This window comes from Phaseolus vulgaris, chromosome 6 (genome assembly GCF_000499845.2).
Source record: "Phaseolus vulgaris cultivar G19833 chromosome 6, P. vulgaris v2.0, whole genome shotgun sequence".
NCBI lineage: Eukaryota > Viridiplantae > Streptophyta > Magnoliopsida > Fabales > Fabaceae > Phaseolus > Phaseolus vulgaris.
In genome coordinates, this window is record NC_023754.2 from 2,926,420 (window position 1) to 2,998,508 (window position 72,089).

General features: G+C 35.0%; 3 protein-coding genes and 1 pseudogene across 4 annotated transcripts; 3 read left to right on the forward strand and 1 right to left on the reverse strand.

Moving 5' to 3' along the window:
• The first annotated feature begins 2,621 nt into the window (after positions 1-2,621).
• LOC137830943 (AP-1 complex subunit sigma-2) lies at positions 2,622-7,444 on the forward strand. Of its 2 annotated transcripts, none has more exons than XM_068638373.1 (7): positions 2,622-2,781; positions 5,184-5,270; positions 5,523-5,614; positions 5,726-5,834; positions 5,940-5,975; positions 6,673-6,759; positions 7,163-7,444. In XM_068638373.1, the coding sequence occupies exons 1-7, from the start codon at positions 2,779-2,781 to the stop codon at positions 7,232-7,234; spliced, it is 486 nt and encodes a 161-aa protein (XP_068494474.1). In that variant the 5' UTR covers positions 2,622-2,778; the 3' UTR covers positions 7,235-7,444. The 2 variants fall into 2 exon arrangements, with proteins under 2 accessions (XP_068494474.1, XP_068494475.1); XM_068638374.1 differs by lacking the exon at positions 2,622-2,781 and adding an exon at positions 2,948-4,733.
• An 18,443-nt stretch (positions 7,445-25,887) lies between these two features.
• On the reverse strand, positions 25,888-26,355 carry LOC137833225 (uncharacterized). Its single transcript, XM_068641586.1, has one exon. It carries the CDS (start codon positions 26,353-26,355, stop codon positions 25,888-25,890), a length of 468 nt encoding a protein of 155 aa, XP_068497687.1.
• A 116-nt stretch (positions 26,356-26,471) lies between these two features.
• On the forward strand, positions 26,472-48,871 carry LOC137833226 (zinc transporter 4-like; annotated as a pseudogene).
• A 6,451-nt stretch (positions 48,872-55,322) lies between these two features.
• On the forward strand, positions 55,323-57,930 carry LOC137830944 (zinc transporter 8-like). The gene is made up of 3 exons (XM_068638375.1): positions 55,323-56,242; positions 56,575-56,724; positions 57,448-57,930. The coding sequence occupies exons 1-3, from the start codon at positions 55,640-55,642 to the stop codon at positions 57,751-57,753; spliced, it is 1,059 nt and encodes a 352-aa protein (XP_068494476.1). The 5' UTR covers positions 55,323-55,639; the 3' UTR covers positions 57,754-57,930.
• The last annotated feature ends 14,159 nt before the right edge of the window (positions 57,931-72,089 follow it).

The following is a 72,089-nucleotide window of genomic DNA, read 5'->3' on the forward strand; positions in this document are numbered from 1 at the left end:
AATTACAAAGGAATCAATAAAAAAAGGTTTAACCTTCTATGCGGAGGCAAAACAAAAGAATTACAAAAAAGAAAAGAAACTAAGAAAATCCTATGATCCTCCTTTCTCCTTGATGCTTGTGTCCTTTTATAGACTTTTCTGCTCCAAGAATCTTAGAAAAATATTGTAGTTTAGATTTTGTTAACAGACTTCACTTTTCCATAATTCTTGTATTTTGCAGAAGATTTGCTTACGATTTTTTTTTTTCTGAGATATTATAGCTTTTATTTCCTCTTCTTCTCCTTAGATTTTGTTTTTTGTTTTGATTAAAAGAAGCAACTTGGACTTTTGCATATTTGACCCATTTACATAGGTAGACACTTCCTTCATACCATTTACTCTTAACGAAGATAATAGTTAAAGCCAAAATAAACCCAATTATATGAATATTAATTAAAATAATAGATTTATTTATTATTATAGTCAAATAATCTATGACTAAAGCTATTGAATGTGAATAAATATATGCTCATCAATTATATAGAACCTCATAATTCATTGTGAAATTACAAGAGAATCAGTCTAAAGGAGTTTAGCCTTTCATGTGGAGACAAAATGAACAGATTACAAAGAAGAGAATAAGAAAACCTTAATGCTTTGTTCTCCCAACGTCATTGTCAAGATACAAAACTTGATGATTTATCCTTGAAGCTTGTACCTGTTTATAGATTTTTTTGCTCCAAGGATCATAGGAAAATATTCCAGTCTAGATTTTGTTAACAATTTCTCAATTTCCAACTTTCCAGAATTCTTAGAATTTTTTTACAATTTTATCACGATTATGTTTTTTCTTATTTTGTAGAAGATATGCTTCCAACTCTGTTTTATGAGATATTGTATATCTTATTCTCTTATTCTTCTCCTCAGATTTCGTTTTTTTTGTTTTGATTCAAATAAGAAATTTGGGCTTTCATATATTCGGTCCACTCACAATGGTAAATGCTTCCTTTAGACGGTCTATCCTGAGAAATATTAGACATTCTATTCTAAAAACAAAAAAATAATAGAAATAACGGTTACGACCAAAATAAACCCAATTAAATTAATCTTAATTAAAATAATAGAGTTATTTATTATTATAATCCATGAATTTATGATTAAAGTTATTAAGTGTAAATAAAATTATGTCTATAGAAATCTAAAAACACCTAACTAATATGATTAGTTTTTTTTTTCTTTAGTGAGAGATTCTTGTTGTAACCTATATACATTTATATATTTGAGATAACCTGGAGAGATTAGTGTACTTGATGTAATCATTGTTCTGATTAGTGAAACCTCTTAAATAGTATGCTTCAGGGAGAACTAGCCCACGTATTAGGATGAACCAATATAAATCTTGTTGCGTTGAAGTGACTGTGTTCCAAACAATATCTTGTGTTTATCTAAGAGTGGTTGTGTCCAAATAATACTCAATGTTTAACCATTAGCAGTTGAGTTCAAATAATACTTGTCTTATATCTTGTAGCATTAGTATTATTAGAATTATAGGGCTAAAACAAGAGGGGAGTGAATTGTTTTAGAAAGATTTTTGCAAGTATTGAAGGTAAAGTGAAAAGCTATGAAGAATTAATCAATGGAAAATCTGTCCAGCCAAATATAAAATTGTTGTTAAGCTTGATGCAGAAAATCAACCGATTGTTTTAAAGAAAATATCAGTTGTTTTTATCAGTAGTTTATAAAAACAAAGTTAAAGCAATTTAAAGAGTGTAAGGATATAGAGATCCACACTGAATGTTTATACTGATTCACTCAACACCTGAGCTACATACAGTCCTCAAAAACCACTGAGAATACACTATGTAATCAACCCTAGATTACAAGCTATACTCACCAAGAGTAATGATTTTGAACATATAGTACAGTACCGTGAGGGCCAATTAAAGGCCATGTGTACGCAGACTTTATGGTAGAGCTTTCATCTAAGGACTCAAACTTTTATGAGAACTCTACATTGATACAGATTTTATAGTTTGAATGCTTTCACTAACTTGATCGTTAGAGTGTGATCAACAGGTGCCCCTTCGTCACAAAACGTCTTCATCTCGATTCAATACACCAAGCAAAATCGCTTGAACCCGGAACCCACTTCCAAGTCCGACCAAGTTCAGCAAGCGCGAGAACATTTTATATTGGAAGTGATTTTTTTATATTATTAATAAAATAGAAATAATTTACATATAAAGTTTTAAAAAATTACTCTAAAACTGTTTTTATAATTTATTATCAAATGGTTATAACATTTTTACACATAAGGTATACTCAACTTAAATTCTTGTTAAAATTTAAAATATAATAATTAAAAGTGTCTATAACGAGTGCAGAATAATTTTTAATAAGTTTGAATCTGCATTTAAAAAGTGAGATATATGTTTTTATTTATATGATCGTGTAAGTTTTTTTATTTGATAATATATATATATATATATATATATATCAAATTAATATTCTTTACTTTAAATTGATTGTTACCTGTAATTTGAATTTTTGTTAATTGGTATTCTGTTTTTAATTTAATACTAATTCATGGCTAAATAATTATAAATTATCAAACTAGAAAATTTGTCTTATCAATTAAATTCAAATTTTCCTATATATATATATATATAACATGCGAATAGTTGTTAAGATTACATCTTTTTCTTCTCTGTTTGAGTTGCTTTGAAGAATCGAGTGGTGTTGTTTGCTGAAAGACATTGTTGGTGAATATTGAAGTTGCAGGCTCTAATCAGATTCTAAATGGTGTGTGCAGTGAACTTCTCTTTCGAATTTCTTTTAAATCTATGGTTTGTTATTTATTCGCATAATAACACTTTGATTTGTGTCTTGAACATTTTTCATCCCAATTAGATCTAACTTGGCTCTATACAAATACAATCGCTTGGATTGCGTTCTAGATCTTTCTTTCCATCTGGGTAGGGTCGGATCGTGTTTTTTAATCTCATTTTGAGAAGTTTGACGTTGTTGGACTCTTTGGTCAATTTTGATACTGCCAGTTGAAATTGGTCATGTTAGTTTGTAATTCATTTCAAACATCTATGCTTTATTGCTAGGTTGTAGATTTTTGGCTAGATTTCAGTTGAGTGATGATCGCTCTTTTAATGTTTTCATGACATTATTTGATTAATCTCTGTGGAAATGGTGAGCACCAAGTTTAATTTTGAAAGGGGGAAAATGGTTAGAGAAGCATTTAAGTCTAAATCAATCGTAAATGAGAAATGTTAAGAACCTTCGTACTATAGTTACTATAAAATTTTACTATCAAACTTTTTTTATGCACCCAAACTTTGAACAATTCTCTATCAGATTTTTCATTTCATCGAGGCAATCAATTAAGAAAGAACAAGAACGTTATCTTGTACTAGATTTTGATACTAAATGTGAAATTTCACTGCTTTGTTAGAAGAAGGATAGCTATATTGATTTAGTATACTCAAAAGACAGTTGGTACAAAATGGACCGTCTTCTGTGGAATCAATCCCCCATTTTGACTGTTCAAGAATTTGTGGGGATCAAGTGCAAGCACGGGAGAACATTCTTTTGCTTTTAGTCATATTAATAGACAATGAAGGATCTTAGACACCTTTTTCACATTGAGGATTGAACATGAGACTATATATTTATGGGGGGTCTAAATAGTGATGATTCTTACAAGATGGGTCCAACAAATATTATTAGAACACACTCTTACATCTTTTAAGAAAGACGAGTTTAAGTTTTACTTAACTTTGCAAAACCAATGTGTAAGATGAGATGTACTTTATCTTATCCATATTCCTGGTCAGTGTCACAAGATTCACCTTCATATGTGATCCAAAATTTCTTTATTCCTCTTTGGTGTGCTTTGTGGGTGAACGCGGGAGAGATAGTTGATAAATATTAAGTGGGATCCACAAAAATTATAATTTCTAGTGACTTTCAGACAGTGATAGAAGAAGTATTCAAAAGAGTGTGTTAGGGACTATGTTGTTATCATTTCTGTTGTTTTAAATTGCAGCTGTGGTTATGTCATGATCATTGATACTTAATGTGGTCACAATTAATGTTACAGTGTAGTTGTGCCACTAATTTATCACAACAATATGGCAGCGGGGCAACCCCTTGCCCACTACAGGCTGTGTGGCCTTTGCAGATCAAATAGCATGTGGAGTAGGGGATGTAACACGCTACTTGTAAATTACAAAGAGAACTTCCAATTAGAGATATTAGGGCTCTCTTTAGGTTATTGGGATTTCAATTTTCAAAAATTGAAATCTGCAATGATATTAGTAGTGAAAATGATTAAGAAGACTTGGATTTAAAAAGGTGATGATTGATAATTGATGATTCCTATCTAGGAAACTTGTATTTGATTTTGCTGCTAGTATTTATTTGTATATGTTGTTTAAGAAATCTGTGACTTTCTTTCGTTAATCATCAGTCATTAATTTTGAGTAATTATTATAGTTTTTGAGAATTTATATTCATATAGTATACATTATATAAAAATTCCAAAACAAAGGTTATCCTTCTATAGCATTTTTTGGACTGGCCATGATGATACATGCAGTGGCAATTGTGGTCGTGGACTGCATTTAAAAACGCTGGGCCATTGGAAAGGTTTCTGCCTTAACATGAAGGTTACATGTCGTTGTAACAGCTTTGCTGGTAGCAAGGATAGGCTGTGTTCATCTACATTCCCTAGACCTTGTTAGGTAGGGTAAGGCTTTGTACAGGTTTCGCTTCGTTGGAACTAAAGTCATCAACATTATACCCTGTTTGATTTCTTTGAGGCTTTTGCATTTCGTGGTAAATTGGTAATTAACTGTGTATGTAAGATAATTTGTAGTCTTGGTCATATGTCTGTATATCTGCTGAAAAGTACTGAGTTCGTACTTGCTTGTGCATGTCCTCAAGCATGCTGAAAAATCTATATACCTGAACTTGATTTGGTGTCTTATGGAAGGGCTTGCTAATGTTCTTTCATATTTTAGCAAAAGGGTTGGCAAATTTAAGATGATAGGAATAGGATCTCTTTCCCCATTGTAATTAGTATACTCTAAATCTAATCCTTGAGTCCAGATTTTTGGTTTGCTAGTTATAACATGCATCTTCTTTATGTATTTCCAATGTGAGTGAACATGCTTTATTCCTCTGCTATGTAGATAAACTTTGTGCTTCTCATTAGTCGCCAAGGGAAGGTGAGACTGACAAAATGGTATTCACCTTACTCTCAGAAAGAACGAAGTAAGGTAACTAATGAATTCTTTTTTCATCATTTATATATCATAGTACTTGCAATTTCTTATAATCTCCATTTTCTAATGTATGAGTAATCTTGTTACAGTTGAGCAGAGTATATAAATGTTTACCTCAGATACTATTTTCATTTTCATATTACATATATGATGGTGTTAACATGGCTATTGCATGTTGATCATATTGCATTCTGCAAAGTAATTATCCCTGCAATGTGAATTTACATTTAATTTATTTTGTGAAAGGTAATCCGTGAGCTCAGTGGAATGATTCTTGCCCGTGCTCCCAAGCAAAGTAATTTTGTAGAATGGCGAGGATATAAAGTTGTTTATAAAAGGTACAGTAACAGAGAGAGTAGTTTTTTGTCATTATTTCAATTCGTTTTCTGGGCACCCTTCTGTGTGTTATGTTAATTAACTAAGTCTAAACTAATGCATATCTGGTGCAGGTATGCTAGTCTTTTTTTCTGCATGTGTATTGATCAAGATGACAATGAATTGGAAACCCTGGAAATAATCCATCATTTTGTCGAGATTCTTGACCGCTATTTTGGCAGTGTGAGTTCTCATAAGCTTTGACATTTGAAGGACACTACTTGATTTACTTCAGAGATTATCCGATTATTCTAATAAGCTTTGTAATTATTGTTTTATGTTTTGCAGGTGTGTGAACTGGACTTAATATTCAACTTTCACAAGGTTTGTACGTGGTCATAGCATCTTCATAAGTTGAAACAGTAGCTACTTGTTCACCTTTCATATATTACCTTTAGAAATTGTTCCAACTTTAAGTTTGCTTTACGGATGGAGTAATTTTCAAATATTAATAATTTTCAAAAAGAGATATCAGTTCATTTAGTTAGTCACTCTTATGTTACAATCTATTTTATTCAATTCCATTTCCAATAAAAAAAGTACACATAAATATCTGTCTACAGCGTATACATTGCAATAAGATTTATTAGGAGAATACTCTTTGATATGTAAAGGTAACAAACGAATAAAAACTAATAACAACACCTTTGTATTATATATCATATTTAAGTTAAAGAAACTTAAATTAAAAAAATATTTTAAACTTATTTATAAAATTATCATAAATAATATAAAAAATGAATTTTGGTCCCAATGTCACTGTGTACCTTGGAGGTTGTTTATAAATTATCTGGTTTTGATTCTTAAGTATTGTGAGACTTTATGCGTTTACTAGAATAAGCACCTTAGCTGAGGCTAAAGGGCAAAAGTGATCTAAGCTCTCCTTCTACAACACTAATGTTTAACTAGCCTTAACAATTGGTTTTTTTATTTTATTTTATTTTATGAAGTGCTTGTTTGTTTTGGTGAAGTGAGACCCTTCTGATATGTGGTGTGTGTTTTGTTTTTTGCATTGAGAAAGGCATACTATATACTAGATGAAATTCTAATAGCTGGTGAGCTTCAAGAGTCCAGCAAGAAAACAGTTGCCCGATTGATAGCAGCACAGGTATGGAACAAATTTTCTCTTTTCTTATCAGTTGGTTTGAATGAGATGAAAGAGGAGAAAGAGGAAAGAAAGAGAAAGAAAGGAAAGAGGTGGGGTGGGGTGGTTTGGTTTGATAGAAAAGAGAGTGAAGAAAGGCACAATCCATTAAGTTATATATATGATATTAAAACACTCAATAATTGATCATGAGGTTTATATTTTTCAATTTTTTATAATAAATATATGAAATAATATTATTAATAACAAATAAATAATAAAATAAAATAACAAATATTATTTCTTTCTGTTTTCTTCAATCATACCACCTCTATTTCTTACTTATTTCTTCAATCTACTAGACTAAGCATAAGTATTTTCTCGAAATGTTATGTTGAATGCATTTTACAACAATACTGTATTTCAGGATTCACTGGTGGAAACTGCAAAGGAGGAAGCCAGTTCATTAAGTAATATAATTGCACAAGCCACAAAGTGAGAAGAGCAAATGTTGTACTTTCCTACACTAATTTACTCTGTTGATGTCCCATTTTACTGATACCAAGTTTCCTTTCTTGAAGTTGGCCTTCGCATATCATGTTTTTGTATGCCTGAACTGTATTTATTGTATTACATGTGATTCTGTTTGGTTCCTTTTGAGATTCAAATTTAAAAGCATGTATGTTAATATCCATTCTTCTTTCTTCAATTTTGTAATACATTGTTTGCTATAGGGAGCTTGTTAGAATGATAGCCGATGAAAAACAAGTTATAACTGTATTGGAAAGGGGTGAATTGAATTTTTAGGAGGTATTATTTTCACCAATTGTGGATAAGAAAGTATGGAAAATGATGAAGCACCAATATCTGAATTTGTTTAACGCACACGTATATGGTATATATCTGATATTGATTTTCTTTGATACTTTATTGTATGGACAAAATGTCTAAATGTATGAAGCATCAATACTTTAATACTTTTATATTTATTTAACGTATTTAATGCCGATATTTCACTGATGTGCATTGGTGGAGTGCGCACATATTTCAATTGTTAAACTAGAGAACTCAAAATGTTAAAAGAAAGTCCCCTGTCGAAATACAGCTGCATAGAAAGAAAGGGTTATGTTTTGTGTGTGATGAAAAGTTTTCCCCAATGCATAGATGTCCCAATAAGAAGTATTTGTTTCTACAAATGGAAGAGGATAACATGGGTAATCATATACTTGACACTCATGATATTAGAGAAAATATAAAAACCTTAGCATTGAGGCCATAACTTTATATTTTGATACAATACTAGATCTTGTCATAACATTTTTGTTCTTTGTTCTTCTAAGAAATCACCAATAGAAACACAATATTTGGAAGTTGATTTTCTATCAAACGAAGATTCTGCCAATCGACATTTGAGTAACTCTCTAGTATGATTATTGTGATCATATAGTAAGTCATTTCCAAGATAACCTTTAATGTACTTCAATATATGAATGACTACATTTCAATGATTAACACATGGAGAATTAAGGAATTGACTCACCACATTAACTGGAAATAAAATATCAAGATGAGTAATATTAAGATAGTTCAATTTTCAACCTTATCTTATGTACTTCTCAAGATCTAAGAGAGTCCCCTAACTAGGTAGGAGTTTGACATTAGGATCCATAGGTGTGTCAACAAATTTTGAATTCATTAATTTAGTTTCCTCCAAAATATCCAATGCATACTTTCTTTAAGAGATAACAATATTATTGTTGGATTGTGCTATCTCAATCCCCAAGAAATATACGAGTTTACCAAGATCTTTGGTCTGAAAGTGGTGACCAACATGTTGTTTTACTTTAGAGATGTCATTACTTGTAAAAATAAGGTCATCACTTGAGTGACAATAAAAAACCTGAATGATTTTCCTCACTGCTATTCATATCAAATGGTTGAACTACACTATTTGAGCTTTCCAAACTAGGCCCTACAAGACTACTTAAGACTAATAAAGATTTGCAAAAATGACACACCATTCCAGAAGACTCCCGCTGAGCAAAAAAATTAGGAGGTTGCTCCATATAAATTTCTTCCTACAAATCCTCATTAAGAAAACATTTTTCATATTCAGTTGATAAAGAGACTGTTTTTTAAGAGTTGTCATGGCTACGAATAAGCGAACAAAAGCCATCTTTGCAACTGGATAAAATGTATCACTATAGTCCAAACCAAAAAATTGTGTAAAACCGTTAGTCACAAGATAAGTGTTAGGTTTATTTTTTGTGGAAAAGTGTTGGAGTGATTTGACACCAATGAGCCATGAACACGCATATAAGAAAGTCAAGACACCACTTCCAACCCAAAATCTTAAGGCAATGTGTATGTGAGTTTTCTTTATTATATATCTCTCTTGAGGCACATTCCTACTCAATGCGAGACAAAATCACACTTGGAATCTTAACAATCACCTTTTCAAGTGTGAGTTTCTTCCACAATGGTTACCCACTTGTACCACCGTTTTTATCACAACATGACACTCACTTGAAACCCCTTGTTAAGAAGACTTTTGATACAAGAAATCCTAACAATACAGGATTCAACCACTCACGTGTTCGATCCACGCTCATCGCACTAGTTTGTTAGTTTCTTTCACGGGAAAATGTCAGGGTGATTCGACACTAATGAGCCATGTGCATTTTCTATAAGAAAGTTAAGACTCCACTTCCAACCCAAAACCTTAAGTGATGGTGAACCATTTGGAAGGACACATATTGGAACTTTAATTAGGACCATGGCTACAAAAATGGTGAAGAAGAAGGAGTTCAAAAAACTCTATTTTTATGGAGAATTAATTTTTAACTTTTTCTTTCAAATTTCCTAGTCTTATAAATTTGTACAGAGTAGTATATGCTTTATTTTGTGCTTGTATTTCGGACATTATCATGGGCCATGTTTTAGGCCAATCTTGCTAATTAGAGTAGGGTGTAAATAGAAAAAGAAAGAGTCTAGCTAGAGTTACAATTGGATCTCTAGACCTAATGCAACTCTAGACCATCTGAAGAGTTTTTTTAGGGTTAAAGCTTGCATCTTGGCTGCCCATAGTACTATAAATGCAAGTGTTAACCCCCTTGTAAATGAGATTTGAATTGATAATGAAAAGTTGCCCAAGTTGCTAGCTCAGTTGTCTTCAAATTCTCACTCTCAAGTTTTCACTTCTATCAGTGTTTTGCTTGAATATTCTTAGGAGTTGGTCCACCTCTCTTAAGCTTCAATATCATTCTCCATACACCAATACTTCACAATTTCTTTCACTCATTTTGGCCACCCAATCCCACAAAATTCCGCACCCCAAAATACAAAACAAAAGACTCATAGCAATGCAAGCTAGGATTGCATTATTAAAGCTATGGGTATGTGAGTCTTCTTTCTTATATATTTCTCTTAAGGCACACTTAGAATCCTAACAACGAGCTTTGAGACGATCAATAATACTAATAGCTGACGTTTTGCTGCCAAATTAAAATGATTACAACACATCTGTCTAACGATAAAGAGATGATAGTATAATTGTGGCTAGATGATCCCAAGTTGTCTCCCAACGAACCCAATAGTGAAACCACTAAATCACTATTCAGAATTTATCCGTAAGTAGGAAAAGTTAGCAATAACAATAAAGATAAAAAGGGTTGAGATTGTTTAATCGAAAATATAAAAGAGATTTAAACAACAAATAAAAAGCGGTTGATCCCTAAGTTCTTCCACCATTGAATTCTTCACAGGTTCTTTAAAGATTAGTTCTTTCTCAATCCTCAAACAGAGCTAAATCAGATTGAACATGCGTCAATCTGATTTAACTGAAGCACACCAGTAAAACATGCGTCTATTGATTTAATTAGTACCCATTTTGTTTCATGGGAATGCTTATCTCCTATTTCTTGAATTATGCGCTCAAGAAATTAATTAGAACAATATGAACGAACTAAGAAACCAAAGTTTTGTTAGAATATATGGCCTTAAACGAGAGGGGGGGGGGGTGAATTGTTCAAGAGGGATTTTCGCAAACTTTGAAGGTATAATGAAAATCAATGCTGAATTACAGAGAAAGAAATCAAAGAAACAAAGAACCAAAACTGTTTCAAGATGATATCAGAAAAACAATCGGTTGTTTCTTCGAAACAATCGGTTGTTTTTATCAGCAGTTTATAAAAACAACTTAAAAACAGAATTTAAAGAGTAAAGGGTAAGAGATAAGCACGCAAGCAATTTATACTGGTTCACTCTTACACCAAGAGCTACATCCAGTCCCCAGAAACCACTGGGTATTCCACTATGCAATCAAAACCAGATTACAAACACCACACACCAAAGTAGTGACCTTGAACCCCTCAAGAAACACACTACCTTTGGCAAACCACACCAAGAATGTTGATCTTGAACACCTCAAGAACACACAACATTCCTTGGCAACACAACTACAGAAATACAGTAATCAAGGAAGAAGGGAATAGAATACACTTGGGTATTACAAAGCTTAAAGATAAGAAATACAACCCAATCCTATTCCACACACTTAAGAATGATCCAAAGCTCTTTTCAAATCTTGGAAAAACTGTTTTGATAAACTCTTTCTGTTACTCCAAGATTAGGAGCGTAAAACTACCTTTATATAGACCAACCAAGTGGTCAAAAGCATTTAATAAAGGAGTCAAGTTAGTTAGGATCATTTAAAACATATTAAAACCGCTTAACAAAATTCTGTTACGGTTTGCAGGAAAACAATCGGTTGTTTTGTCGACACAATCGATTGTTTTGGTTTGACAGCAAAGTCAACCAAGTTTTTCAAAAACAGCTAAGGCAAAACAACCTGTTGTTAGGTAAAACAACCTGTTGAATTTTTGACAGCTTTTTAGAAAACACATCTCTTCAAAAGGTTAAAGATTCAAATGAACTTGGATCATCTTAAGGAGTGAATTAACAAGTTTCAAACAACTAGACAACACACACACCCCCAACAACAAGGTCTTCAAGCTTTCCTCTTGGATTTGGAGACATCAAAGCATCTTGTTCAACAATCTCCCCCTATTTGATGAAGACAAATCCCTGATTTGTTTGTGTTGTTGTTTTTGAACTTGAAAGGTCCTGCAAAACAGAATTTGTGCATATACAAAGCAAGTATACCATCAGGATACCAAGGCACATAAAACCAGTTTTCTGCATAAGCCTTTAAGCAGAAAAACCAGTCAAATAACAATAAAAACTAGTGCCAAAATGAGACTTGTGTGCAGCAGAACTATGGTGAATAATAACATGGCAGCAACAGAATTTAAATCATGATAAAACCAGATACACCAGAGTGTATCAGTAGCACCACAACACATAAAAGCACATCATTCTCCCCCTATTTGTCTTCTCAAATAGAATGAAAGAAGGGATACAAACAGCAGAATTTCCAGCATTGAAAACCAGCATATAACAACAACATAATAAACCAGAAAACCTGTGTGTTGTAGCAGCACCGTTGCAACAACAAATCTTTGATACCATATCAGAATTGCAGCAAAATCTATGGTGTATCAGAGCTATGACAGCAGCAGAATCAAAGTACCATACACCCCAGAAATGTCAACAAGGAGACCACAATTTCTCCCCCTATCTTTTCTTCATCCAACAATTCAAGTTGGTCAAATGATTGTTCTAGAGGCGGATTTGGTAGAAATATTCTTTCTTCACACTTCCTTGGAGCTTGCTTAATCCCATACAAGGCCTTTTTCAGCTTGTATACATGGTTAGGATGTTGATGATCTTCAAAGCCCGGTGTTTGTTCAACATAGACTTCCTCATTGATGATTCCATTGAGGAAAACACTCTTAACATCCATTTGAAACAATTTGAATCCCCTCAAACAAGCAAAAGCCAGCAGCAACCTTACAGCTTCTAATCTTGCAACTGGAGCAAAGATTTCACCATAATCTATGCCTTGTTCTTGATTATAACCTTTAGCCACAAACCTTGGCTTGTTCCTTGTGATTACTTCATATTTATCCAGTTTGTTTCTGAAAACCATTTGCATCCAATGATGTTCTCCACTGAAAGATCCCTTGGAATTCTCCATTCCTTTGGTAGCTCTTCCTATTGCAGAATTTCAACCGGTTGTTTCGCAAAATCAATCGGTTGTTTTTCTGGACAGGATTTCAGCTTCTCCAAGGTGATGTTCTGCTCATCTTCTTCTGTATAAACCTTTGTAGAACTTTGATCATTCTTCATCATAACACCTGTATTTGAAAGGTCCTGTAACACAAAATTGATGCATATACAAAGCAAGTATAGTAGCAAGATAACAAGACACACACAAACCAGTTTTCTGCATATACAACATTAGCAGAAAAACCAGAAAAAAATTAAAGTAATCAAGTGCTTTCAAGTGCAGAGAAACAACAACATAATGCACAAGTTTAAAGCTAACTATACAACCAAATCAAGCATAAACTTCTCCCCCTATTTGATCTACAAATAGACAATGAGGAGGGTTGTACAAAGCAGAAATCATAATGATAATAGAGTAGTCCAGCAATACAAACAATTTTGACATTTCAAGAATATAACATGTCATAGAGCTTTCAAGAAAACAAGTGGATATAATCTTTTATTGTCAGATTTCGAGGCATATTCAATGTATATTTGTCCAAAAGCAAGATTTGAAAAAGAGAAATAGGTTTAATCATGCATAAACAAACTTGACAGCGTTATACAAAGGTGCCAGAGGAAAAACAATCGGTTGTTTCGAAAAAACAATCAGTTGTTTTATTGTGACAGCAAAAAAAGACATTTTTCATAACCAAAAATTACCTTTTAAATTGATGAAAATGCAGTATGCAATTTGTTCATACCTTTGCATAGAGAACCCAAATAGATTCACCCAAAAAGAAGACTTTGAGATGTTCATATGCTCACAAGGCATACTTACATAAAATGAGAAATGAAAACACACATACTCTCTTTATTCTTGAAGTTTCTCTTTTAAGCACCCACTATGCATGTGCCAAGATGTCTCTTGACTTTCAAAGAACCTTACAAGACATATACAATTGAAAGGTGTAGGTACAAAGATTGTCTTTGCTCTTGTCGCTTTTCCCTTTGACAGTCATTCTTCAAGTCCAAAAATGATTCTTGGCTGCCAAGGATACCTACAAGAGAGGATTAAGAAGCAAGATTTGGTCCCCTTATGAATTTGGGTCCAATGATGTTAGTAGGAACCTTAGAAACCTTAGGAACCCATTTCAAAATACCTTTAGGAATAGAAAACCTTCTTACTCTGCAGAATCTAATAGTGTGGCCCCTTTTCATGCAGTAATGACAAATTTCAACCGGTTGTTTCGATAAAACAACAGGTTGTTTTTCAAAGAAACTTGAAAAGGGTTTTGAAACAGATTTGTTCTTGCTGTTTGGATTAAACCCCAACCCAGCCTTGCCAAAAACACATTTTTGAGAAGCAAGAACAGTTTCAAGATTGGATTGGCCTTTGGAAAACTTGTCCATGGTTTTCAAAAGATATTGAACCTTCTTTTGAAGAGATTCACAATTTTCACAAAAACTTGAATCAACACACTTACAAGAAGAGTTTTGGTAAATCATTTCCAAATTTTCAAAATCAATTTTTGAATTGTTCAACTCTTCTTCCAAGATCTTGACTCTATTTTCCAATGAGTTGTTCAAATCTTTCAACCGTTTATTCAAAAGGGCCAACCTATTAGCTTCTTCATGAGTCTCATTGAAGGCCTCAAGAAGTTGGCTATAGTTTTCAACATTAATGGAAGAGCTTGAACTTACACTGCTTGTGTCACTTTCTTGTCTTGTCATTTGACATAAGATTGCTTCTTCTTCATCACTTGAAGAGGAGCTTGATGAGTCATCATTATAAGCTCTTCTTGATTTTCCTTTCTTCTCATGCTTCTTGAAGTTTTTCCTCTTTTTGTTGGGACATTCAGTTTTAATATGACCCTGTTCACCACATCCAAAGCACGTATATTTGTTAGTGTTAAACTCAGTAGGTTTCTTGTTATCATACCTGTTGAATGAGTCACTTTTGTTGTTTCTCTTCTTTAGGGACTTGCTGAATTTCTTAAACAGCAACCTAAATGTTTCCTCTTCACTCTCATCACTTGAGTATTGATAGTTTTTGTTCCCAGCAGATTGACTTGATCCAAATTCTTCTTTTGTCATAAGACAAACCTCTTTTCTGGATTCTGAAGAGAAAGATTCAACAAAAGATTCTTCTTTGTCCATCAAGGCACTCCTTGGATTCTTGTGATACTCTTCAAGGGTATTCCACATTTCTTTGGCAGAACTACATTCTGAAACCTTGAGCAATTCATTAGAATCAAGTGCAGATACAATGATGTTCATAGCTACACAATCAAGATGTTCTATTTCAGAAGAAACATTTTCAGATATAGGCATGAGATAGCTATTTGTAATAACATTCCAAATTTTTCTATCTATAGATTCAACAAAGAATTTCATTCTAACCTTCCATATTTGATAATTCAGTCCACAAAACAGAGGTGGCCTGTTAATTGAGGCACCCTCCCCAAAAGGTAGTTTTTCAGTCATAGAAAAAGATTTAGGATCAAAACTTGAATATCTTTCAAGAACCAAGCTCTTGATGCCAATTGTTAGAATATATGGCCTTAAACGAGAGGAGGGGTGAATTGTTTAAGAGGGATTTTCGCAAACTTTGAAGGTATAATGAAAATCAATGCTGAATTACAGAGAAAGAAATCAAAGAAACAAAGAACCAAAACTGTTTCAAGATGATATCAGAAAAACAATCGGTTGTTTTTATCAGCAGTTTATAAAAACAACTTAAAAATAGAAACCAGAGCAAGCAATTTATACTGGTTCACTCTTACACCAAGAGCTACATCCAGTCCCCAGAAACCACTGGGTATTCCACTATGCAATCAAAACCATATTACAAACACCACACACCAAAGTAGTGACCTTGAACCCCTCAAGAAACACACTACCTTTGGCAAACCACACCAAGAATGTTGATCTTGAACACCTCAAGAACACACAACATTCCTTGGCAACACAACTACAGAAATACAGTAATCAAGGAAGAAGGGAATAGAATACACTTGGGTATTACAAAGCTTAAAGATAAGAAATACAACCCAATCCTATTCCACACACTTAAGAATGATCCAAAGCTCTTTTCAAATCTTGGAAAAACTGTTTTGATAAACTCTTTCTGTTACTCCAAGATTAGGAGCGTAAAACTACCTTTATATAGACCAACCAAGTGGTCAAAAGCATTTAATAAAGGAGCCAAGTTAGTTAGGATCATTTAAAACATATTAAAACCGCTTAACAGAATTCTGTTACGGTTTGCAGGAAAACAATCGGTTGTTTTGTCGACACAATCGATTGTTTTGGTTTGACAGCAAAGTCAACCAAGTTTTTCAAAAACAGCTAAGGCAAAACAACCTGTTGTTAGGTAAAACAACCTGTTGAATTTTTGACAGCTTTTTAGAAAACACATCTCTTCAAAAGGTTAAAGATTCAAATGAACTTGGATCATCTTAAGGAGTGAATTAACAAGTTTCAAACAACTAGACAACACACACACACCCAGCAACAAGGTCTTCAAGCTTTCCTCTTGGATTTGGAGACATCAAAGCATCTTGTTCAACAAGTTTAATGTAAGGAAGACTCTTAATCATGCATTCAAGTACAACCTCTCACAAAAACTAGTTTTTCAGGAGATTGAAATATTAAAACAACAATTATAGAGAATAGGAAAAAGAAACTTGTATTGATCAAAACCTCAGAACTTAATGGAAAAATTACAAAGGAATCAACCAAAAAGGTTTAGCATTCCATGCAGAAGCAAAAATACAATGATAAAAATGGAGAAAAAAAAAACAAAGGAAGCAGTTTTGCACTAAGAGATATTGGTGTCTTCTATGTTTCCCTGACTCTCCTTAAATAGGCATGCTCCATGCAACCCCCTTTACATTCAATGTGAAGGAACCACTTTTGGTGGAGAAAATGATGGAGAAAATAGTGGTGAAAATATAACTCCTACTTAGGTGGAGAAAATCTCTCTTACTTTGCATAAAATCCTTTCAAATATTATTTTGTTTTGATTGCATATTTGACCCATTCACAAAGGTAGACACTTCCTTTAGATCATCTACTCTAAAAATACAATTAACCAAAATAATAGTTAAGACTCAAATAAACCCAATTATATGAATCTTAATTAAAACAATGGATTTATTTATTATTATAGTCCAATAATCTACGATTAAAGTTATAGAGTGTGAATAAAATTATGCTCATCAAATACCATTATGACCAACTTTGATAGCAAAAACTCACTTGCAACCAACAACAAATTTCTCATAAGGTAAAAGAACAAGTTCCTAAGTTCCACTAGTCTAAAGAACACTTTTTATCAAGCATTATCTAATGCCAACCAAGATGAGTTAAGGCATCACCTACAAACTTTGGAATTGACACAAAAGAAATAGATGAAAGGAAGGTATAAAAAGGTAAGATATTCGATGGTAGCTCAAAATAGTATAATATAGAGAGGGATTACGGGTAGAACATATACCTTTACATAAGGCAATAAGTTGAAGGGATACCCAAGAACATAAAAAACATTATCAATAGATAAAGAAGGAAGAAGATCAATTACTACTAGTAATGCGATCTATGACACCTGAGTTGCCAAGATAATTGGAGTGAGTGAGGACAACAAAAATGTACCTAAATGTGCAACAGAAGAAGTGGAACGAGTTCAAATAATCCTCATACCATTTAAGAAATTCATTGAAAATAGCAAGTTGCCCAGATGAAGTAGGGTCCGTAGTAGAAGGTTACATAGGAGTAGTTTGGGCAACCACATCATATCTAGAAGGACGACCATGTAAGACATAAAATTTTCCAATTTTGTGGTTAAGCTTGCCACAATGATCACACCTGAGACGCCTTTTACTTGGCTTGTGAGGTGAGGTTTGCAAACCCTCCCCCCCCCCCCCCCCCCCCCCACGTTGAGGTCGTCAATTCATGCGTGAGACTCGATATTTATGGATATGGTCTGATACCATCTTAAGAAGTGAAATTTAATCTGAATTCAACCTTACAAAATGGGCTTCCGAGGTCGAGTGCAATAATTACATTGAGAGAATAAAGCAAAAGAGTCATCAACATGAGTAGGTATATCAATGGTCTCTTTACTTGACACACGCAGAAGGGTAGAACAAGTGAAAGTAAAATTAGACACAATAAGATATCCCAAATTTGATCACGAAAATAAGAATAATCATCAGGAAGTTCATGTCAGCCCAATAACATGAAGAACTTAGATCTTAAAACTCATTAAAATCATGAAAAAAAGCATAAAGTTTACCCAGATATTCAACCATTAATTGAACCATAACCTATGCTCTAGATACCATTTTAAGAATAAAGAAAATAAGAACAAGATTATTTTCCCTTGTACACATAGGATTTTTATTTGTAGATGGAAATAATAACAGAATAATAAAAACAATGAACTAAGCCGTTACATTCAACATTAAAAAGTTTGTTTGGATTAGGTAGTATGAGATTCCGGGCACTATCATTGCCATGAAATTTTAGGTGTTGCTGGACAACGGGATTTCAGATAATTGTTTACGGCCACGGCTAGCTAATTGTTTATAGCTTCTAGTGAAACCAATTCCCAATGTTCAAGTGTTGGTAACGCTTTAGCATCTAAATGATTGATATGATAATTGAAAGTAAAGATTCAGGATCATACCTTGAAAATATCTTTTTATTTGCTTCCAGTTTCATGTGCTAACTCTGTTTTGGTGGCTACTTGATTAGCAACTCGTATGCCACACATTGCATATTACAATAAGTTGAATTCGAAGTTTTTGACTAATATTCACTTTATTACCGTACATGGGGGAGCAAAGTAAATTATCAACTCAAGACCAGTTTCACTAGTTGTGTAGAATGCTTCAGATTCACTCCATAGCTAAGTTATTTGCCCTACAAATGAAGCTTTATGTGTCTCCTTTGCAAATTTATCAAACTCAAGAGTTTACATTGAATCATGAGAATTTGTAAACTTGACAATGAAAAAAATAACTAGTAGTGAATGAGAATTATATAAGTTCATACAAATATTACAAATGGATTGTGGAGAAACATTATGTCTTGGAGCCTTTTTACTTATTTTTAGTATATGAGTATGCATTTGAGTTATCCTAGTTGAATTTGATCCACTCCTAGACATACCTTAAAAAAACATAATTTTTTAAAAAAAAAGGAATTTTCTGAAATTAAAGTTAGAATTCAATTGAAAAAAACTCCAGCAATTTCAATTAAAAAAGGACTTTGCAAGTGCACTTTCAATATTCTCTCTTACATGTATGGTCAAGCTTAAAAAAACTTTGCAGCAGGTGCATTCCCATATTCCCAATGTTCTCTTGGCTAAGCAAACCTTAAACTCAAATAGAACAAAGACGCACTAGATGACCACGGCACGACACGACCACGATGAACGTAAATCATAGACGACAACACACCACCATGATCGAAACACGGATGCAAGAAGAGGCAATGATTAGTCCTTTTTAAAGCAAGTGTATGGAGTTAGAACTAATAATTTATCCTTAAGGACGGATATCGAACTCACAAGGAACCATTGAATTCTCAAGTATAATATTCAGTAAATAGAAAACAATAAGTAAAAGTTTGTTGGATGTGTGTTGTGTATGAGATTGCAAGAATGTAAATAAAGAGTAAAGAGTTGTTTGATTCAATAGGAAAAATTGGAATTGAGGTTCATCCTTCTCACTCTTTTGTATTTTGAAAAGTATAATAATATTCTATCTTTGATTGATATTAATGTCAATATAAATTTCATTTATGATCCTGCCTGTTGACCGGAGCGCTGGAGAATGCCTCGTCAACGGATCGACGTGCGCACCGCCTCTCACCTTCGTTCCTTCCCGGGATCTGCTTCAAGAACCTGCAAAGAAACGATACGGCGCCACTGCGGCCGATCGCACTCCGACGCTCAAGTCAGTGACGGTATCACCAAAAACTGATAGAACTAGAACCGTGCAAATCCTCTCTCACAAACAGCTCTGTCACTCGCAAGCGTAAAGTGTATGAACTGAACGTGCGTACCTCAGAAAGTCTGTTAAGAACTCTTATATACCTGGTGGTTTTCTCTCTCCTGGCAGTTACAGACTTGGACACGTGGCTCGCATCCAACTGTACACGTGCCATCATCTGGAGGCTCCCTGACTTGGCGCCGCTTCTGCTCTCATTTTGGCTAAGTTACTTATGCATGGTACTGCCCAGTGCATAGCTAACTTAGGAGTGCGATCTTTACTGGAACTGGCGAGTTAGGGCCTTCATACACCTTCCCTGTGGTCTCGCCGGCCGCCTTCATAATCTGCTTCTCCTTCATCTTCGGCGATGTGCTTGTTTTGGCGATCTCCGACTGCTTGGTAGCCTGGGTCTACATCTGGCGACTTCATCTTCAACCTGGCGATCGCCCATTCTGGTGAGCTGGAAGTCGGAACACGCCAGCTTAACGACTGGCGACTACGCGTGCCCCCCGACTTCCTTCCCTTCTGCCAACCTGGCGCCTTGTCAACACGCCTACACTGTAGCAGGATGCCACGTCATCACACCCGACCATCAGGGCGGTACAATTTATATCGATTCATTGCATATAAAATTATTAAGATAGTCTCTTAAATATCAATTTCTCGCATATTTATAAAAACTCCTTATTGTTATTAGTAGATATTGATAGCAATTAACATTTCAAATCTATTTCTAGCATTCAAATATGTTAAGCATTACAATTTAGGTCAAATACTTATAAGTACTTTTTAGTCAAATCTAAGAATCAAAATCTTGATAAAACAAACTTTAAGAATAAAATGAAAATACCAATCATCAATCAAGAACAAAATATTATGTTTAAATATCATCTCAATTCCAAATGGTAGAATTAGCTACTCATGTTGGCCATTACAAACATGAACAACAAGAAAAGACAATCCATGATGTTTCTCTTTGACGGCTGCCTCATTTAAGGTTTTTTATTACCTTTTATTCTTCCAATGATGCTTAGGATTATGCCTTGTGTCTTTTATTCAACCTTATTGGGTTTGGGCTCAATGATATCTTTATTCATAATATATTTATATGCTTCATCTCTACTTAAATTCCTGAAAATAACAAAAAATTGGAAATAAATAATTCTTATTCATATCATAATCCTAAAATATGTAAAAATATTAAAATTTCTAAATTAGAGGTTGAATTATAATTATTTTATCAATTAGTTCATAAGTGCCTATCTTTTTGTATGAAATATTACTGAATTATGGTACTTATCAGGTAACCATGAAAGAAAGAATGTGAGCACGAACTCGACCACCAAAGCCACCAGGATCGCAACAATGCACCACATTCGAAATAGATATGCACCATGAAGAATGTGAATGAACCCTACGTGAGCAAGTTGAGTTTGTTTGATTTTGGGTTAAAAAATGGGTCATTTTGGGTTTAATGGAAAAACCCTTTGAACTCACCAACTCGGTTGTAAACTCGCGAGTTCAACTGAGTTCAATACGAGTTTACCAAGGTTGCTCTAAAAGTGAGTTTGTTTTCGAGTCAACTCACTCAAGGTGAGTGGGAACGTAAACTCGTTGAGTTTACGAGTTAACTCGCAGATTTGATAACCATGCTCCTTTGTATCAGTGACTAGACTTGCTAGCATGAAACCAAAACTAGTCTTACTAAATGCTTACGAGAAAGTCTTTGTTGTTTCCTCAGTTTTGTCTCTTGATAGATCTCAAAATCATGTAATTTCCTTACAGATAGATTATGAGTTTGTTAAGGTCAAACAACACCATCATCCTAAGTCAAAAAGTACACATAGAAATAATGGTACAAAAAATATGTTGAATGAGGGTATTATCACCCGTAACACTAGCTCATTCTCTTAACTTATAATCCTTGTAAAGAAAAAAGACGGAACATGGAGGTTTTTGCATTGACTATCAGGCTTTTAATGCAATAACAATTAAGAATATTTTTCCTATCACTACGTTAGATGAACTCATTGATGAGCTGTTTCAAGTTATGTTATTTTCTATGATGGATCTACTAAAATCAAATTATCATCAAATATTGGTTATGGAGGAGGATATGCATAAAACATTATTTAGAACTCATTAGGACCTTTATAAATGACTGGTCATGACATCTGGATGTGTTTTTCTTGTTGCACCCTATCAACTTGGGACTTGCACCCCTACAATTGGGTGAAATAGTCGAATTATCCTATTCAATTTTCTCTGATTGCATCCCACCACCAAAAGAGAAAAAAAAGTAAAAGAAATTTTATTCGGTAAAGCTTATTCCATAACACATTCCAGGTGTTTCGGAAAGCTTATTCTGGAAAACTCATTAAATAAAATCTATTCCAAAAGAAATTATGTACATTCTAGAAGAATTATTTTGAAAATTCTGTTATGTAAAGTTTTTTTCCAAAAATCTTGTTCCAAAAAACATATTCTAGAGTTATTTTAAAAAGGGTAAAACAATCTTCTTAAAAATTGTGAGGATGCAAGTCCGAATTTGATCAAAGTTTATGAAAGAATTGTAATCGCTGATTTATTTCATCAATTTGGTCCCTATATTAATACAACTTACAAGGAGTTATTCTAGGGTTACTATTATTATTCTAATAATTATAGTATCAACATATTTGGGTAAAAGAGATATTCTAGGAATATATACACTATAATGGAGGCAATAATATCGGTAATAATATGGAAAGATATTATTCTAATACTCTCCCGCAGTCATAGCGGGAGGTTCACGGACGTTGAGACTGGATCTGAAATCAACAAATAATGCGCGTGGTAGTCCTTTTGTGAAAATATCAGTGTATTGAGAACGAGACGACACATGGAGAACGTGGACCTGGCCTTTTGCAACCCTTTCGCGAACAAAATGAACATCCATTTCAATGTGTTTAGTTCGTTGATGATTTACCGGGTTGCTGGTCAAGTAGATAGCACTAGTATTATCGCAATAAACAATGGTCGCTTTGTGAAGCGGGCAATGTAATTCAAGTAGCAGATTCCTAATCCAACAAGACTCAGCAACAACATTTGCAACTCCTCTGTATTCAGCTTCGGCACTGGAACGGGAGAGAGTGGGTTGGCGTTTTGATGACCACGAAATCAAATTATCCCCTAGAAATACACAATATCCCGAAGTGGAGCGACGGGTGTCCGGACAACCAGCCCAGTCGGAGTAGATGGAGACTTATAGAGATGAAGGCCGAGAGTTGGAGTACCCTTTGTATATCGAATTATACGTTTGAGGGCAGCAAAATGTTCCTCTCTTGGATCGTGCATATAGAGACAAATTTGTTGCACTGCAAATGAGATGTCAGGACGGGTAATAGTAAGATATTGAAGTGCACCTGCAAGACTCCGATAAAGAAGAGGATCAGACACAGATGGGCCAGAAGATGCCGAGAGTTTATTTTTTTGTATCAACAGGCGTGTTAGCTAATTTGCAAGATGACATATTTGCACGAGCTATTATCTCCGTCACATACTTTTTTTGGGACAAAAATAGACCACCAGAGTGGCGTGTGACAGCGATTCCCAAGAAATAATTTAAGGGGCCAAGATCCGTCATGGAGAATTCACTTTTAAGCTTTGAAATAATCGTGGTGCGAAGATCGTCGGACGAGGAAGCCAAGACAATATCGTCGACATATAGGAGAAGATAGGCAGTGGACGTACCCTGTTTATAAATCAATAGAGAATTGTCACATAAGCTTTGAGTGAATCCGATGGTTGACACGAATGTGGCGAAACAGTGATACCAAGCTCTTGGAGCTTGTTTGAGTCCGTACAGGGACTTCTTTAGAAGGCACACATGATCAGGTTCTTCTTTGTCACGAAATCTCGACGGTTAGTGCATATATATTGTTTCACTGATATGGCCATTAAGAAAAGCATTCTTCACATCTAGTTGATGGATAGACCAATCATTGGATATAGCAAGGCTAAGAACAGTCTTGATGGTGGCAGGTTTGACAACCAGACTAAAAGTTTCATTGCAATCAACCCCAACTTGTTGAGATTTGCCATTGACAAATAGTCATGCTTTGTAGCGTTCCAAGTCTCCGTTTGTCCTGTATTTGTGTTTAAACAACCAAATGCAACGAGTAATATTAACATTAGAGGGACGAGGGACCAAGACCCATGTCTTATTCGCAACAAGAGCAGAATATTCATTGTTCATGGCTTGGTTCCAATTAGGGTCTTGGAAGGCGGAAATGGGGCTTTTGGGTATTGGTAAGATGTGGTGGAGTGTGAAAGGTCAAATGTGGGTTTGGGCCGAAAAATACCGTGTTGAGCACGAGTGCGCATTTGAGGGGAGGTTGGCAGAGTCGTAGGGGGGGGGGAGGATGCATGCGGGTTGGGTGGTGTAGGGGGTGAAGGTTGGATAGGAGACGTAGGTGGCGTGGGAGTGGGTGCAGTGGGAGGAGTTGGGTTAGAGTGTAAGTGGTGGGTGATGTAGGGAGAAATAGGCATGTCGAGGAATGTGTAAGAGTGAGGGGATGGAGGTTGTAATTCTTTGAATGGGTAAATATATTCATGAAAGGTTACATGACGAGAGATAAAATTTTTTTTGGTAGATAGGTCGTAGCATTTGTAGCCTCAGTGATGTGAGGGGTAGCCAAGGAATACACACGGTGTGGAACGGGCATCCAACTTATGAATGCGACTAATGGGAAGATGGGGTAACAAAAGCACCCGAAGGTGCGAAGTTCGGTGTAAGATGGATGGCGAAGACAGAGGTTGAGAGTCGGTGTTAGATTGTGGTTAGCTTTGCTCGGGAGTATATTGTGAAGATATGTGGCCATTGAAAGAGCATGGTGCCAAAAGGAGGGGGGTTGAGAAACATGGAGAAGGAGAGTTCGCACGATATTGTTTATGGTTTTGATTTTGCGTTCCATTTTGAGAGGATGTGTGCGGACATGAAAATCTAAAGTGGATGCCATGCTCTAGGAAGTGACGACGAAAAAAATGGTTGTCATATTCTTTTCCATTATCACACTGGAAGGTTTTAATAACTTTAATGAATTGTGTGGAAATGTATTTGTGAAATTCAGTAAAGATATTAAAGGCTTGAGACTTATTTTGTATAGGATATGTCCATAAGAAATTTGTAAAGTCATCTAGGAAAAGAATATAGTATTGATGGCCCATGGTACTTCGGACTGGAGATGTCCATAAGTCACTATAAACGATGTCAAAAGGAGAGTAAGTATAAGTCATAGATGGGAAAAAAGGGAGTTTAATATGCTTGCCAAGTTCACATGAATTGTAATGGCGACTTGGACTTTTATTATTACAATCAAGGAAAAGAGTACGACGCATAGAATTAAAACTAGGAAGTCCCAGATGTCCAAGACGATTGTGCCAAGTGGTAGCTGTGGTGGCGGTGAGAGCGTGAGGTGAGGAGGAGTTTGGACGACAAAAGGTGGTGTGAAGAGGATATAAGTCGTCCACACTATTGCATCTCAGCAATTGATTCTTCGTATGGAGATCCTTAACCAAAAATCCAAACTGGTCAAATTCAATAGAAACAAAATTATCAGTTGCAAATTTGCGAACAGAGATGAGGTTCTTAATAAGTTTGGGTGCATGTAGGACTTTATTTAGGGTGAGAGGGGGGTTTGTGTTAGGTTAAAGAGTGTGACCAAAACCTTTAATTGGAACAGTGTGACCACTTCCGACAATTATATTATTATTTAGACTCGAGTGAGAATAAGAGGAGAGTATACCTTTGTCAACCGTCATATGAGAGGTGGCCCCAGTGTCCATATACCAGTTGTCATCTGGTGGTTGAAGAGAGAGCGTTTGCATAGCCGCAACAATATCCGTAGGAACAAACATACCGGTTGAGGGCTCGGCAGGTGCGGACTGGGTGACGAACGCTTGTTGAGGACGAGGGCCAAGGGTGCCAGGGGAAGATGAAGCGGTTGATGGTTGTCATGGTGTCCATGAACTCGTAGGATATGGGCAAGGCGGTGGTGTCCAATTAGGAACCTGACCCCAAGGGTTGTAAGGCAACCACGCCCTCCAAGGTAGGTGGAGCACGAGGGTGCGGAGTATACTGATCTCGTCCACGAGCGCCACTCGAGCGCCCACCTTTATTGCCTTTACCACGACCATATGGTGGTCGAGTGTTGGCACCAGTTGATGTGGTTGGAGTGTTAGAGATAGGACGTGGATTAGGTTGTTTTGATGCAACAAGAGCAATGTCTGTTGTGATAGCACGAGAGCGATGTGTTTCTTCCAAGAGAAGCATATAACGAGCTTTATAGAAAGAGGGAAGAGGATTACTTTGTTCAATGAGGGTGGCAATGGTGGCGTAATCGACTGAGAGTCCCGTCACCAATTGGAGAACTAGACGGTTGTCATTGACCGGGGATCCAACATTTGCAAGTTTGTCGGCAAGCATCTTCAAATGCTGACAGTAGGCCGAAACAGTAGGGTACTGTTCCATATGAATACGAGCAAATTCCCGTTCGAGAAAGACGGTTCTTGAGTGTTTGTTGTCTTGAAAGATGTCGGCAAGGCGGTCCCAAGTATCTGGGCGGTGGCTCCTGGTGTGATGATAGTATGGAGCAGGTTCGTACTAATGGTGCTATATATCCATTGTTTGACAATAGCATCGAGACGTTCCCATTGAGCGTCTTTGGTAATTGGCTTGTCTGCTTTGGGTGGCACGATATGGTCGGCCACGGTAAACGACTTGGCAGTGTTGATAAAGAGTTCCGTCTAATGTGCATAATGGATGTTTTCTGTATCAAGGGTGATTTTGATGTGGTTATTGATATTAGAAACAACAAAAGCAGGATGAAAGGTTGGTGATTTCGAACTTTGAGAGTCGGTCGACATTGGACGATTACACGAGAAGAAGAGAAAAAGAGAAGAATGGATCGGTTAATATGATACCATGAAGATACCATGAAAGAATTGTAATCGCTGATTTATTCCATCAATTTGGTCCCTATTAATACAACTTACAAGAAGATATTCTAGGGTTACTATTATTATTCTAATAATTACAGTATCAACATATTTGAGTAAAAAAGATATTCTAGGAATATATACACTATAATGGAAGACAATAATATCGGTAATAATATTGAAAGATATTATTCTAATAGTTTCATTAACATAGTATTTTAAGCCTATTATTAAAGAAGTTTGTCATTGTTTTCTTTTATGACATTTTAGTATATAGTCCCTTATAGTCCATGCATTTACAACATTAGGAGACTCTTAAAACTTTTACAATAGCATAAACTATTTGCTAGACTATCCAAATATTCTTTTGTCATTATTCTACTTCAACGAATTTGAAACAATTAAGAGAGCTGACAAGATATTACAAAAGATTCATTATAGGTTATGTCTCTACGGTCACTCCTTTGACCTTTATTAAAGAAAGACAAGTTATGGGTTATACCCGTTGTACATTTTAAGCTTTGAAAACAATTATTAAGAAGAATCTTGTGTTGGCTAACCAACTTTTCAAGGCGTTTATCTTGGAAATTTATGACTCTGAATCAGGTGTAGGTGTTGTACAAAGTTAAAATGGTCAACCTATTATTTTTTTCTCAAAAAAATTGGATAGAATGCCTATTAAATTAATTTGAGAAAAATTAAAAAAAAGGAAATTCTTTTAAGGAAAAATATAAAGAAAAAATAAATAATAAAAAAATACAAAAAAATAAAAATAAAACTAAAACTAAAAATATAAAAATTTTATTTTTTATTTTTATTTTTATTTTTATTTTCTTTTTAAAGAAATAATAAACTTTTGGGCCTAGCCTAAAAAAGTAATAAAAAAGGTAAAACAGGAAAGCTAAAAGCAAAAAGTAGAAAATCAAAGAAAAATCAGGAAAAAAAATAAAATGATCACGACACACACCCGACCATATAACTCTTACGTGTGAGTAATTACTGATGTGTCGAAGGGAAATTTAAATTATTGGGAAGTCTTGAGGGTGTTTAACGTTGGAGTACGAGGATGAGAGCGGGAAATGAATAGAAGAGCAAGGGAGAGACGAAGAGTTCGCGTTTGGTAGTGGGTGTGTCGTAGATTCAAAGGAAGCGAAAATGGAAATCATTTTGGCGAAGGGAAGTGTAAACGGAAATCGGTTTGGTCAAGAAGTTTAAGTGGTCATTATGGTACGCTTGTTTGTGGGTGTGTCGTAGACTGAAGGGAAGCGAAACCCAAAACGTTTGTGTGAAACAACAAGCCATTTTCAAAGGGGAAGTATTTATGTTTGCGAACGCTGGTAATATTTATTGGGGTTTTGTTGGTTATTGTGGTTTTGTTTGGTTTTGAAGGAATTTACTTATTTAGGATTGGTGTTATGATTTGTGAGTTTATAATTTTTTTTTGTTTTTGTTTGATTTGTACAAAGGTAAGTGATTTTGTGTCTGGGGTATTTTGGAACATTTTGTGGGTGTTTTTTTTTGTGTTGTCGCTTTTGTTCATGGTGTCATTTCATTGTGGACGTGGATTTTGGTGGAATTGTTTGGTGTATTTGGTTGGAATAAGTGGTGACTTGAAATTTTAACCATACTCAAATACTTGGAAGGGACTACATGCCCATCATGTGTAATAAAAATGTCAATGCACTTAGTTCATGTAAAAGTTAGTGGTGACCTATGATTGAATAAGTAGTGATTTGTGACCAGGTTTATGCACACTAAGTACTTTTTTTAAAATTTTAACTATACTCAAGTACTTGGATGGGGAAATGCATGGTCATCATGTGTGTTCCTTAGAAATTAACTTCAATGGAGGCCAACAACATGTATGTAACACATGTGTAACAAAACTGTCCATGCACTTAGATCATGTGAAAGTTAGTGATTACATGTGAACGAATAAATGGTGAGTTATGACAAACATTATTCATAATAAGTACTTTTTTTAATTCTAACCATACTCAAGTACTTGGAAGGGGCAGTGCATGACCATCATGTGTGTGTCAATTGACTTCAACGAAGACCATCAATATACATGTAAACATGTGTAATAAGAGTGTCCATGCACTTAGTTCGTGTAAACGTTAGTGGTGACCTGTGAACAAATAAGTGGTGATCTATGACCAAGTTTATGCATACTAAGTACCTTTTTTAAATTTTAACCATACTGAAGTACTTGGAGGGGGCAGTGTGTGACCATCATGTGTGTTCCATAAAAATTGACTTAAACAGAGGCAAGCAATATGCATGTAAACATGTGTAATAGTAGTGGTCATGCTCTTATTTTATGTAAAATTTAGTGGTGACCTGTGAAAGAATAAATGGTGACATGTGATCGAGTTTATACACACTAAGTACCTTTTTTAAAATTTAACCATACTCAAGTACATGGATGGGGCAATGCATGACCATCATGTGTGTTCCTTAAAAATTGACTTCAATGGAAGCCATCAATACACATGTAAACATGTGTAATAAGATTGTTCATGCACTCAGTTCATGTAAAAGTTAGTGGTGACTTGTAAATCAATAAGTGATGATATGTGACCAAGTTTATGCACAATGAATACTATTTTTAAATATTAACCATAATTTAGAACATGGATGGGGCAGTGCGTGATCATCATGTGTGTTCCTTAAAAATTGACTTCAATGAAAGCCAACAATATGCATGTAAACATGTGTAATAAGATTGTTCATGCACTCATTTCGTGTAAAAGTTAGTGGTGACTTGTAAATCAATAAGTGGTGATATGTGACCAAGTTTATGCACAATAAATACTGGCCCATAGGTCCGCCCTGCGTTTGACCTGCAAAATGTGGATCAGGTTTGATGGAAGAGGCCCCAACACCAATCCATTGAAAGACAACCAAAATGTCAAATTGAGGCAACCACTAGAGTTATGGTCAAAGAGGGGTCAAGAGGACGCATTCTACATGTCATAAACTCTAGTGTAGAATAGTTTTTACATTTGTGTCAAAAATAACATAGTTTAATTCTTTTGTATTTGTGTTAAAACATGCAAAGTGGCACCTAGAAGGCTAACCTAAGTTTAATTAGAATTTAATACTTCTAATTAAACTAAGGTCCAACCCACATTTAGCCTAAGGGGAGCGCAAGGTTCTAGAACTCCTAGCACATGGAAGAATTCTAGAACCTACCTCACATGTGCTGAATTTTGGAGTCACCTTCCCATGTGCCAACATTTGAATTTCCCTCCAATTCTCTTTTCATTTTCAGCCCACTCTTGCTATATATAGAGGAGTTTGAGTCATGTAAATTCAAGATTAATACATGAGTGAATTGCTGCCAAAATTGTGCCAATATCACTCTTTGCCCAAAACCTCACAGGTTAGACTCTTAATCTTCATAAACCATCCCTTTCCAAGTAGAGTTGGCCTCACCACTCTCAAATCCTACTTCTCATGCACCTTCAAGGTCACCACCACTCTTAGGAAGACCTTGTTCCATCTCCAATCCGTGAAGCTTCCGCAAATCACTTACAAAAACAAAAAGAGGAGGACACAAATCCATCATTTGGTATCAGAGCTATGGTTCTACAAGAGCTAAGTGTCTTCTTTCATTTTTATGTTTGTGTTCTTCTTGTTTTCGTGTTGTTCTTCAATTCTTCATGTTGTCTTGCTGTTTTTTGCATTTTAATTTGATTTAGGTGTTGTTTGAAGAAATTCAATCGGTGCATTGTGTTCAAATTGTTCTTGAGCTTCTAATTTTCACGTTTTGTGTAGGAATCTATATAGAATAGTGTTGCTGTTTTGTTTTTAGTTTGTTTGAGTCTTGTTTGCAATTCTATTCGGTTTATTATATGTGTCTTGAGTCATTTTAATTTCTGAATCCAATTATGTTTTGTCTAAGTCATGTTTCTCCCAATTTGTCATCAAATCCATGTAGTGCTGATTTTGTTGATAATTTTGGTTTCTTGATTTGATTTGAGTTTAGATTTATAATTTGGTGTTTGTTGATCCTTTGGTGCATTTTTCTTTTAGTTTGAGTTCATATTTGTATGTTAGATCCATACAAATTCATATACATTCACTCCATTGTGTTTTTGAAGTTCTTCATTCTGTTTTTAAATTCCAGAATTAGGATTACTCTGTTTTTCAAATTCTATGATGGCTGTTTTTTGTTATGAATTTCAAATACGTTGAAAAAAATTTATGAAAATCTGGATCTATACAGTTTGATGTATTAGAAAATCAAGAAAAAAAAGAATTAGATCAAAAGACAAAATAGAGAAAAAATTATAAATAAAACAAAAAAAGTGTGCATCCTGGCGCCAAAAGATACGGTAGTTGGACAAGAATTTTTAAATATTTATCACAATTATTTGGTGCATAGTTTTGGTGTGATTCCAGCGCCAAAAGTTTGCTAAGACCTTGAATTGTTTGTGGTTCAAATTTCAGAATCAAATTTCAAATAGTCAGCTCAGCATAAATTTTATAAGTCACGCTTTTTGGACCTAAAATTTCCAGTAGTGTTGGTTTTTGGTTTTTCTAATCAATTCTAGTGTCATTCTCTAGGTTCCATTTGTGTGCCACCTTTTATTGAGTGCCTATTTTTATTGCTTGTCCAATATTATTCAATACTCCTTCTTGTTGTGTCCTATAAATCAAATCCATTTTCCGTTGCCCTTTTTTTAAATTTAAATTGTTCTTTGCTTTCATTTCTTGACCTCTAAATTGTTGGTGAACAAAATCCAAATTGGTGTTTGTTAAGTGGAATTAACTTTGTGGTCAGTCCATCCCTACTTAGTAGGTACTGTTTTGAAGATTTTAATTGGCTAACCTTAAGAGGTTAAGGCAAGGAGCTGCAGCAAATACAAATACAAACACATACACATACACTTTGTAGAACACATCAAGGAAGATCAACCACAAGCCAAGGAGTGCATAGTTTAGGAAATCTGAATTTTATTTTGTGTAATTCAATTTCTTTGAGTTGTAATTACATTCAACCTTGATTAATTAGTGGATTAATTGTGTGTAGACGATGTCTTCAATGGCTCCAAGTGTCTAGAAGCCTCACCTTAGGAATCGTCTAGTTTAAAGTTTTGTAGTTAGCAATCTTTAATTTGTGCTTAGTTAATTGCTTTACTTTAATTACTTGTTTTGTATTATCAAACTTGATTTGCATTGTTTAATTGCTTTGCATTGTTTTCCTTTGCATAAAAATTGACTTTTCATTCCTAATTGTGATCTAAGTAAATTACTTAGAAAAAGAATTGTGTGAAGTATTGAGGGATAGGTTTTGGCAAGGAAAGACTTGGTACTTAAGAGATCCTAGTGATCCACCTCTCTATCCTGTCATTACTTTCCTTTTTCTTTCTTGAGGTAAAATAATTTTAACACAAAGCTTTAGTCATGTCAAATCACTCTTCTAAATCTAGTGAAAGTGATATAAAGTCCATTAAAACTCTTTTAAAACAATTAGCCAAGGACTTTCAATCACTCTCATATAGACAATTGGAACATAAGGCACAAATCAAAGAGTTGAAAATGGCTAAAGAAAAGGATGAAAGCTCTCAAAAATCTAAAAAAATATATTCACATGCATCTAGTTCTCACAATCATGAATCTTTTGGGGAAGAAAGTCTTGGGATAAATGAATATTATCAACCACCCCCTAGGAGAACTACAAAAGAAAGAAAAGAAAGCACTAAGGAGGTTAGGGTAGATCTACCTTATTTCCATGGGAAAGAAAATGTAGAAGCCTATCTAGATTGGGAAATGAAGGTAGAACAATTGTTTGCTTGCCATAGAGTAAGTGAGGAAAGAAAGGTACCCTTAGCCACCCTAAGTTTTCAAGATAATGCTATGTATTGGTGGAATGCCCTTGAGAGAAAAAGGCGCCTTCATAAAGACCCTCCCATAGAGTATTGGAATGATCTTAGGGGAGCTTTAAGACGCCGCCATATTCCCTCCTACCACAATAGGAAGTCAATGGACAAACTCCAAGGACTTCATCAAAAAAATATAAGTGTAGAAGAATATTGGCAAAAGATGATGTCATATATAATAAGAGCAGGGATTAATGAAGACAACCATACCACCCTATCTAGGTTTTTAAGTGGTCTCAAACTTGAGATAAGAAACAAAGTTGAACTTTTACCTTATAGAGATTTAAATGACTTGATTCAACTTAGCATTAAAGTTGAACATTTTTTTTTTGAAGAAACAATCAAGTCAAAAACAAAGTTCATACTTTGTATCTTATGACAAGGATGAGTTCCAAAGAGGGGAAGAACATATAAAAGAAACATCTCTAGAAATTTCCCAAAACCTATCCGAGCATATCTCACACACTCAAGCTAGACAAGTTCAAAGTTTAGAATGTCTTGGTAAAGGTCATTTCGCATCTCATTGTTCCAATGAAAGATTTGTGATCTTAAGGAACAAAGATAACAATAGTAGCCAAGAAAAATAAACTAGTGAGAGTGAAGAAAATAAGAAAAAGAAAGAAATAGAAAAGCCAAGTGAGGGTTGTGTGAATCTAGAAAGAATGAGGAATATCTTACAACATCCCTTACAAGCATAGTAAAAATAGAATCTTTAAAGAGGGAATGCATAGGTAAATATATAGTAGTTTATGATTACCTAAGCCACCTTAGGAAAGTTTTCTTAGTGTTTATGGCTAATAGTTTGTTTGCTAATAGTGATAAATGTACTTTCTATGTTGATAGTGTAGTGTCTTTGGTTTTTATAGCTAACAAAAATGGGGTACATGTTGACCCCGAGAAAATTAAAGCCATCCAAGAATGGCCAACACAACAAAATGTAGGAGATGTTAGGAGTTTTCATGGTCTAGCAAGTTATAAAAGGAGAATTGATCATAACTTCTCAAGTCTAGCTTCACCACTCAATGAGTTAGTGAAGAAAGACACTCCATTTTGTTGGACGGAGAAGCATGAGCAAGCCTTTCAAAGGTTGAAAGCTTAACTCACCAATCCACCCATTCTAGCTTTACCAAACTTTGTAAAAACTTTTGAGCTAGAGTGTGATCCATTGGGAGTAGGAATAGGTGTTGGGTTGTTGCAAGGTGGGCACCCAATTGCATATTTTATTGAAAAACTTCATGGTGCAACCCTCAACTACCCCATCTATAACAAAGAGCTCTATACACTTGTGAGGGCCCTGCATGAGTCTTTAAAATCTTTAAAGAGTCAACACAAGTTAAAAATACATGCAAAGTGGATAGGATTTCTTGAGCAAATTCCATATGTTATCGAATACAAGAAGGAAAATACAAATATTGTGGTGGATGCTCTATCAAAGAGACATGCCCTATTTTTAAAACTTGGAGCCCAAATTCTTGGATTTGATAACATACCTAAACTTTATCAAGATTTTGCACCCACTTTTGCTAAGAACCAACATAGAGCACATGGAGGGTTTTATGTTTATAAGGGGTACTTATTTAAAGAAGAAAAATTTTGCATACCCCAAATAACACATAGAAAACTCCTTGTAAATGAGTTACATGAAGGAGGATTCATAAGTCATTTTGGAGTTGATCAAATTCTTGAGCTTTTGAAAGAAAAGAAAATTATGAACTCCTCCCTAAAGAAATATTGTAAAAAGTTGCCAAAAACAATAGAAAAACAAAAAGAATGGCAACTTCATAAAATTGATTTTTATACAGCTGCTCAAACTAACACATTTGTTTTGTTTGATGATTCCCATAGATGGACGTTTGATCCGGGAGGACGAGCATAGTTGTCAAAGCAAGAGGCTGCTATCCGAGATCGACCCTATGGATCTGAGGATAGATTTTCTCAAGAAGGAGGAGATGATGGACACCATCCAGCCACATACATCCCCCTACTAATGACGAGGACGAAGCCTTGGATTTGAGGACAAATCCTTTTCAAGAGGGAGGGGATGATGGAAGAGGCCCCAACACCAGTCCATTGAAAGACCACCAAAATGTCAAATTGAGGCAACCACTAGAGTTATGGTCAAAGAGGGGTCAAGAGGACGCATTCTACATGTCATAAAATTTAGTGTAGAATAGTTTTTACATTTGTGTCCTCCTCTTTTCGTTTTTGTAGGTGATTTGAGGAAGCTTCATGGATTGGAGATGTAAGTTTCAGCCCACATTTAGCCTAAGTGGAGCGTAAGGTTCTAGAACTCCTAGCACATTGAAGAATTCTAGAACCTACCTCACATGTGCTGAATTTTGGAGCCACCTTCTCATGTGCCAACATTTGAATTTCCCTCCAATTCTCTTTTCATTTTCAGCCCACTCTTGCTATATATAGAGGAGTTTGGGTCATGTAAATTCAAGATTAATACATGAGTGAATTGCTGCCAAAATTGTGCCAATATCACTCTTTGCCCAAAACCTCCTAGCTTAGGCTCTTAATCTTCATAAACCATCCCTTTCCAAGTAGAGTTGGCCTCACCACTCTCAAATCCTACTTCTCATGCACCTTCAAGGTCACCACCACTCTTAGGAGGACCTTGTTCCATCTCCATTCCGTGAAGCTTCTGCAAATCACCTACAAAAACGAAAAGAGGAGGACACAAATGTAAAAACTATTCTACACTAGAGTTTATGACATGTAGAATGCGTCCTCTTGACCCCTATTTGACCATAACTCTAGTGGTTGCCTCAATTTGACATTTTGGTGGCCTTTCAATGGATTGGTGTTGGGGCCTCTTCCATCAAGGTTGGCCCGCCTCGCATAAGAAGTAACCAATGGGCCTGCGTGCCAACTCGCATAAGAATTTTTTTTAAAAAGACAAAATAAAATTTCATTAATTATAAAAAAACTTATTCCTACTACTGAAAAATTAAAATTTTATTCGTGTTTCAATTCATTTAATTAGGATAAAAATATAAATTCAAGTATGAGGGTTGTTAGAAGGCTTGATTAAAAATAATTAAAGTTTTGTTTTGCATCTATTTTTTCATATGTATGTATGTAAATGTATAAGAGTATCTTATGAAAATTTTGCTACAAAGTATTTTAATGAAGAGGACTAAGTTTTTAACTATCCTATTAAAATCTCTTCTTTATATTACTTTTTTATTAACAAAATTTAAATATAAGACTTTACTTAAAACTAAATTCAATGTTACTCTTAATACTAATTCCTTTATATGATTAAAATAAAACATTCATTCTTTTAGTACATTAAATTCAATTTTTTTAAATAAAATAAAATAAAACAAAGGTCACACTGCAATAATGAGTGAATGGAGTATGATTTTTTTTTACAAAAAAAAATTAAATAATTATTTTTTATCGCGGGCCAGCAGGCTAACCAGCCCCGCCCCGCCCCGCCTCGCCCCGCCCCGCTGTTGACCCGCGCGGGCTGCGTGTTATGCGGGGTGGGCTTAGATTAGTGAGTTCGCCTCACACTTTTTGTCACCCCTACATGTAAGCAAGTTTATGCACACTACATACTTTTTTTAAAATTTTAACCATACTTACGTACTTTGGAGGGGCAGTGCATGACCATCATGTCTATGTTAATTTTCTTCAATGGAGGCCAGTAATAAACATGTAAATATGTGTAATAAGATTGTTCATGCGCTTAATTCACGTAAAAGTTTGTGGTTACGTGTGAAGGAATAAATGGTGACATGTGAGCAAGTTTATGCATAGTGAGTAATTTTTTTAAATTTCAACCATACTTAAGTACTTGGACAGGGTAGTGCATGACCATCATGTGTGTTCCTTAAAAAATGACTTCAATGGAGGCCATTAATATGCATGTAACTTAGTTCATGTAAAAGTTATTGGTAACATGTGAAGGAATAAGTAGTGACCTATGACTAAGTTTATGCATATTACGTACTTTTTTTTAAATCTTAACCATACTCAAGTACATGGATGGGTAGTACATGACCATCATGTGTGTTCCCCAAAAATTGACTTCAACGGAGGATATCCACTACAAGAAAAAATGATTTTAATGGAGGTTATTTAGTGGAGGTTAATATAACCCTAGGAATTGATTTAATCAACGGAGGTTAACCTTCGTTAAATTCTAAAGGTTTATTCTAAAATTTTAGCAAAATAATAAAGGATTTTTAACCTTCGTTAAATTCCAAAGATTTATTTTAAAACCTTAGCAAAATAATAGAGGTTTTTTTAACCTTCATTAAATTTCAAAGGTTTATTCTAAAACCTCAGCAAAATAACTGTGATTTTTTTAAACTTTCATTAAGTTCCAAATGTTTGTTCTAAAACCTCAACAAAATAACAGAGATGTTTTTAACCTTAATTAAAATTTTCAAATGTTTATTTTAAAACCTCAGCAAAATAATGAAGGTTTTGTTAACCTTCGTTAAATCCCAAAGGTTTATTATAAAACCTCAACAAAATAACTGAGGTTTTTTAACCTTCGTTAAGTTCCAATGGTTTATTTTAAAATCTCAGAAAAATAGTGAAAGTTTTATTAATCTTGGTTAAGTTTTAAAGATTTATTCTAAAACCTAAAATAATAGAATTTTTTAACATTCATTAAGTTCCACATTTTTATTGTAAATTTGAGTGAAATATTTTATATTTTTTAAATCCTAATAAATAAAAATATTAAACTTTTTTTTATAAATAAATAATTAAAAATATAATTTTAATATATTTGATAACTAAATTCTTTAAAGTTTTTGAAAGTGTAAGTTTAGACATGTAAAACTTTTTAAAAATATTCTTAATCTTAAATATTTATTTAATCAAAACTATTTAATTTTTATTTTATTTTATATAAATTTTTATTAAAAATTATCATAAATTATAAATATTATTAATTATATTTTATTAGACACTAGAAAATAATAATTTTAATGAAAAAATAATATAACCACAAAAATAAATTTAATTAATGATTTTTTTTTAATCTCTATTACATATCTATTAACTATCAAAGGTTTATTTCAAAACACCAAATATTTAAGGTTGATTTCGAAACCTCAATAAAAACTTAAATTTATTTTTTATTTTATTTTATTTTTAATTTTTCTCTCATTTTCATCCCTTTCCTCTTCACTTTAAGGTAAATCCTGAACCCCTTCGAGAAAGTTTCAGTATCGTTATCTATAGTTATGTCGCAACAGAAATTTGCTTCTTTCCTCTCTCCTCATGGACTAAAAAAAAATTTGAAAATCTTGCCATTTTGTCTCCCTCTCACTTCTAACCACCTGTTTCTACCACAAAACCTGCTCCTCTTTCTTCACCTTCTTCTAATTATAATTCTAATTCATCATCTTCTTCTTCAACGTCGTTGTCTTGGACCCTTTGCATTTGAATATGTATTATTCGACATGTTTGGCCCATACAATGCATGATCATCATGTCTATGTCAATTGACTTCAGTGACGGCCCATGATATGCACATAAATATGCGTAATAACAGTGTTCATGTTCTTAGTTCATGTAAAAGTTAGTGGTAATATGTGATCAAGTTTATGCACACTGAACACTCTTTTAATTTCTTTACCATAATCAAGTACTTCGATGGGGACAGTGCATGACTATCACGTGTGTTCCATTGAAATTGACTTCAACGGAAACCATCAATGTGCATATAAACATGTGTAATGAGAATGTCCTTACACTTAGTTCATGGTAAAGCTAGTAGTGACATGTGAAAAAGAACTAATATAAAAATCACAACATTTTTTTTTTATCAGCAATGAATAAATAAAATTAAAGAGGATACTTCAGGGGTATCCCAACCCATATACAGTAACCAGAAATGGACTTTCTATATCATCCACAAACAAAACTCTCCTTTATGGTTGGAGCAGAACAACCTTAAAGTGAGAAAACCATACCCAAGAATATAACCAACATCGGCGACCACCGACTACACATATGGAGAACGCCGCTTCATCGATCGGCGATCATGTTGACCTATGGAGAACGCCGCTTCATCAACCGGCGATCATGTTGACCTTTGCATACCTACGGCGACCACCGACTACGCACATGGAGATCGCCGTTTCATCGACCGGCGATCATGTTGACCTTGTATAACTTCAGCAACCTCCGACTACACACATATGGAGAACGCCGCTTCTTCGATCGGCGATCATGTTGACCTATGGAGAACGCCGCTTCATCAACTGGCGATCATGTTGACCTTTACATACCTTCGACGACCACCGACTACGCACGCATGGACATCGCCGTTTCATCATCGACGACCACCGACTACACACGCATGGAGATCGTCGTTTCATCGACCGGCGGTCATGTTGACCTTTGCATAACTTCAACGACCACCGACTACACCCACATGGAGATCGCCGTTTCATCGACCGGCGATCATGTTGACCTTGTGTAACTTCGGCGAATCACACAGCCTAGCACATGGCGGAAGTTGCCTCATACAAACCTTACTATATTTGAATCTGCACTCATCAGTGAATACCTACCGCGTATCATGGCCCCTTCTTGCAACGTTTCCCCCTTCAAAACCCTATACCTTCCTCCAGATTCAGCACCGCATCGGATCAGATATGCCCCCATTAAAATCTGCAGTGTGATGACAGGAAAAGTTGCACCTCTTTACCGTCACCAACAGCAGACCCCTGGAACCTGCTCCTAGCACCAAAAAGAACCCTACAGACCAACTCCTTACCTACTGAGACTCCTACCCTGTACCATCAGTTTTGAACCTCCATCCTTCTCTCATTACAGCTACTTATGCATAACATTGGGTTCATCAACCAATCCGCAAAGCAGCGAGCAGAAGTCTGTTCTTTATGTTTAAGCCATAACCAAGATTTGAGCTGGGCATTGTGGAAGATTTCTTCCGCGTCTACTACTCCTTGATCGAACACTATTGAGTTCCTTTGCTCCCAAATGCATCGAACTATTGCTGCCCACACTCCTCTCCAGATCTGATTATGTTTATTGTTGCTTTGGGCCAAGTAAAAGCTTTCAAAGTGAATCATAATCTCATTATGTTGGACAGATAAAATCTCAATCCATCTATGACACAGATTCCATACACGTTGGGCATGAGCACACTCCACAAATAAATGTTGGCATGACTCCTCTTTTGTTTGACACAAGGCACAAAGAGTATTCTGCATCACCACCCCTCTCCTGTTTAAGGTCACTCTTGTGGGTAGTCTACCCAAGAGTACCCTCCAAGCTGTGGTCAACACATTAGGAAAAGCCTTAGAGCCTTCCAGAGATACTTAAAAGCTTGACACTGGGGGCCCCTATTATGTTTGTCAATGAGATCATAAGCTGATCTCACAGAGTAGCGACCTGAAACATCCCCCGTCCATACCTGCACATCTTTGACAATATTAGCACTAGCCAAGAGTATTTCGAGCTCAGATTCTAAAGGAATTTCCCACTCAAATCACAACATAAACCTTTTTTTTCATTATCTCTATTTATTACATATTAATTATTGTACTAAAATAATGAAAGGAATGAATTTTTATGAACCAATCTTTAGAAATATTTTTTGACATATTCTCTGTTAAACAAAAATTATCATCAAACTATACATTGCAAAAAATATTCAAAAGGTTTAAAATTACAATGTAATCCTCTCTTATGTTTTTGGCCTTTTGGCCATTGTTGGGCATTGAATTTTGGTGAAATTTATAAATGAAGGATATGAAACAAAGAAAATGCAATTCCTTACAACATAATTTGCTTTTGGTTCAATAATTTGTGGGAAAAAAAAATTCTCTTTTACGTTGAATATGGTATCTTGAACCTAGAGTTTAATAGAACGCTAATAAGAATTTTTGGATATAAGTTATGATAAAAAGGATTCAATAATTTTTTGACAACTTAGTTTTATTTTACACTACAATTGAGAGGATTGGTAATAGTTGTGAACCTTTGATCTCCATATTTTGGAAATACCTAATTATTTCATTTCTAGTTATGCAGTATATCTAACATGATATTTTAAACTTTTTCTTAGTTATGTTATTGAAGTATTTTAGTGATTGACTTTTACTATTCAAACATTATTTTGAATGATATCATTTTTTAAACAAGCAATTACTATTTAGTAATATATTTTTTACAAATTTATATATTTTAATAAATGTATTTTTTTATTTTAAATTTATATATAAGTAATTTAATGTTTCATATCCTTTGGACTTGTAGGGATACAAGATGTTCCTTTGGACTAATAGGGATACATGAGAAGAATTACACGGTTAAAAAATCTTAGAAACATAGTAAAATCTAGTATAGATAACTTGTTGTATATAAAATTAACTATTTAAATTCAATGAAAGAAATTCAATTTTCAATTAATTTATTTATGATAAAATAGGAATCAAATAATAGAAAATAAAAATGAGATTAGGGATTTATTTGTTAATTATTAGGCATGACAGAAGATAGAGTGAGATGGGTCCATTTTACTTTTTTTTTCTGTGATCTAGCTCATACACACGAGATTTCAAAAACAAGCTGACTTTACTTTTTTTATTCTTCTCTTTCACACATTGCAATCTAGTTTCCACACAATGGACACACTTTTCCTCTTCTCTCACTAGACTCTTCACATTTAAACTCCCCAAACCCTTTTTTTAATTGGTTCTTACATACTCATGTCGACATTTTATGACATCCTTCGGTTTTTTCATCACCATTAAATTTATTTATTTATTTTTACCAAAATGAGGTTGTTTTTTAAAAAAATCAGATTTATACAAGTCGTGTGAAGTTAATATAATTTTGGTCATATTAATCTAAACGCATGTCAAGTTAACACGATTTTTACCACATCAACTTGAAGTCGTGTCAAATTAGTACCAATTTATTGAAATTGTAATTTTTTTTCTTTTTTATATATTATTAATTATTTAATTATAATTAAAATTGAGTAGTAAGTTATCTAATATTTAAAATTAGTTTGATAAATAAATTTTAAGGATTTAGTTTTTAAATAAATTTGATAAGTTGAACACTTTAAAAAAAATTATTTATCAAATTAATTTTAACTATAATTAAATAATTAATAATATATATTTATTTAAAAAATAAAAAAAAAATTAAAAATAAAATAAAACTATAATGTTGATAAAGTCGTATCAACTTGACATGAATTCAGATTCACGTAACAGTGCCAACTTGACATGAGTTGAGATTGATGTGTTAGTTTCGTATGAAAGAGATTGTACGAACTTATACTACTTGTCTAAATCTGTAATTTTTAAAAAAATAGCCCATCTTATTAAAAGAAAGTCCATGGTGATAAAAAAAAACAACATCTTCACTATTTGTATCATTCTCTCACTATCTCAATCCCTATCTCTATCTATCATGCAAATTAAACCTTAATTAAAATTAATTAACATAATCAATTGTCTACTATTTCATCCTACTGTTTTAACTTCTTAACCCAGTTTCCTAGATCATTCTCCCATCACTTCTTTTTCACTTCACTTACTTTTTTCTTCCTTCTTTATCTAACGATTAATCTATGATGGGTAGATTCAAGAATCAATTGTTTTCTTCTTTTATGTTAATCATTCTGGTTGTACTTCCTCCTAGTTAGAGCAGGAGAATGCACGTGTGACGTCTGAAGATGAAAATCGTGACTAAGGAAAAGCTATGATGATGAGAGTCAAGTAAAGGAGGTTTTTATTAATGAAGGAAGAGGCAATTCACCATCACACTTGAAGTTCTTCCTTCTAGTCTTCTCAAAATTAAAAGAAGACATAAAATAAAGAGAGGCCCAAGCCCAAAGCCCAAGCCCAAGCCCCAGTCCATCCTATGAAGGGCAAGGCCAAGTAGTAAATAATAAAGAATATTGTTGAAGGTGCTTAGAGGGAAACATTAGAAACCTCTATTGTTAAAGCATCTTTTAGTCTTTAGTTAGGAGTCTTAGGAGGGGGGTGTTAGTAGATAGGTGTAGGAATAAATAAGGAGGTGCCAAAGTGAGAGAAGGGATCACACCTTCCTCATGCATTGTTTTAGGCGCCAATTCTAGAAGTTTTTAGGAGGGAGTTTTTGAATTTGTGTAGCTTGCATTTCAGCACCTTAGGCTATAAGTAGAGGTGCTCCCTTTGTATTTTTCAGAATTGAAATTGGAGTAAAGAAACTATACTCAATTTTTGAGTGAGCATTGGAGAGCTTTTGAGCCTTCTTCTCTAGTCTTATCTTGAAGGATCCATGGTGTCCTCAAGTGGCGGCAACACACTCATCTAGGAGCAACCAACCTTCTAGTGGCGTGATCACTCACCTTCTCTTCCATCTCCATAAGCTTTTCTCTTCTCCTTCCTTCCTACTCTTTCAATTGTTCATGTTTAGCTTGTGTTCTTGAGTTTTGGTTTGGTTATCTTTCATTTTCCAGCAGCTGTTCTTATTCTTTTCTGTTTTGGTTCGGTGCATTTTAATTTCCAGCACTTCTAATTCAGTTTGCTTATCTTTTGTTCCATTTTGTTCGGTTCAATTTGACTATAATTAGAACTTCCATATGAGTTTGGAATTGGTGCTAGTTTTTGGAGAGTTCTTGACTTAGAACAATGATCCAATTCTAAGAAAAAGTGCCTAACTATTGTCCAACTCAAGTTGATTCCTAAGAAGGTCAAGAACCTTTCTCTATGTGGCTATTGGAATCACATCATGTGGTATCTAGAGTTTAGGTTTTGTTTTGCTTAATTTTTGAGTTGTGTTGCACTTTATTTTCAAGAGCTCTTTAATTCAAGTTGTTTACCATTCTGTTTTAGGCTTTATTTTGAGTTTCATTGCTGTTTTTCTTTTTGTTACACCAAGTGTTTGTGAAAAGGTTTATGGCACTCATTATTCATATGAGTATGGTTGCTCTTTTGGAATGGCATTCTCCTTCCTTGAGCTGACCTTAAGCTTCCTTTCACTTGTTGTTATATCTTGTGATATGTCTTTTAATTTTGTAATCATGTCAAGTTTTGTCTTAGTCATGTTATTCCATAATTGTCATTACTTCTTGTAGTACTTTTATTGCTTTGATTGTTTCTTGCTTTGGTTTACTTTCTGTTTTGAGTTTATTGCTTGATCCTTTGTGCATTTTCATTTTTAGATTTGAGTTCATGCTTGTATTCTAGTTCTATACAAGTTCCTTTACACAATTTCCATTATGTCTTTGCTAGTTCATCATACTGTTTTTCATTCCTAAATAGGCTCCTCTGTTTTCTTACAAACGTGCTACTGTTTTCAATTTACTGCAATTAATTGGCTCACTGGAAATTTGTGAAAATTTGGATTTAAATTCTTCAAAGTGTTACAAAAGCATAGCAAAAAGAAGTACAAAAAAATTCCAAGTACACAAAAAATGATAAATAAAATACGAAAAGTGTACATTACTGCCGAAAAAAAGACGGTAATTGGGCAGCAATTTTGAAAAATTTATTTCTCTCAATTGGCTTACTTTTTTAGTTCGTTCCAGTGGCATTATTGATTTGAGACATTGAAGTATCTGTGGTTAATTTTTCACATTCCAGTTCTCTTTCAATCGTTCCAGTTAAATCTGTAAACATAGCACAGTTTGCATACAACACTTTTTCTTGTAGTTCTGTTTTTGTTTCTTAAATCTACTCTAGTACTTTTCTCTAGGACTCTTTTGGTGTGCCTTCTTTCCTCATTGAGTTCTTTATTTTCTTGCTTGTCTTTCATTCCTTAATCTTTGAGTTTGTCTTACATATAGTTTTCCTTTTGCAATTACCTTTCTTTGCTTATACCTTTTCTTGTTTGTCTTTATTGTTTCATTGGTTTTGTGGTGGTTGCCTTTGAGATTGGTGTGCTTGCTTTGACATCTTTCATTTGAGGATTCCAAGACCTCAAGATCAGATTGGTGCAAGGACATTATTTCTTTGAGAGTGACCTATTTTTCTGCCTCAATTCACTTCGGCATTTTTGCTTAAAACACTCACTGTTTTTGCTAATTTTTGTTTCTTAACTTGTTTGCTGTTTTTGTGTGTTTGCTGTTTTTTTATTTCCAAAATGGCTGGATTTTCAAGTGATGCATCATACAAGCAGAATTATCCTTCCAAAGCTTCAATCCTTGGTGAATTACATGAAGCTCAAAGAACCATTAGACGCTTGGAGGAGAAATTGCAAAAGATGGAGGTGCAACAAGCTAGACCATCTCCTTCAATTCATGATGAGCATCATAAACCTTCAACAAGAGCTTCTTCCAATGATTTTGGCCGTGAAGATGAGCATAGGAGAAGGAGAACTCCACCCCAAGTCCATGGACAAAGACATCATCACCAAGGGGAAAGAACTCACTACGACAATGGCTTCTATCAAGATGCAAAGTCTAGGCTTCCTTCGGTCAAGCTTCCTTGTTTTAATGGCTCTAGTGATCCTAATGTATATTTAGATTGGGAGGCTAAGTGTGAACAAATATTTGAGATCCATGAGATCCAAGATGAGCATAAGCTTAAGCTAGCCACTTTAGAGTTTAGTGATTATGCCATGAAATGGTGGCATGGTATTGTAAAGGACATTATCTATCACAAGGGTCCTCCCGTGGACTCTTGGAACTCTTTAAAGGATCAAATGCGCGCTAGATTTGTGGCCCCACATTTTAGGAAAGACCTCATGTTGAGACTCCAACGGTTTCAACAAGGCACGCTAAATGTGGATGAATATTATAAGGAGCTAGAAACGCTTGTGCTTAAAATTGAATTAGAGGAAAGTGAGGAAGCTATGATTGCTAGGTTTGTGAGTGGTCTTAGGAAGGATATTCAAGACATTGTTGAGTTACAAGAGTATTCATCATTGGGCTCTTTAGTTCATCTTGCAATGAAGGTGGAAGCCCAACTTGCAAAGAAAAATATTTTTAAACATATTCCCAAAGATGATTACTACAACAATTCTTGGAAGAACAAAAAGTCTTTTTCAAAATTTCCTTCCAAAGATTCTTCTTTCAAACCCAAGGATCCTACGTCATCTACTTCTAGGCCTAAATCCCCAATTAAATCGTCTAGTCAAAAGTGCTTTAAATGTTTGGGATATGGTCACATTGCGGCTAATTGCCCTTCTAAACGAAGTATGTACATACATGAAGGCATTGTAGTTAGTGAGCATGATTCCAATTCACCTAGGCATTCTTCACCTTCTAGACCATCAAGTGAAAATGAGAGTGAAAGTCCTTGTGAAGGTGACTTATTGATGGTAAGACGTATGTTGGGCACAATTCCAAAATCTTTGAATGATACTCAAAGAGAAAATATTTTTCACACTCGATGTCTTATCAACAACAAGTTATGTTCCTTGATTATTGATGGGGGAAGTTGCACTAATGTGGCTAGTACAAGAGTTGTGGAGAAGTTAGCCTTACCCACTATCTCTCATACCAAGCCCTACAAATTACAATGGCTTAGTGAAGTAGGTGAAATCATGGTGAATAAACAAGTCCTCATTAACTTTGAAATAGGAAAGTATAAAGATGAGGTTTTATGTGATGTTGTGCCCATGGAAGCATCTCATCTTCTTTTAGGAAGGCCTTGGCAATATGATAGACATGTTTTACATGATGGCCTATCCAATACAATGTCTTTTTCCTTCCTAGGGCGCAAGGTTATATTAAAACCCCTCTCTCCCAAAGAGGTTCATGAGGACCAAATAAAAATGAAAACTAAAAGAGAAAATGAGAAAGAAAAAGAAGTAAGTACTACACCGAGTCACACCATTTTCTCCTCTAAATCCATCATGTTGACTCGTGTTATGCCTCAAATTGACCCTCCAAGGTCTTCTTCTTCTTTATCTTTTTCATTACCCAAGGTGCCTATTTCAACACCAACTTGGTTAAAATATGTTAGGGATGATTTTTTCATACCTCCTAATGGGTTTCACCATTTAAGAGGTCTTTTTCCAAAAAACATCATCATTCCCAAACAAATTTTTCCAACTTGGTCGATTTATAGGACCTCCTTTTCTGCAATCCCTTTGGTTCCATCTGCTAAGTCATGTATTCCTTTTTCTTACACTTTTGATTATAAAAGTAAACTGACTTTGTTATATGCATGGATTCAGAATTCGTGGGCGAATTCTCTCCAACTCGGGGAGTATGATGAGAGTCAAGTAAAGGAGGTTTTTATTAATGAAGGAAGAGGCAATTCACCATCACACTTGAAGTTCTTCCTTCTAGTCTTCTCAAAATTAAAAGAAGACATAAAATAAAGAGAGGCCCAAGCCCAAAGCCCAAGCCCAAGCCCCAGTCCATCCTATGAAGGGCAAGGCCAAGTAGTAAATAATAAAGAATATTGTTGAAGGTGCTTAGAGGGAAACATTAGAAACCTCTATTGTTAAAGCATCTTTTAGTCTTTAGTTAGGAGTCTTAGGGGGGGTGTGTTAGTAGATAGGTGTAGGAATAAATAAGGAGGTGCCAAAGTGAGAGAAGGGATCACACCTTCCTCATGCATTGTTTTAGGCGCCAATTCTAGAAGTTTTTAGGAGGGAGTTTTTGAATTTGTGTAGCTTGCATTTCAGCACCTTAGGCTATAAGTAGAGGTGCTCCCTTTGTATTTTTCATAATTGAAATTGGAGTAAAGAAACTATACTCAATTTTTGAGTGAGCATTGGAGAGCTTTTGAGCCTTCTTCTCTAGTCTTATCTTGAAGGATCCATGGTGTCCTCAAGTGGCGGCAACACACTCATCTAGGAGCAACCAACCTTCTAGTGGCGTGATCACTCACCTTCTCTTCCATCTCCATAAGCTTTTCTCTTCTCCTTCCTTCCTACTCTTTCAATTGTTCATGTTTAGCTTGTGTTCTTGAGTTTTGGTTTGGTTATCTTTCATTTTCCAGCAGCTGTTCTTATTCTTTTCTGTTTTGGTTCGGTGCATTTTAATTTCCAGACTTCTAATTCAGTTTGCTTATCTTTTGTTCCATTTTGTTCGGTTCAATTTGACTATAATTGGAACTTCCATATGAGTTTGGAATTGGTGCTAGTTTTTGGAGAGTTCTTGACTTAGAACAATGATCCAATTCTAAGAAAAAGTGCCTAACTATTGTCCAACTCAAGTTGATTCCTAAGAAGGTCAAGAACCTTTCTCTATGTGGCTATTGGAATCACATCATATGAGGTATAAATAACAGCTTTGTTATCCATTCTGATTGCGATTGCAATTGGGGTGCATACTCCTCTTTTCGGCAAAGTGATACCTGCGTTGTGTTGTGGCAATGTGCACTGGCATGGGGACTCTCATGGTAGATACTTATGCCACTACTTATTTTCAAAAACACCATTCCAAAGAAATACAAAGTGAGAATGAGATATGCAGAAAGAGGAAGGGCACGTTCATCTGCAACACATGGTCATGCTCATGGCCCTGTTCACTCCAATGATCATTCCTCCCAACTTCTTCGTCATCTGGTTATATCACAGTATTCATCATTTCTTGATTTGTCCATTGATAGATACCTAATTTGAAAGGTTTTTAATTGTTTAATGGGGTTTGGTAGGTATGGTTGATAATGGTTTGAGATTGATGGTTTTGAATTTGTTGCAGGTGTTGGAGTTGGAAATTATTGTTCACTCTTTTATCATTGGGAGCTGAGAGTCCCAACACAATAAGACCACTGGTAGCTGCATTGACTTTTCATCAATTCTTTGAAGGCATGGGACTTGGAAGCTGTATATCTCAGATATTCTATCCATTTATGAACTTTCTTGGTGGACTTAATGATGTGAGTGGGACCATGTGTTGTTGGGTTAGTATGAAACAAATAAATATGATTAAGATGATTGGTTAAGATTTTGAAACTTGTTTTATTGTTCTGTCTATTACTAATTAATGACATTTGAAATGAACTGTTGCAGGCAAATTTCAAGAGAATATATGTTAGAGTACCCACAATGGGGATTGGAATTGGCATAGTAACAAATGTTTATGATGAGAACAATCCAACTATTCTTATTGTGGAAGGAGTGTTCAATGCAGCTTCAGTTGGGATCTTAATTTACATGGCACTTGTTGATCTTCTTGTCACTGGTTTCATGAATCCAAGGATGCAACAGAATGGCATAGTCCGTTTAGGGATTGTTAAGTGTATAACAGAATGACCTTTATGTAACTGCATGGCCTTTATGTAACTGCATGGGTATTCCTATATATACCCTTACGCATTATGTAATATGTAGCTTTTTCTGATACATAATGAGATATAAGTCTTTTCTCTTTCTTGTGCTCACTTGACCTATTATGGTATCAGAGCCCTCTGTTTTTCTTTTTTGTCATGTCTTCCGCTACATCCATAGTTTCTTCTTCTTCTTTCTCTTCTTTCCCTTCCCCTCACTTCTTTACCACACCGATTTCATTGAAACTGTCTGAAGAAAATTTTCTGCTGTGGAAGCAGCAAGTCCTTGCAACCACTGATGGGTTACTACTTTCTCATTTTCTTGATGGCTCTCGTGTCCCTTCCTCTATTCTTCCACCTGCCACTGAGGGTTCCTCCCCGTGTGTCAATCCTGCTTTTACCCGGTACAAACAACAAGATAGTTTGCTCGTGGCTTGGATGTTAGCCTCCATGACCACACCGTTCCTCACCAAGATGGTGGGTCTTCACTCCTCGGCTGAGATTTGGGATGTTCTTCACACCTATTTCGCTGCCAACACACGTGCACAAATCAAGAAGTTTAGATTGCGCCTCAAGAACCCCAAGAATGAGCGATCTGTTTCCACCTATCTCTTGGATATCAAGAAGACCGTTGATCTTCTTGCTGCCATAGGAGCCCCTGTTTCTGTTGAAGATCATGTTGAAACAATTTTAGATGGTCTTTCTGCTGATTTTGATCCTTTTGTTGCATCCATAATGTCCCGAAAAGAGGTGTACACTATTAATGAAATCGAAGCTCTCTTATTAGCTCAAGAAGAGCGTTTCGCTAAACATCTTCAGGTTGATCATCTCACTGTTCCTCCCACTGTTGATGTTGCTACGTGGACTCCTACGCGTTCCACCAATGGCAAATCTCAACGCAAGCCTGGTGGCTCTCATGGTGGTCGTGGCTTCATGCATGCTTCTTTGAATCAAGGACGTCATTCCAACTACAGACCCTCGCATACTGAATCTTGGGTCTCGCTTCGCCCTGTTTGTCAAATTTGCAAAAAACATGGCCACTCTGCGGATGTGTGTTGGCAACGGTATCATCCTTCTTCGTCTAACAATATGACTGCCAATTATTCCTCTTTTTCTTCTCAGGATTGTGTTCCTAGCGACGCGTCCATGCTCGATGCACCTTCCTCCATGGATGACCCTCTGTGGTATCCGGATAGTGGCGCTACTCACCACATCACCAATTCTTCTTCTATTTATTCCGATAAACAACACTATGCAGGTTCTGAAACGGTTAAGATGGGTAATGGAAAAGGTTTGTGCATCTCCCATATTGGTTCTGCTTCTCTATCCTTTGCTACTCACAGTACATCCCTTCGTTTAAACGATCTTTTGCTCGTGCCTGATATCACCAAAAACCTTCTAAGTGTCTCAAAATTCTCTCGTGATAACAATGTTTTCTTTATATTTTACCCTCACTCATGTTATGTTGTGCATCAGGATACGAAGCAAGTCCTTCTTCAAGGAACTCTTAAAGATGTGTTGTACACTTTTCCTGGCTTAAAGGCTTCATCACACTACTCTGCTAATTCTCTTTCTTTTACTGGAAACAGTGCCACTATCAACCTTTGGCATCAACGTTTTGGTCATTGCCATTTAAAATCCTTAAAGGAAATTCTTTCGTCTTGTAATATCTCTGTAAAACCTGATCTTCATTTTTGTGTTGCCTGTGCGCGTGCTAAGTGTCATCAGTTTCCTTATCCCACCTCTTTAACTGTCTATACTGCTCCCTTACAACTTGTGTATACTGATATTTGGGGACCAGCTTCTGTGCTTGCTTCTAATGGAGCAAGATATTATGTGTCTTTTCTTGATGCCTTTACCAAATTTACATGGATTTATGTTCTGCATACCAAGTCTCAGGTTTCGCATGCTTTCAAAAAGTTTAAAGTTCTGGTTGAAAACCAAACTGGCCATAAAATTTGTAATTTGCAAACTGATAATGCACGTGAATTTCTTGCCTTAACTCCTTTTCTTCAACAGCATGGTATACATCACTGTCTAACATGCCCTTACACGCACCAACAAAATGGTTCTGTGGAAAGAAAGCACCTTCATATTGTGGACATGGGTTTAGCGTTGCTTGCCCATGCTAACCTTCCCCTAAAATTTTGGGTTGAGGCTTTTATTTCTTCTGTTCATATCATTAATGTTTTTCCCTCTCCTATTATACAAGGTGACACGCCTCATCATAAAATTTTTCACACCACTCCTAATTACGCTCATTTTAAGGTTTTTGGTTGCGCTTGTTACCCTAACCTTCGCCCCTATAACACACGTAAATTTGCTTTTCGTTCTCAGTGTTGTTTGTTTCTTGGTTATAGTCTTCACCGTGCTGGTTATATTTGCCTAACTGCAGATGGCAAAACTATTATCTCTCGCAATGTTATTTTTAACGAAACTCACTTCCCCTATAATGCACAAACGCTTCCTTTTGCTGTTTCATCAGGTGATATCTTGCCTACTGTTTCTTCCACTCCCTCTCTCACCGTTGTGCCGTTTCATCCTCCTCCTACCTCACCTCCTGCTGCACCTCCTGATGTTCCTCTTGCTGGTCCTCCCACTGTTCATTCTGTTGCCCCTGCACTGCTCCCTGTCTCCACTACGACCAACGTCCATCCGATGGTTACTCGAGCAAAGGTTGGCACTCACAAACCAAAGGTGTATCTCTCCTCTCTTCCTGATATTCCTTATATTCCATCTTCTGTTAAAATTGCTCTTGCTTCCCCGCTTTGGTCTATTGCTATGCAAGAAGAATACAATGCTTTGCTCTTTAACAATACTTGGACCTTAACTACTCTCCCTCCCAATGCATCGCTAGTTGGGTGCAAGTGGGTTTTTAAAACTAAGCTAAATGCAGACAGCTCGTTTCATCGATGTAAAACTCGTCTCGTGGCCAAAGGTTTTCATCAAACGCACGGTCTTGACTATGCTGAGACCTTTAGCCCTGTGGTTCGTCACACTACCATACGTCTTGTGCTCACCCATGCTGTTACTTCAGGTTGGCCTGTCCGTCAAGTTGATGTTAACAATGCCTTTCTGAACGGTGATCTAAGTGAATGTGTTTACATGCAACAACCCCCTGGTTTCGTTTATGCAAATCCACATCTCGTATGTCGGCTTCACAAAGCCATCTACGGGCTGAAACAAGCCCCTCGCTCTTGGTTTCTCAAGTTAAGTCATACATTACATACCCTTGGCTTCACACCTACAAAGAGTGATACCTCCTTGTTTGTTCGTTTTACTTCTTCACACACTCTTCTTGTCCTTGTTTATGTAGATGATATTCTGATCACTAGGTCCTCTCTCTCTGCCATCACTACGCTCATTTCCAGTCTCAATTTCTGCTTTGCCTTAAAAGACCTTGGTAATCTACACCATTTTCTGGGTATCCAAGTTATACGTACCTCCACAGGTGACATGCATCTGTCTCAGTCACAGTACATTCGTGAGCTTCTTCATAAAACCACCATGGTCTCCTCCAATCCGCAACCCACACCAATGATCTCCACTGTGCGTCTTCAACAAAACTCGTCTATGGCCTTTCATGATCCCACTCTCTATCGGTCGGTCGTTGGCACTCTCCAGTATCTTCTTGTCACTCGTCCTGAACTCTCCTACTCGGTCAACAAGGTTGCTTAGTTCATGCATGCTCCCCAAAATCATCACTGGAAAGCTGTTAAGCGTATCCTACGTTATCTTGCTGGCACTATTCACCATGGTCTTCTTCTTCACCGTACCTCCACCTCGAATGTCCTAGCCTTTGCTGACGCAGACTGGGCTGCCGACCTTGATGATCGCAAGTCCACCACAGGGTTCTGTGTTTATCTTGGTTCCAACCTGATCGCATGGTCCACACATAAGCAAAAATGCGTTTCCCGGAGCAGCACTGAAGCTGAATATCGTGCCATCGCTGCTGTCCGGGCTGAACTCCTCTGACTCCGGTCGCTCCTTCACGAACATCACATTCCCACGTCCATCCCTAGAATCTATTTGGACAATCTGGGTGCTGTTCTTCTAAGTGTTAATCCTGTAATGCACTCTAAGTCTAAACACTTTGGGTTAGACCTTCACTTTGTTAGGGACAATGTCCAAACTAAGCAGGTTCAGCTTTTTCACATCTCAGCCCGCTATCAAGTTGCTGATCTGCTCACCAAGCCTGTGTCTGGAGCCAGCTTTCTTCGGGTTCGAAATAAACTCAAGATTTTCCCTGCTTCAACCATGAGCTTACGGGGGGATGTTAAGTGTATAACAGAATGACCTTTATGTAACTGCATGGCCTTTATGTAACTGCATGGGTATTCCTATATATACCCTTACACATTATGTAATATGTAGCTTTTTCTTATACATAATGAGATATAAGTCTTTTCTCTCTCTTGTGCTCACTTGACCTAATAGGGACCAATGTTTCTCTTATGCTGGTTTCATGTTTCTAGCTAAATGGACTTACGAAGATTGTGTATGTTTTAGTTTAGGTTAGACGGAAGGTTACACAATTTTTATAGATAATCAATTTAAGTTGTTCATATATTAACTTACCAAATCATGTTCAGCTTTCTGTGCATGATTTGAACATATAAATTACACTTACAGCTGACATTCTGTGCTCTTTCTCATAAACCTTTTTTTACCTGGTATATGGTCAAAATGTTTATTACTGCATACAGATTTAGGAGTATTTTAGGATTCGAATTTTGAAGTAGAACTAGATGTGTTCATGGTTTCAATTAGTTTCTGCATGTGACAGTTTTCAATTATGAGAAAGATTTAATAAAGGTTCCCAACCAACCTGGTAATAACTTTTTCAAAAACTCAGATCTCAGCTCATTCAATTCTACTAAGCAACAAGTAAATATAATGCTCACTGTTAATGTTAATTATGTCTTCTGGTTTTGGTTGGGTCAGTCAGAAATTACTGTAATTTGATTTCATTAAATTCTTAGTTATTCTTTATCTTCTTCTTAAAGCAACAAGATCGGTGCTACACATGACTTTTTATAAAAAAAATTAGTAAGTTTCTCTAAACATTTATAAAAATGATAAGCTAATTAGTTTGTTATAAACTAATTTTAGAAGTTTTTTCATTTTTTTAATTTATATATAAATTAATTTTAACTTATATAAAACTTTGTTTTTTTTACTTTTATCTCTTAAAACTTTTATTTCTTCATATTTACTCTTTGAAAGAATTTATATGACTTTTGTAAATAAGTTATGTAAAACTTTAAAGAAGTCAGAGATATATACTTTTATAGTATATATAGAATGAAAACTTACTATAGACTATTTTTAATATGTAAAGAAAAAAGTTGTAATGTGTAGAAGTTAGCTATTTTGAATTATTTTATAATATTACGTATTTTTGAAAAAGTTATAATACTTTTTAAAAGTATTATAAATCATTTTTTTGTACTAAATAAATTTTTTGAAGGGGATTGACTTGGATGATTTTGAATTAATTGCATGTTGGAGTTGGCTATTATTGCTGTGGACATTGGAGTTACATACCCATCACATATTTTACATTAGAAACTTTAAGTGAACTGTTTTTTTGAAGACTTCTAAAAATATTCTTTTTTCATAAATTAAAATTAAATTATATATAAATTATTTTATAAATTTATTCAACATTTATTTTTAATTTGTATATAAAAAAAATTATGTTGGCAATTTCGACGAACCTATATCCATGATAATTATATGTGAGATATCTACTAATAGAAGTATATAATTTGTTTATAGTTTTTAGCTATAACAAAATTACTGATGGATTTTGTATGATTAAATATTCATAAAAAAAAGGTATAATACAGATAGAATTTGGCATTTATTTGGAAAGGAATGTTTCCATCTTTTGATAATAAAATTATATTCTTTATGAGTGTTCTGCATTTACGTATATTTTGTATGCATCTTTAAAATATACTTTGTTCTAATTAAGTTGTACTACACAGCTAAAAAAAATTAGAAACATACACAATAAATTATGTACAAAGTGTCTATATCAATTCTTCTCATGATTAATCTATGTTAATTTCTATCACATTAATCTTCCTTAGAAAATCTAATTGTTGGCATATAAAATCAACTATTTAAATTCAATGAAAGAAATTCAAATTGCAATTAATTAATTTATGATAAAAATACATTGTGATTACAGATTTATTTGTTAATTATTAGACATGCATTTATGATAGAAGATAAAAATAGATTGGGCTTCATATTTTCTACATATTTAATATATGATCTTGACGTAACATTTTGCCTCTTTTTGCAAAGGTCATAATACATTTCGGAGATTTCAGAATAAAACCGTTGACTTGACTTTACTTTTTTATTCTTCTCTTTCACACCTTTCAATAGTTTCCACACAATGGCCACACTTCTCTTCTTTTCTCACTCCACTCTTCACATTTAAAATCGTCAAACCTTCTATTCATTGGTTGTTAGACACTCATGTCGACATTTTCATAACATTCATTGTGTATATTATTTTATTTTTCTTTCTATTCAAAATTTATTCTTCTAATGCAAATTATATATTAATTAAAATTAATTAAGATAATCAATTATCTTATTATATTAGGTACTGTTTTAAACTGAAGACACAGTTTTCTATTTATATCATTCTCTATCATTTTTCTTCACTTCATTCTACTTTTCTCTCCTACTTTTCTCTTCTTTTTACTTTTCTCTTTATTTTTTTTAAAGATTTATGGCTAGATTCAAATTGTTGTTTTCTTCTTTTATTTTGATTTTTCTAGTTGTACTTCCGATCTTAGTTAGAGCAGAATGCACGTGTGATGCAGAAGATGAAGATCGTGATAAAGGAAAAGCTATGAGGTACAAAATAACTGCTCTGATTTCAATTCTGATTGCGAGTGCAATTGGAGTGTGTATTCCTCTACTGGGCAAAGTGATACCTGCCTTGAGTCCGGAGAAGGATATTTTCTTCATCATAAAGGCTTTCGCTGCGGGTGTGATTCTAGCCACTGGCTTCATCCACGTGCTTCCGGATGCTTTTGAGAATCTGACCTCACCTTGCTTGAAGGAGCATCCATGGGGGGATTTTCCCTTCACTGGGTTTGTTGCAATGTGCACTGCCATGGGAACTCTCATGGTGGATACTTATGCCACTGCTTATTTTCAGAAACACCATTCCAAGGAAATACATAGTGAGAATGGGGATGTGGAGAAAGAGGCAGGACACGAAGGGCACGTGCATCTTCACACGCATGCAACGCATGGCCATGCTCATGGCCCTGTTCACTCCGATGATCACTCCTCCCAGCTTCTTCGCCATCGAGTCATATCACAGGTATTCATCACTTCTTGATCTCAACAATCTGAGGTGTCAATTGATAGATACCTAATCTTAAATTTTTTTAATGGGTTTTGTTTAATTTAAGTCTGGAGGTTAAAAATAATTTATGAACATATGTTTCCTTGATTCACTGGTATGACTTTATTGAAAGGAGTCACTGTTATCATTTATTTGTAGGTTTCTTTCTTTCTTTGATTTGACTTCTGGTATGTTTATATATGAACTTTTAAATCTTCAACCTTTAATGGAATTGCAAAATAAGTAAATGGGGTTTTGTGGGTTTGGTTGATAATGGTTTGAGATTGATGGTTTTGAATTTGTTGCAGGTGTTGGAGTTGGGAATTATTGTTCACTCTGTTATCATAGGGATTTCATTGGGAGCTTCAGAGAGTCCCAACACAATAAGACCACTGGTAGCTGCGTTGACTTTTCATCAATTCTTTGAAGGCATGGGACTTGGAAGCTGTATATCTCAGGTACTGTATCCATTCATGAACTTTCTTGATTGATTGAATCTGAAAAATGTAAGAATCTTAGATGCCTTTTGTGAAAAGATTTGTATGTATGTTGTTGCGTTGGTACGGAACAAATAACTAAGATTGGTTAGAATTATTTAAACTTGTTCTATTTCTTTTATCTAATATAGTTATACCTACTGAGTACTATAGGTGTGGGACCATAGGAAGAATCTGACTTTTCACCATGTAAATGTTCAAATTAATATAACTTCTACATCAAAAATTGAGTAACTTTTCTCTTTTCTTAATTTGATTTTACTATGAAGCGCGAGGAAGATATTTCCTATAGATCAAAAGAATGGTTTAGATGTATGACTTTGATGAACTATTATTAGCCACCACATATTCTTTTGTGTGATGTTAATCATTACACATGGCACAACTAGTGGTTTGTTAGTTTGTCTCCATACATTTCTGAGAAAAAGTTTAGATAGACTACCTTTGTACCTATAAAATATTTTTAAAAAAATATGCTAGATTATGTTTTATATTTTAATTAGTAAAATTGAAGAAAAAGTAGGTGAATAATCATGATTATGGTAAAAAAAAATATAGTTAATCTACTGAGTTGTCCTGTATCTGCAACTTTGTGTATATGTTTGAGAATTCCATGCTTCAACTTGAGTGAAAAAAAAAGGATAAATGGTGAATACAAATGACATTTGAAGTTAATTGTTGCAGGCAAATTTCAAGAGAGGATCTGTTATAGTAATGGGATTGTTCTTTGCCTTGACAACTCCAGTGGGGATTGGAATTGGCATAGGAATAACAAATGTTTATGATGAGAACAGTCCAACTGCACTTATTGTGGAAGGAGTATTCAATGCAGCTTCAGCTGGGATCTTAATTTACATGGCACTTGTTGATCTTCTTGCCACTGATTTCATGAGTCCAAGGATGCAACAAAGTGGTAGACTCCGTTTAGGGGCCAATATTTTTCTTCTTCTTGGAGCTGGTTTGATGTCTCTCGTAGCTAAATGGGCATAAGAAGTATTTAGTTCTGAAGAAAATCCTATGTTGGATTTACACAATTTTTATTTTCTCCACAATACATGTATTCTCTTTTAAATAGATTTCACTACCTCCAAAATCATGTATTTGGCTTTCAATTGAGTGTTTTGTACAAGAAATTATAACATATCAACTTCATTGGCATTTTGTGCACTTCATGTACTTTTGTTTATATTGTATATGTCCAAAAGTTGAGTTCAGCATATAGCAACTAAGATAATTGGCTCTAAAATCATGAGTCACATGGTATTGGTTAGATTGGCTTATGTGAAAAAGATAAGGATAGTTCATTAGACTATCTAAACACATGTTCTTATATAGGTCTTATTCTTGAATGGGATTTCGTTTTTCTTTTATTTAAGTTTTGTATATAAAAATTGTCTTATCACAAACGATACAATAAATAACAAACTCTATATAAAACTAGTTAAATAAATTGTACTTTTGTATTTTTTTTACATCATCTTTATTTTTTTGGAACCCAACAATTGGAGTCGTATGTGGAAATAAAAAAAGATAGTTAAGAAGTTAAAAATAATTACCACTAAGTTTGAGTTTGAGATTGAGAAATTTAGAGGGGAGAACAACTTTGAATTTGGAGACTGAAGATGGAAGTCATCTTGATTCAACAAGGTTGTGTTGATGTTTCGAAGGGAAAGACGAACTTGCAGCGTCTATGTTTTAGAAGGAGAAGATTGACATGATCAATAGAGCCAAGAACACCATAATTTTGTGTCTTGGTGATAAAGCAACAATTGTATTCATTCAAGATGACCAAATTAGGAATGATGGTGGAGTAGCTAAAAGTCTTTAATAAAACTTTGGATGACTTGGAGAATATTGAGGTGAAGTTGAAGGGTGAGGACAATGCTTTAGTTCTTCTTAATGCCTTGCCTAAGATGTTTGAACATTTTAAAGATCCTTTGTTTTTTGGAAATAAGAAGACGATTACTCTACAGGAGGTGCAAACCTAAATAAAGACGAAGGAGTTTCAGAAGTTTCAAGAGTCAAAGAGGGAGGATAATAAGTTGAGTTTGAATGTGTCTAAGTTGAAAGGGAGGAAATAAAATGAGGTTAAGGGGCGGAAGACAAAGCAATATTCGTTAAATGATCTAGCAAACGTTGAGTGCTTCAACTTTCATAAGAAAGGTCACTTCAAGATGAGTTGTCGACAAAAGAAAAGAAATGGAAAAGGCAAGAAAACTCATTTTAAGAAGGAATTTGTGCTAATGTTGTTGTAGCGTCTGATACATACAAGTTTTCTTAGGTGTTGGTGGCATCTACATCTGACAAACAAAGAAGTTGGATCATGGACTCAAGTTGCACATATCACATGTGTCTAGTGAAGGAATTCTTTGAGACCCTATAACTAAAAGAAGTTGGAGTGGTCCTTCTTTGAAACAATAAAGCATGTAAGGTGTAAAACATAAGGTCTATTAGATTAAAGATGTTTGATGATCGGGAGCTATTGTTGCAAGAAGTGAGGCATGTTCTAGAGCTGAAGGTGTTGGATCTGACACAAAAAGGAGTTGGATCATGGTCTCAAAGGGCACATATCACATGCGGTTCAAAACCTAGAAGCTTTCAGGAGGCTACTGAAGGTGCAAAAGTTCAGCAGTGGTAGGTTGTCATGGAGGAGGAGATTGAGTCTTTGAGAAAAAGCCACATGTGGATGCTTGTTGATCTACCAAGAATCTAGAAGGTGGTAGGAAATAATTGGGTGTTCAAGAAGAAAGAGAAAATACTAAGTGTGGAGGGACAGAGGTTGATGGAGGACCATCCAAGCCACCATATACAAGATTGGTGGCAAAATGTTTTGCACAGGTAAATTGAGTAGAATATAATGAGATATTCCCAATTTTGGTAAAACATTGTTCTATAGGAATTTTAATGTCTGTTGTTAACCAATTCAATCTAGTGCTAGAATAGTTAGACGTGAAGAAAACTTTTTTGCATAGTATTTTGGAGGAGATTGTCTACATGCAAAAACGTGAAGGGTTTGTTGAAGAGGGAGGAAAAGTTTGTCTCTATTGAGAAAATCATTATATTGCTTGAAACAAAATTCAAAGCAGTGGTATAAGAGATTTGACAATTTTTTTAAGGAAGATGAAGTTTCAGAGCTGTAGTTATGATAACTTAGTCTATGGTGTTCTTGTTTTTATATGCAGAAGATCTCCTTATAGTTAGCCATTGTAAAGACGAATTGGAAGAGTTTAAAAAAAAATAAGTTCAAAGTTTGAGAAGAAGGATCTTGGTCCTACGAGGTGTATACAAAGGATGGACATACAACAGGACCAGATGCCTATCTTAGCAAGGGTACTTGCAAAAGGTGGTTGAAATGTTTTCAATGTAAAAATCTAAACCTGTGGGAACACCTTTGCAACATTATAAAAAGCTCTAAATTTCTCAAGCTCTAAGTATTGACAAGGAAAGGAGGAAGATTAAGACTAGTCCATATGAGTTTGGATAGGCTAGGATTAAGAAAATAGTCTCGAAAGAAAATCCAGTAGATGTGTTTACAAAGTCCTTATTAAAATCAAGGTTTAGACGATATCTAGAGATGGTTAATTTTTCGTTTGAGGGGAAAATAATTAAAGTTGAAGCTCTTCCATAATTTGGAGCCATTGTGGAGACTTTTGATAATTGACTTTAAAATCATGAACACGACAAACGAGCTATTGTTGAGTGGAGTCAGATTTTGTAATAAAATTTTCTTAGAGAGAATATTAATTATAAAATAATTTCCTCAATAATATATGTCAACATTTTACATATTTATAATTGTTCATAGTTTATTATAAAACCATATAAGTTTTGTACAATAACAAGAGTTCTACATTAGAATGAAGAACTATATATATATATAATTATTCTAAATTTTTCACGAGTCCTCTTTTTAGAGGAGATCTCCGAAATCTTCCTGAATTACTCTACTGAGAAGGTTTTGTTGAGTTCAATAGTGTCAAAGTTCAAGAGGAGGGGGGGGATTGAGCTTTTAAAAATTTCAAACAGATTCAGTTTTATCACAGGACAGAGAAAAAGAATCGATTTATTTTGACATGAACAGATTTATTTTTTTGCTTACATTAACAAAGCAGTAATTCAGTTATGTGGTTTTCTGATATTAAATGAATTGATCAGCAAGCTATGTTCACATTAATTCGAGCAGAAGAAAATCAAAGAGTTGAATTAGTATACAGTCATTGAATATAAAATCAACCACTTGAATGAATCTTGTCAATTGATTGACTTGATTTTCACAAGACAATGTACTTCAATTATTTCCAATAGTACACTTAGATTTCCACAAGTTATTTAGATTGGTTTTCCAGAAATCAAGAACAGTATGAACAAACCCAAAAAGAACAGATTTATTTTCTGTCAGATTAACAAACGAATCAGTAAAAGAGTGCAGACATGAAGAGAGATTGAACACCACGAGATTATACTGGTTCACTCAAATGAGCTACATCCAGTCTCACATTTTCCAAGGTGAAATCCACTAAAACAAAGTACAAAACAATTACACAACCAATGTTCTTGAATCCTATAAGAACAATGTACACCTAGTCGAAAAACTCTATTTCAGCACACACAACTCTTCAAGAAACTCTATCAAGAAGAGTCTTACAACCACACTTTACAAAGAAATGAATTATGAAATGAATACACCTGGAAAGAGAATGCAGAAATCTGACTAGACCAGTAGAACAGATTGCCCAAACTGTGACAGCACCTCCAACCAAGCTTAAAACAACAAACAAGAGCAAACACACTTTCTATTTTGAAAATTCTTTCAAGATCACGTGCTAAAACTCTGAAAACTCTCAATCTCTGTTTTAAACTTGTTTTCTTAACTCTCACTTTAGTAAGAAATAACTCTCTTTATATAAGAAATGATTTATAACAGACTTTTAAAAAACAGTTCAAAAAACTGTTCAAAAAATAACAGATTGAAGTTATAATAAATAGATTTATTTTCAAAAAAGATAAAGAGAGATTTTTGAATAGATGAAACTCATTCATTTTGATATCACCAAAAGCTGAGCCAAAATACTGGATGCACAAAACAAAGTTATTAAAAACTTTTAAAGAACAAGACATCAGTTTAAAAAAGAATCTATTCGTTTAAGAAAGAACAGATTCATTTATGTGCAGTAAAGCATATTTTGGCAAAACATGTGAAAAACATTTTAGAAAACGTTGTGCTTGATCTTATAAACTTGATAAGGGTTAAGATGTGGGTCACAGGGCAAAAAGCTCACTTTAAACACACTTTAACCTTTACACAAGACTATCCAAATACACAAACAATCTTCAAAGCAGAACACACACAAATCTTCATCAAACACATTGACTTGAAGGAGCAATATCCATCTTCAACAGGTTCCACTTCTACTCGCATAACATATGCATATAAAAGAAAAACATGGAAAAGCGTAAGGTCTTTGTAAGCCTTAAATATCAATGTTAATAAACTTAACACATAATGCATACAATGAGGACCTATGAGTTGACCTCTAACCATAATAATGAGAGCCTCTGACTTGACTCACAACAATAAAACTTAATATTACTTCATAACACCTATGATTCGTTCTCACTTTATCAACATATGACCTAATCTCTCTATTCATATGAATCCATATTCCACTTTTGATGATCCCCATTGAACATCAAAAGTTGCTTGGGAAGTGATTAAGTAGTTGAGTATTTCTCATAAAATTATTGGTATAATCATAATCATTTTTCTCAAGATTGTTGGCCATCTGCCAAAGAAATATTAACTACCTAACATTGGCAATGATGAGCAGGTATCACATAATCCCTAAGTCTGGCTTGTGAAATATCTTAGTCTATGACATTAATTTGAACTATCCAGATATTCACCTAGTTGGCAACTTTCTTAGACCTCACTCAGTCTTTGCCTTTCATCCCTCACTGTACCAAACGTGACTTTCTAAATACAAAGACTCATACATTAACATGGTTTTAACTCAATGCAAAGAATTTTATGAGTCTTTCTTAACTGATATGTCACATTTGTCTTATCAATAATCTATACACATCACTCAAACAAATACAACAAGTGTAAAATAAAGCATATAGATACTTTCTTTAATCCAAACTCATTAAATAAAAATAATAACTCTTTTTACTCTATTTTTATTATTACCTTCTATATATATTTAAGTTATATAAACAATTATATTTTAAATAATACAAAATAAAATAAAATAAGAATTAAAGAAGAACTATAAATAATTAGATATGGATCACTATACTATAGAAAAATAAATTAAAAATTAAAAATAAATAAATATGACCAGTGCCTAACTAAATATATATATATATAATCAATATATATATATATATATATATATATATAATCAATGTAAAACTAGAAATAAATAAAATAATTAGGACCAATGTCAAACTCAAGATCAATTAAATGACATAATAGATAAATAAATAAATAATACCAGTGCGAAACTAAAGGTAATTAAATGACATAAAAAATAGATAAATAAATAAATATCATACAAGACTGGAAATAAAAATAAATAAGTAAAAATGGATAAATAAATTAAATAATAATAAAAACAAAAAAAGTACAATAATATATAATTTAAAATAGAGAAAAAGTTTCTCTCTCTATATATATATATATATTTAAAATTCACATTATTAAAATTCATACTTTTTTTTATTATTTTTATTACTTTACCTTTTTAAAATTTATACTTATTATTAATACTATCACTATTTTTCTTTTTAAAAATTAATACTTATTATTATTATTATTATTATTATTTCAATTTTTAAAAGAAAATGATTCCAAATAATATAATTCCAATATATTATGTTTAAAAATACTGCATTGATTTTTTTTTATCATTTTTATTTTATTTAGTCGTAATATTTCTTAAAGAGTTAAAACGTAGGATAAATGTGAAAAAGTTGTTGAAGAGCGTTAGTTAGATTGTTTAAGCACATGTTCTCTTTATAACTATTGTAACAATTTTAACAATCTTATTATTATTATTGAACGGTTTTACATATTTCTTTTCTTTAAATTTTATATATAAATATCGTTTTGATCATAGATGACACACTGACAGGTGCCAAATATTCATAACTTTTGCATATATTTAGCACTAAAGTTGAATTAATTGTATAGAAAATTTTATGAAAAAGAGTATTTTCTCACATGATGGTGTGCATTTTGAGTAGAATCTTGCAGGAATTTGAGGAAAACAATAACTAAATGAAGAATTGACAAAATGACTGATCTATTAAGTGCATGCATGAATCATTCAACGGATTCATGAAATAGAAGACATTATCATATAACCTCTATCCACCAATCGCAGAGCTATACGCTGAACGGATTTGAACTAATAAGAATGAGTTCAAGTATTGAAGTTGAGGAGTAAATTTGTGAGGATACCAAGGAAAACAATTAGTTAGGATAGGCTTTGAATAAAGTTAATCCGTTGAACGGAAGACACCTCAATTTTATTACTAAGGTGGTAATGTGAGTTGGTCTCCTCCATATAGGTTATTTCATTGGTCAGTCCCGTATAAGAGGTCGTTCGTGGCTTGCTTGTGTGAGGAAAATATTTTTTTAAATTAAAATTTAATTATAAAAAAGATATTTCTGTTGTTGGAAAATTAAAATTTCATCTTTATTTTAACTCATTTAGTTAAGATAAAAAAAATATAAAATATAAAAACATTTAAGTATGATGATTGTTTGAAAGTTTGATTAAAATTAATTAAAGTTTTGTTTTACATATATTTTACTTCTATATGTATGTATATGTATGAGAGTATCTTATCAAAATTTTGCTAAAAAAACATTTTAATGAAATCTCTTCTTTATATTATTTTTTTTACTAACAAATTTTAAATGTAAAACTTTACTTAAAACTAAATCTACTCTTATTTTTAATATTAACTTTTGATGATTAACATAAAACATACTTTTTTTGGTACATTAAATTTATTTTTTTTAAAATAAAATAAAGATTACCCTGCAATAATAATATGAGTAAGATATGACTTTTTTAGAAAAAATTAAATAATAATTATTTTTTATTTATGTAGATCAACGGTTCCACCCATAGACATAAACAGGTCAACAAACTAAATTATTGAGTTCGTCCTAAAGTAAAAGGTGGTTGAAAGTAAAGATTTGAAACGACAAAAACACCAAGTAAAAGATTAGTCTGTCTCAGTGTGTAACGCTTAAGATTATATATATATATAATAATAATAATAATAATAATAATAAATTATGTAGCTGTCACGAGAAAAAAAAAAGTAGGATGTAAATATCTATTTCTTCTATCGTCTTTATAATTTTTCTAAAACACTGCATAAATTCTGGAAAATGAAGTTCTTCAACAATTAATTTTAAACATTTTTATTTATTTTAGATCAGGTAACTAATATGTTTTTTCTATTTTAGAATAAATAATTCGAAAAATTATGGAAGTAAGGTGTGCGTGAAGAAACATACCTAAATTTTATAGTCAAGGGGATTAGCAGTCAACATAAAGAGTTAGGTTATGAGTTACAGGACCTACTCGTATTTATGGATAATTAAGAAGCCACGTTCAACAAAGAATCTCAGAGACACTCGACGATAACCAATGGGTTTTCTCACCCTTTTCTTCACAATTTACTTATTTATAATCTCATATATAATTGTTTTAATTTACATATTGTACTAAAATTAATAAATAAGTAGAAGCATAAAAAGTAAGAATTTAAAAATAAAATCTAATTTTAAATTTTTTGTAATATAAATATTATAATTTAATTTAAATTAAAATTATTTCACACAATTATGTTAGTTTTTGTTGAAGATGATATATTGATTGAAAATTAAATTAAATTAAATTACATATAAATTTTATCTTACAAATTAATTTTATAAAGATAAATTAGATTTAAGCTCACATTTTTTAATTATGTGTTCAAGTGTTGAAAAGTATTAAAATTGTGTTCTTAATAAAAGTTATAATAGATAATTTTGAAACAATAAGTTGTTGATTGAATAGGTGGGAAAGGTGTGCAAGGCAAGTTTGAAAAGGGAGAGTGGATGGAAACATCTATGGAGTCTAGATATCATGTCATGGGACTAAATATGAAAAAAGGTAGCAATGATTTGTAGATATTGGTAGCAATGATTTGTAGATATTGGTAGCAATGATTTGTAGATTTTTTTTATGAAGGTTAAAATATTCTTTAAGTGATTAATTAATGGTAATTTTAATTAGATTAATGGGATATTATTATCAATTTTCAATTAATTTCTTAATTAACGTTGCTTTTTTCAAAGTTTGACAAAAAACAATAATTGAAGCGATATTGATAAGTTTTTTACTCCATTGATGTTGATAAATTAATTTTTAATTAATATCGATTTCAGTTAATATCGACTATAATTAGTTAGGTCGATATCAAATAGGATTAATTTTATGCCGTTGTTAGTTAGTTTTTTTTTTCGTCGACTTTTCGATCGATGTGAGTTGAATTTTTTTTTCTATTGATATTGGTAAAAAAAAATCCTAAATATTGTTGGATGAATATTTTCTCATTTAACAATTAAAACAAATAACAAAATATTAAAAGAATAATCATTGTAGATATGAATAGAAAATAATCATGACAAATCTCAATAGAAAAAATCTAGTCTGCATCCTTGAAAAAATAATCTCCCTAACAATCATATATAAAATCCTAAAATTCTAAGTAATGTTAAGCGAGAAATAATAGTGATCTATATAATAATACAAATAATTATAATAATTTAAATAAAAAAAATATAACTCCTATTAATCGATATCATAAAAAAAAAGTCATTCTAACAATATCTCAATTTAAAAGTCTACGATTCCAAACCAAAATTTAAGTTCAAGACAAAATATGAAGAGAATGCACATTTATTTGAAAATATAAAAAAAAATTTAAATTTTTACTTTTAGATAGAATTTAAAATTCCCTATTTTTAAATAATCTATTTATTCTTATAAAATTCTCTATTGAAAAAAATTACCCTCTTAAATTTCCAAACCAGTCATACTCTCTGTAGACACGACACTGACATTGATATGACACAGATATGGATACGGAGATACGTATAATTTCTAAAATGTAGGACACGAGGACACAAAAACGACTTCAACCGGCCAATCCCCCCTCCTACGACCGAGTCTACAATAGAGGTCTCTATGTCACCCCTGTCGGTGTTGGTGTGACTTACAATTTGCAAGGGGGGTTAAGATTGGTCTGCCCGAGCCGACGCGAGAGCTCATTCGGGGCGTCCCCTTGGAAGACTTGCTCCAAGGCAACATCGAGATGATGTGTTGAGTGCTCGTCCTGGCCCGCCTGGGTTTCGAGGACCGGGGTCACCACGCCGAGGAGATCTCTCGGCTTGAGGACGAGCTTTCAGAGGCTTTGGGAAACCTGAAGCAGTCTCTTGCGGCTAACACTGAGTACGCGGAGAGGCTTGCTGGGAAGGTCGTCGAGCGGGAGATCGCTGAGACCGAGTGGCTGAGCTCGAGCGGCGAGTTGTAGAGATTTCAGCCGACAATGCGCGAATGAAGATTGTCGTGGAGGAGGCGGATAACAAGATCTCGGTGTTGCATGCCAAGAACTTTGAGTTGAAGGCTGATAAGGAAGTGGTCGAGGCGGAGCTGGATAAATTTTTTTATGACACTTTGGAGCTACTCAACCAAAGTTTTTTCCAGGGCGTTCGCTAGGCCTATGTCCTCTACAATGGTTTGCCACTTCCCGGTGACTTCGATCCTGAAAGCGAAGTCTTCGAGGGTCGGATCTTGCCGAGGGCTGAGGTGAGGGTTTTGGAGAGCGCAACACAACCTGCTTCGACCAAAGGTGTTGAAGCCGAAGACCAGTAAGTCTTAGGTTTTAACTTTTTTGCTTCCTTTGGCCGAGATGTGGCCCTTTATCGCTTTACCTTTGAGGTCAAGGTGTGGCCTCCTCCTTGCTTACTTCATATATGAAATGGTCGTTTCTTCGTACATTGTGGCTTAATGAACAAAGAAATTGAACAAGTTAAAAGATGCGTTGAAAGATGTGTCAACTTTGACTTTAAATTACAAACAGTTGGAGAAAAACGTCTCGTTAAAACCTATCCGATTGAAAATCCTCCTTAGGGAAAAACCGACTGGATGAGGAAAGGGTGCGTAAATTTTATTGATTTTAACCATAATAAAATTTGAGGTGCATGGCATTCCACATCCTTGGTATAATTTTGCTTGACAACCACTCTAGGTTGTACACCCCTCCAGCTGCAACTTCTCGGATGCGGAAGGGCCCTTCCCAGTTGAATGAAAATTTGCCTTCATTTTTCCTTGCGCCGCTCTTGATCCTCTATACGAGGTCTCCCTTATGAAAGCTCATCGGTCAGACCTTCGTGTTGTATTGTCTCATCGCCTGAAGCTTGCATGCTGCCTCTCGAATCTTACTCTTGTCACGAAGCTCGTTGACCAAATATAGGTTGACCGAGAGACTCTCTTCATTCAGGGTTAGATCAAACATCTACCTTCAGATAGTAGGCTCACCTACCTCGATCAGGATCATAGCTTTGATTCCGTACATTAGGTTATACAGTGTTTCTTATGTGATCGTCTGGGGTGCAAAAATATGCCCATAGGACTTCCAACAATTCTTCGGTCCATCAACCTTCTGCTTTGCCGAGCCACTTCTCCAGTTCATTCAGGATGACCTTGTTGGCAGCTTCGGCCTGCCCACTAGGGGTGCTCGACCGAAGCTGTTATGGATTTGATATTAAGGTCAGCATAGAAAGATTGGAGCCTTCGATCGATGAACTGTCGACCATTGTCAGTTATTATTGTGTGTGGCATGCCGAACTTTGTCATACAAAGTTTTGCACGTTCTTGGCAGAAATGGATGCGAGTGGCTCAACGTCGGTCCATTTGATGAAATAGTCGACTCCAATAAGGAGGAATTTTGTCTGACGCTTTCCCGGAGAGAAAGGAGCGATGATGTCCATCCCCCAGATGGCGAACGACCATGGGGATGTCATGCTATGCAGTACTTCTGGCTTCAGGTGGTGCATGGGACTGAACTCTTGGCACTTGGCGCATTTCTTCATAAACTTTGTGCAATCCCTTTTGACGTTAGCCAGTAATAACCAACCCTGAGGACTTTGGCAACCATCGTTCATGCGCTCAAGTGATTGTCACATACCCCCTCGTGGATCTCCTTGAGAACGTACTCGACCTGGTCTTTGGTGATGCATTTCAGCAACGACGTTGAGTAGCCCCTTTGGTACAAGTCCTGGTTGAGCATGGTGTACCCTGAACACTGTTGTTTCATAGCTTTATCCTCTTCCGACTTGCACGTGTCGTGCTCAAGGTATCAGACGATCAGGGTCATCTAGGTCATCTAGGTCTCAGCCTCGACATTGATGACTACTAGGCCTTCGGTCTCTTCCATGCTAGGTTGTCTTAAGCCAGATTTACGTGACAGACCTACAGTGGCTCTTCTTCTTGGTGGTCGACAACCGAGATAACACATTGGTCCGCTTGTTCTCCTGCAAGAAGATATGCTCCACTGTTGCTTTTTGAAAACGAGTGATGCTATTGCGAACCATGTGGTAGTATCTTTGGAGCAAAGGCTCATTTATCTCGAATTGCCCTTTGATCTGGTCGATCATAACTTGAGATTCGCTTTTACAAGTTACCTCATGAGCTCCCATGTCGTACGCCAGGTTCAGCCCGACAAGAAGAGCCTTGTACTCTGCTTGATTATTGGCGGCCTTGAACCCAAATTGGAGGGCTTGCTCCAAGAGGAGATCACTAGGTCATTCGAGGACGACTCCTGCTCCACATGCAGTCTTATTTAAGGAGTCGTCGACGTATAACGTCCATCCAGCCGAGAGATCTGGAAGAGGTGTGAGCTCGACGGAGAAGTCGACCAAGCATTGGGACTTTATGGCAACTCTCGACTCGTACCAGATGTCGAACTTTGAGAGCTCAACTGACCACCCTATCATTTGCCCTGCAAGGTCAGGTTTAGATAAAATTTTGAAAATGGGGTAGAGGATATCTACTAAACTCCCTTGGTCCACCAACGTTTTCATGATAGTGAACTTATCGACGTCAATCGATATCACCATCGGGTCGTCCTGTCGATAATCGACGCCCTTGAAATCGTCATCAGTGAAGGTGATGGACAACATCCTCGGTCGGAATGACACCGTGTTCACTTGGTGCACCGCTCTGAGGTGCTTCTTCCGGGTGTTGTTGGAGCTTCCACCACCGAAAAACCCTCAAACGATGGTGTTAATGACTTGTCTTTGTGGAGGGTCATCCCTCCTCGGTCGATTCTCGGGTCGGCGGTCATCTTCTCTTGCCCTTGGAGGGGAGTGGTTCCTTCGCTTCGCGGGCTCGTCCCTCCTAGGGGATCGTCTTGTGCCTCGGCCTAGATAAGTTCTTCTATCTTACCTTTGAGGGTATGGCATTCCTCGATGGAATGTTCGTTGTTCTTGTGATATCGGCACTGTTTCCTACGGTCGACATTCTCTAGGCTTGATGCTTTCCTGGGTGGAGGGATCAACTCGGCGCTGAGAGTCTCGTCCAGGATTCTCCCCTTCTTGGTCATCAAGGGGGTGTATCTTGAGAACCGACTGCTTCAGTTATCCATCCGTTTGTCTTCCCGATTGGCCGATCGACCCTGGTGTTCCTCCTCCTCCTTTCCCTTCTCGTTGCTAGCTTTTGCCTGGGTCTGGTTACAGAATTCTCTCAGTTCCTCCAACTACATATACTTGACAACTCTCTTCCTGAGCTCGTCCAAGCTAGCGGTCGGCTGCATCCAGAGGCTGTTAGCAAACAATCCCGACTGTAAGGCCATCAAGATGTGGTACATGGCCATGTCGGGCTAGATAAAGGTCCTCAAGGATTCTGCCTTCTCCTGGCGGATATCGACTAGGGCAATGGAAGTCAGGTGGTGCAGTTAGCTCGTGGCGAACTGTGTCTCGAACTTGGACATCTACGTCGCGAAGCTATCGACAAATTTGGTAGGGAGCTTTATAAACCAACTAAGAGCTCCTCCCTTTAATGACGTGGGAAACACTTGACACAAAATCACATTGTCTGAGGTATACATGCTCATGTGCGTAGTGTACGCATCCATGTGCTCACCTGGATCGGTCGTGCCATTATAACGATCTCTATTGAAGCCCTTCCACTTATCTGACAGTGAAACTCCAATGATAGAATCAGTGAAAGGATGTCGGCACATCGAATCGATGGTACTGGTCGTGCAGATCGACTTGTTAGGACAGGACTCACCATCCATCTCCTGAGTGGGGGCCTTGTCCTTGGTCTCTTCAACCGCTCTCAGGTTGGGAGGGGAGCGCCATCTGGTCAGCTTCGATCATCCTCTCGCTTGTCATTCTATGGATTGATACCATCAACTTAGCTTTCTTCACTCAATTTCTCTCTGCCCCACGGTGGGTGCCAATTGTTCTTGTTCAGGGGTTGGGGCCTAGAGAACTATTGAGAGGATTCTTCTATATCCTTTTATCGGTCGGTCGTACTGTCCTTCAACTCCATTCCTTACAAACTCCTCGCTTTTCCTTCTTAGTCTCGACTCTCGATCTTCTCGTAATCCAGACTCAGAGAGTACCTGCAGAAGGCACTCCGACGCTCAAGTCAGCAAAGATGTTCGAGACTTGGTTCTCAAAGCACTGTATATGATGACATACCTGATTCTTGGAATATGTGCTATTTATATTACCTTTGGTGGGCTTTCATTATTGGGCTGGTTAAGGAGTTGGACCACGTTTAGGGCTGCATTACCTAGCTCCTAATCGTGGATTAGCTTCGTTGACCCTGATTGAGCGTAATTGGACTTGTACTATCGGTCGGTCCCATGGACATGGGCCTTTACCTCGGTCGGTCCAGTGATGGAGACCGAGACATGACATTAGTCGTACGATCCTCACCTGTACATAGTCATTAGGTAATGTGTTCTTACTTAAGATCAAAACGCTAATCTGACCCAATATAATGGCCCATGATAATCACATAAATAGTCACAACTTTCGAAAAAAATGCACGTCATTATCACGAATTAATTGCACTGAGCATCGAATACCAAATACTTACTTGATCGGAAGAACACCTTTTGCAGGTGTCATCTCGACTGAGAGCATACAAAGAGGAAGTGGATAGAGGTGAAGGAGTAAGAGTTGTCAAAGGTGAAATGAAGTTGAGTTGAGAAGAAGGAAGACAAGTAACCGACCAACCGAA

Coding starts and splice junctions, on each gene's coding strand:
- LOC137830943 (XM_068638373.1), top strand. Junction 5,976..6,672: donor TAATATTCAACTTTCACAAG/GTTTGTACGTGG, acceptor GCATTGAGAAAG/GCATACTATATACTAGATGA. Junction 6,760..7,162: donor CCCGATTGATAGCAGCACAG/GTATGGAACAAA, acceptor ACTGTATTTCAG/GATTCACTGGTGGAAACTGC.
- LOC137833225 (XM_068641586.1), bottom strand. CDS start 26,355: ATGGAACAGTACCCTACTGTTTCGGCCTACTGTCAGCATTTGAAGATG.
- LOC137830944 (XM_068638375.1), top strand. CDS start 55,640: ATGGCTAGATTCAAATTGTTGTTTTCTTCTTTTATTTTGATTTTTCTA. Junction 56,243..56,574: donor GCCATCGAGTCATATCACAG/GTATTCATCACT, acceptor AATTTGTTGCAG/GTGTTGGAGTTGGGAATTAT. Junction 56,725..57,447: donor TTGGAAGCTGTATATCTCAG/GTACTGTATCCA, acceptor TAATTGTTGCAG/GCAAATTTCAAGAGAGGATC.